Source organism: Rattus norvegicus, chromosome 1, assembly GCF_021556685.1.
Source record: "Rattus norvegicus strain SHRSP/BbbUtx chromosome 1, alternate assembly SHRSP_T2T, whole genome shotgun sequence".
In the NCBI taxonomy this organism is placed as follows: domain Eukaryota; kingdom Metazoa; phylum Chordata; class Mammalia; order Rodentia; family Muridae; genus Rattus; species Rattus norvegicus.
This window is the reverse complement of record NC_141534.1, coordinates 233,492,398-233,564,293: the sequence shown is the minus strand read 5'-3', so window position 1 is coordinate 233,564,293 and position 71,896 is coordinate 233,492,398. Positions and strand designations below refer to the sequence as shown.

Here is a 71,896-nt window from a genome sequence, read left to right as displayed (position 1 = left end):
CTTCATCATTGAAAATTTTATGGCATAAATATAAAACAAAGTATTTTCTAACAGTGCCTTCACATAAGCCAGAATCACTTTTGTCCACAATCCTGCCTTTCACATCCTTCCAAAAAGAGAAAGATAGGACAGAGCATCTCTGTTTACATAGGAAATATTGTCTCTTCTTAATATAACTGAAGACCAGCCTGAAAGGTCATGATGTAACTACTTCTGTTGGAGGCAAAACTGAGCACTAACTGAAAGAACTCATTGAACTCATTGGCATAGTGATGTAAAAGGCTCAAAAACAATGAGGGAAGAAAGAGGCCACACTGAAGGACTTTCAGACACAGAACTTGTGAAGAGGGGTAGGAGATGAATCATGGGACCTAGAGCAAGGTCTCTGCTTATAAAGCTGTCCAGGATGACCTAGAAATTAATACCTGTAATATTAAACAGGAAGGAGGAAGGAAAAATATTTGAAAAAATTAAGTATATTCAGTGTACAGAATTTTTTTCTTACCATTCCCTAAACAACTAAAGACATTGCGTTTGTTTTCTATTAGCTATGATAGGTAATGTAAAGGAGACAGAGTATATGGGTGGAAGGAAGTGGTTCCAGGCAGATGATAGATACGCTTGTACATAGAGACTTTCCTGTCCCTTGTGTTGGTGTCTGTGGGAAGACCTTTACAGAGATAACTAGGGACCAAAGTATTTTACTTTAGGCTTTTTTTTTTTTTTGATAGATGTGATGGTTAACATGGCCCGTCAGCTTGACAGTATCTAGACTCATCCAGAAGGCAAACTTCTGAGCCAGCCTGTGAGAGGTTATCTGGATTGAGTTAATTGAAATGGGAAGACTTGTGTTTTGAGGTAGATGTCTTCAGTATGTAATAGATCACCATGTAGACCAGGCTGGCCTCAAACTCCTAGAGATCCCCCTGCCACTGCCTCCTGACTACTGGCATTGAAGGCATACATTACCAAGCACTGTTCTCCCCAACTGAAAATGCAGTGTGACCAGCTGCCCCCTGCCCCTGCTGCCATGCCTTCTCCACTGCGATGGGGCGTGTGCCCATGAACTCTAAGCCACATAAATCCTTAAGTTGCTTTTGTCGGGAAATACCACAGCCATGAGAAAAGGGATGAGTATGTGAGGGCAGGCTTATACTTGGCTCTCGGTTTAACAGGAACATAGTCCCATCATGGTGAGAAAGGCATGGCACACCAAACATGGTAGGAGAATATTATAGCACAGCTTGTTACAGCTCATCATATCATGAAGCAGAGAAGACCTGGGCTGTAAGCAACCCTGGCTATAACTCAAGGCCTACCATCAGGCAGTCACTTCACACATTTTGACAGCCTTCTAAATTAGCTCTACCAGCTGACTACCAAAGTGTTCAAGCATAGGAGCTTGTGTAAGACACTTCACATCCAAACTATACAGCCCCACTCCTGCCCCACCCCAAGGCAAATGGCACCCAGTCCAACTTTAAAACTCAGTCCTCCTTTACTACTCTAAAGCCAACAGCTTATCCTAGGACTCCAGGAGACCTAACTGTGAGTCCTTCTAAATAAAAAGGCAAACTTACATACTACCAATACATAATAGCACAAAGCAAACTTCTTTTCATTCTTTGCCCTGTGGCCTGTATAAAGCAGTCATTTTAGAGAAGGTCCCATACCCATACACCACTAGAAGAATTCATATTCCCGATCTGATTGGGTGGAAGGAAGGTTCTGTAGATACTTGTTAAAAGCCCAGTTGGCTCATGGAATAATTTAGCTCTAAGGTTTCTCTGCTGGTTTTTAATATAGACTATTTAGATGGGAGAGTAGAGTGTGGGAAATCTCCTAAATATTACCACACCTGGACTTCTATAGTCTTTAATGCCTTTTAGCACTTGTTTTATGAAGTTGGAGGCTCCAGGATTCAGCACATACATATTTACACTAGTTATACCCTCTTAATGAGTTGTTGCTGTTATCAGTGTATGGTGGCTTTTTAAAAAGTCTCTTCTGACTTACTTTATTTTGGAACTTACTCCTGCTTGATAGTGTGGTATTGCACCTTTGCCTCTCACCTTTCCTTTCTTTTCATCCAGCAGAGTTGGAATGTGTTATTCTAATCCAGTCAGTTGGTCTGTGTCTTAATTAGTACAGCCAGTTGCATTCAAGGTAAAAATTGAGAAAATTTTGCTATTTATATTTTTGTTGCTTACTTCTCTTGGTTGGTTGGTTGGTTGGTTGGTTGGTTGGGTTGGTTGGTAGGTAGGTAGGTAGGTAGGTAGGTAGGTAGGTAGGTAGGTAGGTAGGTTGGTAGGTAGGTTGGTAGGTAGGTAGGTAGGTAGGTAGGTAGGTTGGTAGGTAGGTTGGTTGGTAGGTAGGTTGGTAGGTAGGTAGGTTGGTTGGTAGGTAGGTTGGTAGGTAGGTAGGTAGGTATGTAGGTAGGTAGGTAGGTAGGTAGGTTGGTAGGTAGGTAGGTAGGTAGGTAGGTTGGTAGGTAGATAGGTGGTTCTTTTCTCCCTCTCCTAGTAGTGTTGGGTGTTTGCTGATTTGCTGCATTGGACATGATTAATTCCTGTCCTGATCTCTGTTGATGTCTGCTACTTGAGGGACTGACTTCTGTCCTGCATTCTTGGGTGTGAAAATATCTTCTTATATATATTGTATTCCTCTAAGAATTGCTTTGGGGGCTGGAGTGATGGCCTAGTGATAAAGAGCCTTTACTGCTCTTGCAGAGGACCCCACATAGTGCAGTTCCCAGAAGCCACATAGCAAGCAGTTCACAACCACCCGTAACTTCTGTTCCAGGGAGTCAAAGTCTTCTGACCCTCCCCATTTTGTGTGTACATGGTGCACATATATACATACACAGACAATAAAATTAAAACATTTTCTGTAGTGCTTGCTTGGTTGTTAAAGGTTGCTTTAATTTGTGTTCATCTTGAAGTATTTTTATTTTTCCAATTTTTGACAGATGTTGTTGTTGGGTATCCAGTCTTACACACATTTTGAAACCTTGAGCTGTATCATTTCTTATTTTTCTGGCTTTTGGAATTGGTAACAAAGGAGCTGATGTAATTCTGCTGTTTCTGTCTCTATGTGTGAGTTGGTATTTCTTTTACAAATTTTATTGGGGTTTTTTTGTTGTTTTTTATTTTGCTTTGTATTTTTGACATATTGACTATACAGTACAGAGAGCTTCTCTGGTCATGTCTCTGAGGATTGAAATGTTCCCTCTGTTTGAATGTTTGTTCTTTTCTCTAGGTTTGGTAAATTCCTAGTTAAAATTTCACTGAAAAACATGTCCAAGCTATTGGCTTTTATCTTAGGTTTCTTTCTACCCCATGAGTCTTAGGTTTGGTTTCTTCAGTGTATCCTAAACTTTCTTGCAGAATTTTTTTCCTCCAAAGTACTAACTTAAGTTCCTTTTCAATGTCTTGAATTAAATCTCTTACGTGTATGAATCCCCTACATGGCCCTTAAACCTTTTTTTTTTTTTTTTTTTTGGTTCTTTTTTTTCAGAGCTGGGGACCGAACCCAGGGCCTTGCGCTTCCTAGGTAAGCGCTCTACCACTGAGCTAAATCCCCAGCCCCAAACCTTTTTAAAAAATAAGAGTCTGCATTCCTTTCCCAGTGATTCAGCTAGCTCATCATCTTTGTTTCCATTGCTGAGAGGCCATTAATATGTGGGGTGTTGTGGTGATGTCTGTTTCCGATGTTGAGTGGTCTTGAGGTTGTTGGCATGATGGTTCTGGGTGTTTGTGGAGGTTTCATTGTGTTCTGTTCACCTATTGGGATGTGTTCTAATTTGCCGTCTACTGCTGTGAAAAACACCATGATGAAAAACAGTTTGGAGAGGAAAGGGTTTGTTTAGCTTATGCATTCAGCTCACAGTTATTGAGGGAAGTCAGAGAGGAACTCATGGGCTGAGCCCTTCACATTGATCATTGATGAAGAGAATGCCACACAGACTTGCCCACAGGCCAGTCTGCTGGAGATACCGCCTCAGCTGAGCTTTCCCCTTCCCAGATGACTCGAGCTTGTGTCAAGTTAAGAAAAGAAACACCAGTTCAGAGTATACATGTTCTCTGGCTTGTACGTTTTCCTCCCCCTTTAAACTGTTTTTGTGACTATTCCTGGTAGGCTGTCTTCACTTGAATTTATATTCAGTGGTTAAGATTGACTACAGTAACAACCATGATGGTTTAGTAGAAGTCTCAGTGTCAGACACAAGGAAAGATTACTCTGCTCCACTCTTGTCCCTTGTAAGGTTTTGAAATAGGAGTGGTAATGGCACTGGTTGGGGAAAATGTATATTTTGAAATGGGGTAAAAGTGGGTCAGGTTGGAGGAGTATGGGGAGCATATGGATTAGGAGTATGAAAAACAGGAGAAAGGAGAAACTGACTAATAGCTTTTTCCAGCAAATTATAACTTATAACTTCACTTTTTGTATCTTAAAATACAAAATGTACCTTCTAAGAAAAAAATTAATTTTAAAAATAACAAAAAATGAAATGATGTGTGAATGTTTAATGGTAAACATCCATCTAAATGAGCTATAAGCTTAAATTGATATGTTCAACAGATTAATCCCGGCTCTCCAGGTTTACTTTAGCTCTATCCCTGGACACTGCAACAGGTTCGGTCCCAAGCTCCTCTTTTTACCTGTCCTGCTGTGGCCAGGCAGAGTTCTTTGTCCTACTTCCATAGTCCCCACGTTCTAAGTGTCTCGGAGCCTAGCGTTTCTGTCAGATGTAATTCCCCAGTCTGCTCACATCCTTCATGTGGCTCTAGAGCTCTCCTGCTCCATGTGTATGCTAGCTTCTCGACCTTAGTGTCCCTTACCCATGACTCTGGGCTGGGAAGCCTCTTCACTGAGGGCCACTGCTTGAGGTCAGTCTCTGCAGTGTTGCTAGGATAGTCAGACCTCTTCTCAGGAGATTCTATTTGTCTCCTTGTTTTTCAGAGGAAGTGGATGCACCGTTAAGGAGTACCAAATTAGTAGTCGTGATGTTTCTCTGCTTGGCTGGTAGTTGGAGTACCACTTGAACCATACTGCTTTACCTGCCTTGCCTGCATGCTGCTGTTCATGATCAAAGACTACTCTTCAGCCTTGGTTTTGATTTCCCCCACACCACATTCATTCTCATCAGAGAACGCTGGTTAATACCTGTGTTGATTCTGTTTTCTACACATAATATTTTGCTTTTAGTAGCTTTTATTCTTTTTCCCAGTGTATGTAAGATTTCCCTTTTTAGTACATTTGATCATAATTAATAATGCATTGTCATTCCTGCTCCACTTCCTGGTGGAGAGATCAGCCCAATCACAAGTGATCACAACCCATGGATCTGGAGAAGGGACGCAATGCAGGACTGTAGGCAGCAGATTCAGTGAGTCAGCTCATTTTAATAGGGCAACAAAGGCTGTTTTAAACCTTTGCAGGGCTAAGTGTCCATCATTGGCCAGGGCCGATTAGCAATAAGGAGGAATTCCAGGTACTGCTGTACATGACATGATGAAGGGAGAGGAAGATTCACCTGGCTAGTGGGCCAGGTGACTTCTGCCAGTGCTCAAAGGTCGGGGCACAGGGCTGTATGCACCAGGACATGCAGGCATCCCTACTCCCACTGATCTCAGGATAGATTTCCCTGGGGTTTGGACATGGCTTGGCCCCTCTCTTGGTTTGGTTTTTAAGTCATGGTTTCTCTGTGTAGCCCTCGCCCTAGAACTCACTCTGTAGGACAGGCTGGCCTCAAACTCAGGGATCCACCTGCCTCTGCCTCCTGGGTTACTGGGATTAAGGGTATACACCGCCACCATTGGCATCTTGTTATTTCTAATATGGTCTTCATTTCTGTAACCTCTTTTCTCTGACTGAGTCTTACTTGTGTTGCTTGGTTGGGTCTTCCATTGCTATCACCTTCCTTGTTTCCATTCTATCTTTTACCTCAGAGTTAAGTATTTTGTAACTGAAATACCTCAATAGTTTTTCTTTCAAAATACTTTTTTCTACTCATAGTTGATGGTTTCTTTCCTGACTTGTTTTTTTTGTTTGTTTGTTGTTTGGCAGAGTGTTTGTTTTTGTTTGGAGTGAGTTTTTTTTCTTTTTTTGATATTCATTGACTTAAAATTTTTCCATGCAATATATTTTGATCATACTTTTCCTTTCCCCCAATTACACCATATCCTTCCTACCCACCTAATATTACGTTTTTTTCCTTTCAAAATAAATACAAGAACAAAAATAAAAACAAAATGATAAAAATACCAAAACAAAAATGAAATGAAATCTATGTAGTGTTGGCCATCTATTAAGCATGGTACCTGCCTTAAAGTATGAATAATATAGCCAGTTCTACTCTGTTAGGAAAACACTGATTAGCCCATTTTAATTCTTGGTTAAGGGTGGGAGTTTGTGCCCATTTCCTCTCCCTGCTAGGATTTGTCTGGGTTGAATTTGTGCAGGCCTTGTGTATAATGACACACAGTCATTGTACATCAGTCCACTTGTGTGATGACACACACAGTCATTGTACATCAGTCCACTCGTGTGATGACACACACAGTCATTGTACATCATTCTACTTGTGTGATGACACACACAGTCATTGTACATCAGTCCACTCGTGTGATGACACACACAGTCATTGTACATCAGTCCACTCGTGTCAAGAAGGTGCTGTTACCTTAGAGTTTTCCACCACGTTTGGCTTATACAGTAACTGTACCTTATAGGCACCTCCAACTGTTCCTTATAGGACCTTTAGGGGAGAGATTTGATAAAGACTCAGTGCTCCAAAGTCTCTTACTCTGCACATTGTCCACTTGGACCTCTGTCTTAATTCCCATCTGCTGTAGATGCTGCTCTAATGAGGGTTGTGGTACGCTCTGGTCTATGGGTAGAACAGTGTGTCAGCAGGAGTCATTTTGTTATGTTTCTTTAGCAGAGTAGGAGTGTGTCCCTAGGCCCATGTCTTCTCTCTAGTCTTGTATTCTTGGCTGCTTAGCAGTGTTGGGCCTCATATACCAGAGTGGAACAAGGAGTAGGTCTGACATCCAGTTAGATAGTGGTTGACTATTCCCATAACATCCCTGCCGCTGTTGTCCCAGTGGATTTTGCAGGCAAGTCACTGTGTATGTAGGTCACAGGGTTGTAGCCGAGGTTGATGATCACCTCCTCCTCCAGTAGTGTGCAGGGGACCTTCTGGCACCATGAACACTAGTCCGGAAGAGTGCGTCTTATAGCTGGGAACCAGCTTGATTTCTTCGTATTCGATGACATCCCTAAGTGACATCTTCAGCAGTAGTGCCTTATCGTCAGGCTGTGGAGAGCAGCCTTGGGATAATCTGAACTTGCAGAGTGGTGGTCTAGTCTCTCCTTTCTTCCATTATAACACTATATTGTTTCCCCTCCATGGTCTCTCACTCTGTTTCGTTTGTTTCTTTGTTTTTACTGTATGGTTGAGTAGTTGAGGATGTTGTGTCTGAAATGCTTTGGATATTTTCTCTAAAAATACCTTTTTATTCTGGTATTTGATACTTTTCTTTCTGGATTGCTATTTTGGGAGAGATTGATATTTGTTCCTGTTTGCAGTTGTTTGTCGTATTTTTTGTTTGTTTGTTTTATTCTCTTTCACCCACTGCCTTGCTCCCATATATTCCCCCTATATTTAATTTTTGTTTGAGTAGAGTGAAGTAGGGTCTGTCTAATACTTACCTTGCCTACTGACTTCCTTTCTACCCTGATTACCCAGGAATGCTGTAAACAATGCCTAGACCTGAGATGTTGCTTGTGAAGATGTTTGTTTGGTTCACTGAAATTTACTTAGGGAGGCAGGGTTGTCAGGAAGCAGGGCCAACTAGTAGTTTCAGTCTTGTGAGATAGGGTGTCTTCTAACTCAAGTTGGCTCTATACTGCTATGTAACCGGGGATGGCCTTAAACTTCTGATGCTCTTCTGTCTGCCTTCCACATTCAGGGACTACAGGTGTGTACTACCATGCCTGGTTTATTCAGAGTGAAGAGTTGAACCCAGAATGTCATGCCTGCTAGGCAAGCCCTCTGCCACCTGAGCTATCCCCAGTCTCAGCTCTCTTTGTTAAAATGTTTTATTTTAAAACCAGGTCTCACTTAAGCGCTGTCCAGAATGACCTTGAACTACTTGATACCCGAGATACGCCTTCAGTTCTTATTTTCCTGCCTCAGCCTCCTTAGTTGTTACTCCAGATCTGTGCCACCTGAGCTGACTACATATTTTAAACACGTTTGTGATCAGTTCACACAGTTTCCTTTCAGTATTATGTGTAACCTGTTACTCTTTCTGATGCTTGTCATTCAGATGTGGATAATCACATCTACCTTGCAGGACTGTTCAAGACTAAGTAAGATTGTACCTCTAAACTACAGCTGCCACATGGTGTCTGTCAGTCTGTCTGTTTGCTAATATCCCTAACTCAGAACAGTACAGTGGCCTTCACTGGCCAATATCAATGATCAGTGAGCAGGTTGGTCAGATCTGACCATTGGTACCAGCTAAACATTTTGCAGGGTCCAGTGCAATGTAAAACACAGAGCGCCTGTTCAGAATTAATCATTTCAGAGCCAAAAGGATGACTCAGATGGTGGAGGCACTTACTTCCAAGCCTGTGACCTAGGTTCAGGCCTAAGGACCCAGGTGGTATCATCTTCTAGTTGCCACACTGTTTCTTGCTCATACACACAAATAAATTTAATTTTTAAAGCATTTGTAGTTTCAGGCTAATAACATTAGAACAACAAACAACCCAGCATGGGCCTGTTGCTTATGGTTCCTGTGTGATCCATGCTTGCACACCCTCATATCAGTAATCACCACTGCTGTGGAAGGGAAGAGAGAAATTTGATGTAACCCAAAAGCAGAATTTCTGTCTGTCTGTCTGTTGTTTGTTTTTGAGACAGGGTTTCTCTGTGTAGCCCTGACTTGAACTCAATCTGTAGTCCAGGCTGGCCTTGAACTCACAGAGATCTGCCTATCCCTGCCTCCCAAGTGTTAAGATTGAAGAATCTGTTACCACCACCCAGCCAGAATGTCATTTTGATGCTAGTTCTGAAAATTGGTATGATTATTAAATTATAGAATAAGGGAGAAAAGAAGAGCTTCTTGAAAATGTCTTTACAATTCTGACTGGCTCACTTGTAGCCCCTCTAGAGGGAGCAGGACAGTTTCAGTGCTGATAGTTCTTCCTGTTAGGAGGGGAAAGGTTGGTCCCATAAGTCATTACCCTGTGTCAGCACCATTGTGACTCCTACAGAGGATTTAGTTCTATTTGGTTTTGTCCTTTGTTTGTAATATGTAAAAATAAATTCATTTTCTATAAGACTGAATTGAATTTCTACACCTAAGCCTCAAGTCTTTGGAACTTAGAATGCCTCACTGGAGGGATTCTTCTCTACCCTCCTGCTCCCAGCCTTGCATATAATCCCCAAATGGGCAAAATCTCATAAAGAGACAATTCATCCATACAAGTACCATATTTATCAACGTTTGATGTAAGGGACGGTGTAGGGAGTTTATAGATGCTGCTGTGTCACATGGGTATGTGAGCCACTGAAAGGACAAAGGCGTGTTCTCTCTTTCTTTCTCTCTCAATGGCTAGGATGGTGATACTCAGTCCCTGCTTCTATTGCACTAGTCTTTCACATTCTGGTCCCAGTTCCCACTGGGTCCGTTTTCAGAAGCTAGATGTTGAAGAATCCCAAGAAAGAACACTCTAGCAAGTTTGAGAGACAGAATAACAAATGATTACTTTTCACGGGGTTTGTATTGGCTGTTAGAAGCATAGTAAGTGTGTATATAGCCAATGAATAACACATGAAAATGACAGATGGTCAATCAAGAATTGTAAAAAAGGAACTGAGGGACTCATAAGTGGTGCTATTTGTGTAGACATGCGCTGTCTCTTATTGGGCATTTCCTCTTAAAAAGTACCATGGAGGGCTCCTGTGTCCATGGGTGTCTTGTTGGGAAGTTACTTTGCACATCTCTTCCTCACAGGTTTTAGTTACAAGAGAGTCTTCATATTTATGTACACTTTTCCCAAGAACTTTTCCACAGACTGCATAAGTTTCTAATACAGTATACTAGGGCCATTATTTGTCTGTCCTCTGGTTTTGTTTACTTTATATCTTTACATTGGGTCATTGGTTCCATTCTGTCTCCTGCCTATTGGTTTTTATGTTTCTTTGTTCCTAAGAGTCATTATTCTTCCTCTCTTTTCCCATATTATATCCATCAGAGAGTAACAAAAGCAAATGGGGTATAGCATAGTTGAAGACTCTGAAGCCACAAAGACCTTTATTTGCGTGCTATCCTGGACCAGTAATACTGAATTTGTGTTTCTACTTCTGTAAAATGAGTACATTAGTGCCATGTGATATAGAACGGTTTAACAAATAGCGGGAGTAAGTAAATAGTGTACATTCTACAAAGAGCAGCTGCCTTCCTACCAAGTAGCCTCCATCCGTCTGTTACCAGCATTAGATGAGTCACCAGGCCTCACCCTCAGCAAGGCAGTGTGTGTGTAATTGAACCATCACAGCGAGGTTATTCTTGACATTAGCCCTGCTGTACAGTGGTAAAGAAGGCTTACAGAAACATTCTCACTCCACACGGCTGAATGTGGTGGTAACATCTGAAGCCAGCTGGTGTGTACGTAGAGTCTTAGCCCGAGGACAGACTGCCTCCTTGGATTCTGTATGACCTCCATATCCTTCTCTTGAGTGCATCACTCCAAATGCTTTTCTAAGCAAAATATGTATGAATAAAAGTTTGATATTGATATTAAAAGCCTATTAGGAACCAATCATTTCCTGTGGTTCATATTCTTCACCCCACCCCACTCATCCCCTCTCTTTATTGTTGTATTCCTTTTAAACCTGTTAGCACATTGTAGCACTCTAGGACTCTTGCCTGTAAAGAAGAACACCCAAGTGTTCTTAGCGTCTTTGAAGTTTCTGGCTTTTACTTTTTACAGTTTTTCACTATGTTTCTAGCCATGGTCGCTTGCATTGGTCTCTCTGTCCCCCGTCATAACCGCCGTGGCTGGCTAGTCTGCTTTCCTGTCTGTCTGTTCTGGATTTTGTTTTTGTTTTTTTCCTTTTCATTGCCCATTGATCGAGGTTCCTTTCAGTAATGAGGGTAGAGAGTCATTTACAGAATCATGGGCAGATGACCACCTAACAAATGGCTTCCCATCTCCCAGCAACCACAGCTGCCTATAGAGCCGCAGGGAGAGGTGGAGCCTTGTGAGAGGTCCAGACATGTTGATGCATATAATCGAGGCCGACACCTCCAGAGTGAATGGAGTCATGCCCAGAACATGGTACTCTGCAGGTCATGCCTAGAACATGGTACTCTGCAGGCACCACACCACTCCCCTGACTCTTCCCTTTGAGCTCCTACCTTTGAACCACTCCCTGAGCCGTGGAGAGGTCATTTACTCTCAGCACTTTGACTAGTTGTGACTCTGAGAGAGTTCTTGTCATTTAAAATCTATTCCTCCATTTTTGCCTTTTTCACACTTGTCTTGTTATGGTTTGTCATCCAGCTGTACATGGGCTGGAAGCTTGATGCCCAGTATCAAAGGGTGGTAGACATAGGGGCTGGAGAGATGGCTCGGTGGTTAAGAGCACTGACTGTTCTTCCAGAGGTCCTGAGTTCAATTCCCAGCAACCACATGGTGGCTCACAACCATCTGTAATGGGATCTGATGCCCTCTTCTGGTGTGTCTGAAGACAGCTACAGTGTGCTCATATGCATTAAACAAATAATTAAAAAAGTAGAAGATGGGGGCTGGGGATTTAGCTCAGTGGTAGAGCGCTTACCTAGGAAGCGCAAGGCCCTGGGTTCGGTCCCCAGCTCCGAAAAAAAGAACCAAAAAAAAAAAAAAAAGTAGAAGATGTAATCATTGGGAGTGTGGGCCTCAGAAGGGATAAATGCTCAGCTCTTGGGTGTTCTATCTAGTTCTTCAACTAGACTAATGCTCACAAGAGCTGATTGTTATAAGCAGACTGGCCTCTTGGGAGTCTATGCTAGCTATACCCTGCCAGGAATCTCTGTTGCATCCTCCCTGCTCAGTCCCCTGTCCCCTCTCATACCAGAAGCTAGTTTAGATTGCACTGTCTGCTTAGATTTCCAGAACTGAGGTTAATCACACATACACACACACACACATCTTGCTTTCCCTCCCCTGCCTCCCTTCTTTCTTTCCTTTCTTTTGAATGTTGTAAAACAAGTCTCACACTATAATTTAGGCTTGCCCCAACTTTGTGGCAATCCTCCTGCCTCTGCCACCCAAGTGTTGTATTCATAGGTGTGAGCCTCCACACCAGCATTCTTTGTGAAGTCCTGGGTTTCGGGCATTTTGTTATGGCACTGAGGTGGACTATGACATTGCCTGTTCTGTGAGGTGCCTCTTCTCTTTGGTGCTTTGATCTCCTCTCACCAGTCCTAAAGGAGAAGTCATTGTGCTGTATTGAAATAAACTGTGGGAAATGGTTTTGTACTGATGAAGTGAAGGCAGCGGGAAGTTGAAGGAGCTGGTTACATTGTGACCACAGTAAGAAACCACAATGAATGCATGTATGTTCAGCCGACTTCTCCCCTTTATACAGTCGTGTATTCCCTGCCCATGGGGTCGTTTTGTTCATAATTAACATGGTCTCCCACATCAACTAATACAACCCAGACAGTCTTCTTCAAGCTGCACAGAAGCCCATCCCCGATGATTCTAGACCGAGTGACAGTGAACACCATCACACTAGGCGATCTCCTTTTTAGGGACCAGCTTCCACAGCTACACTGGTTTTTGAGGAGGGGAGGGCGTTTGGTTCCTGATGATTTTTATCTTTACTGCTCCATTTGAGTTTGCTCCAGCAGAAGACTGAAACTTTGCAAGCACCTGACCACCTACAGCAAACCTCACCCCACTCTGCCTCTTACCGTCAGTAAAATGTGTTGGTCTTTGGAGCTGTTTGGAAAAATTTAGGAGGCCTGGCTCACTCAGGTCTGTTGATATCCTCTGCGCATGCACGCGAGTTTCTGTGTGTGTGTGTGTGTGTGTGTGTGTGTGTGTGTGTGTGTGTGTGTGTGTGTGTTTGGGTGCGCACGCGTGCCTGCCTGCCTCTCACATGCCTCACTATCTAACGCCACCTCTAAGCTTCTCACAAACTTGTACATGACCAGGTCTTGTTTTAGTATAGGCACTAACAGTACCCACTTACTCCATCTTCTGTGTGTTCTTCTTTAATACTATTAGTATTTTAGATTTTAAACATTATATTTCTGTGCATGTGTGCACATGCATGCAGACACATACACAGGCCAGAAGCATTAGATTGCCTGGAGCTGGCGTTAAGGCAGTTGTGAGCCAACCAGCGAGAAGCCAAACTTGAATCCTCTGAAGACCGTTAATTACTCTTAACTGCGGAGCCATCACTCCAGCCCCTTAATATTTTAATAGTCTCCTTTTTTATGATTTATGCTTTTCTGCTTTTGCTTGCCTCTTGCTCCAGTTTGTCTAATACACTTTTTATCATTTCAAAAAGCTTCTAGAACACTATAGAGAAGCAGACAGGTTGAGTGATCAATGGGTAATTCTGGTCATGGCTTTCCAGCTTTGGTTCTTTGACCTTAAAAAATGATGCTAATCTACTTAAATGGGAGATTATAATTACTGCATATAATTTTTACATTTTAACAGTTATGTGTTCACTTTACTCCAGGCATGGTAGGACATCTACCCTTATCTCATCCCTCAGAGGGATTAGCATGAGTTTAAGGCCTGCCTGGTTACTGAACTCCAGGCCAGCTAGGGCTAACAAGAACCTGTCTCAGGAACAAGACTGGGGACGTTACTCAGTTGGTAGAGTGTCTGCCTGGCACTCAAAGTCCTGGGTCCATCCCTAGCACGTCAGTAGCTGTGCAGTAACATATACCCGTGACTCCAGTGCTTCAGAAGCAGAGATGGGTGACTAAGGACATTGAAGGTCATTCTCCAGCCTAGCAAGTTCTAGGCCAGACTAGTGATCCTGTCCTCTCACCCCAGGTGTGGTGCTACTCATCTATTCTCCTCCCACCTGGGAGGCTGAGGCAGGACTGTTGGGAAGGCCACTTTGTGCTACATAAAACCCTATGTGTTATATATTTGTATGCTTACCAGTTTAAACGTAGACTTATGTTTGTCTGGTGTGGTCTATACTTGTAATCAGTACTTAGGAGGCAGGATTAAGAGGTCAAGATGCGACTTCCTGTGTTTACCGGAAGCCCCACACCCGCGGATCCCGGCCCACAGCAGCTCTCTGCTCCCAAACCCCGTGGGAGAGAGACCTCACCGCCTGATCAGGTGGGCACTCCTGAGGCTGCAGAGCGGAGGAGACCACCAACACTGCCCACCCCTGCCCACATCCCTGGCCCAAGAGGCAACTGTATAAGGCCTCTGGGTTCCCGTAGGGGAGGGCCCAGGAGCGGCAGGACCCCTGCGCCTGAGACACTGCTGGAACCTGAAGGAAACAGACCGGATAAACAGTTCTCTGCACCCAAATCCCGTGGGAGAGAGAGCTAAACCTACAGAGAGGCAGACACGCCTGGGAAACCAGAAGAGACTGCACTCTGTGCACATCCAGACGCCAGAGGAAAACACCAAATGCCACCTGGAACCCTGGTGCACGGAGGCTCCCGGAAAGAGTGGCGCAGATCTTCCCAGTTGCTGCCGCCGCGGAGAGGACTTAGGCAGTACCCCACGAGCAAACTTGAGCCTTGGAACCGCAGGTAGGACCAACTTTTCCCCTGCAAGAAACCTGCCTGGTGAACTCAAGACACAGGCCCACAGGAACAGCTGAAGACCTGTAGAGAGGAAAAACTACACCCCCGAAAGCAGAACACTCTGTCCCCATAACTGGCTGAAAGAAAACAGGAAAACAGGTCTACAGCACTCCTGACACACAGGCTTATAGGACAGTCTAGCCACGGTCAGAAATAGCAGAACAAAGTAACACTAGAGATAATCTGATGGCGAGAGGCAAGCGCAGGAACCCAAGCAACAGAGACCAAGACTACATGGCATCATCGGAGCCCAATTCTCCCACCAAAGCAAACACGGAATATCCAAACACACCAGAAAAGCAAGATCTAGTTTCAAAATCATATTTGATCATGATGCTGGAGGACTTCAAGAAAGACATAAAGAACTCCCTTAGAGAACAAGTAGAAGCCTACAGAGAGGAATCGAAAAAAATCCCTGAAAGAATTCCAGGAAAACACAATCAAACAGTTGAAGGAATTAAAAATGGAAATAGAAGCAATCAAGAAAGAACACATGGAAACAACCCTGGACATAGAAAATCAAAAGAAAAGACAAGGAGCTGTAGATACAAGCTTCACCAACAGAATACAAGAGATGGAAGAGAGAATCTCAGGAGCAGAAGATTCCATAGAAATCATTGACTCAACTGTCAAAGATAATGTAAAGCGGAAAAAGCTACTGGTCCAAAACACACAGGAAATCCAGGACTCAATGAGAAGATCAAACCTAAGGATAATAGGTATAGAAGAGAGTGAAGACTCCCAGCTCAAAGGACCAGTAAATATCTTCAACAAAATCATAGAAGAAAACTTCCCTAACCTAAAAAAAGAGATACCCATAGGCATACAAGAAGCCTACAGAACTCCAAATAGATTGGACCAGAAAAGAAACACCTCCCGTCACATAATTGTCAAAACACCAAACGCACAAGATAAAGAAAGAATATTAAAAGCAGTAAGGGAAAAAGGTCAAGTAACATATAAAGGCAGACCTATCAGAATCACACCAGACTTTTCGCCAGAAACTATGAAGGCCAGAAGATCCTGGACAGATGTCATACAGACCCTAAGAGAACACAAATGCCAGCCCAGGTTACTGTATCCTGCAAAACTCTCAATTAACATAGATGGAGAAACCAAGATATTCCATGACAAAACCAAATTTACACAATATCTTTCTACAAATCCAGCACTACAAAGGATAATAAAGGGTAAAGCCCAACATAATGAGGCAAGCTATACCCTAGAAGAAGCAAGAAACTAATCGTCTTGGCAACAAAACAAAGAGAATGAAAGCACACAAACATAACCTCACATCCAAATATGAATATAACAGGAAGCAATAATCACTATTCCTTAATATCTCTCAACATCAATGGCCTCAACTCCCCAATAAAAAGACATAGATTAACAAACTGGATACGCAATGAGGACCCTGCATTCTGCTGCCTACAGGAAACACACCTCAGAGACAAAGACAGACACTACCTCAGAGTGAAAGGCTGGAAAACAACTTTCCAAGCAAATGGTCAGAAGAAGCAAGCTGGAGTAGCCATTCTAATATCAAATAAAATCAATTTTCAATTAAAAGTCATCAAAAAAGATAAGGAAGGACACTTCATATTCATCAAAGGAAAAATCCACCAAGATGAACTCTCAATCCTCATCTTCGGTTGGTTTATATACAAGTGTGCAATTTCTAGGCTTGAAAGTAAAGTGATGCTATCTGGTGCTGGATAGAGGAGCCTTATTTTTTATTATGGCAGCTTGCTATTTTTGTAACATGGTGATTTGGTTGAACACAATAAAGTACAGTAGTAACTGATCTCCCCTTCTTCCTGGATGAGTGAGGAGATGATTAAATGTTGATGTCAGCATCCTTGAGCATATTCAGATGAGCTTCTGCTTCTGTTGAAAAGGATGCTGTGTTTGATTGTGGTCCGAAGCTTTGAAGCACTACTTGGCATCTCCTTCCTTGGAGGTCTCACTGTTTAAACATAACAGATTTGATAGCTTGTTGGTAAGGTGAGGTCCAGCTTGTCTCCACCAGGTCATCTTCATGTGAATCCGGTGGTTATACGGTTTTGTTCTAGGGATATTTCATTTTTTTAATAACGGTTTTAGCTGACATTCATGGAGAGAATGAATCCTTAGAACTGTGCCACTAGTGAAAGGAAATCCTGTCTAGAGTATGTTTCTTTACAAAGCTGTGTCACACCATCCTTTGGGCCCTCTGCTGGAAAAGTAGAATCAAGTCTCAAATAATGCCTTTTAAATTGTATCCTCTAGTATTATAGATGTAGGACAGTACTGTATCATACCTCTGTGGATGTAAAATAGCTTGTACCTGCTTTATGATACGTAGTAGTGACAGTGCTTTATCAGAACTGTTTTTAATGATGTTGCTCAGAATGTTTTCTTTCCAGATGATGATTGAGAAGCTAATTTAAAAAAAAAATGGTGCCAGGTACCACAAGAGTAACAGAACTGTGCTGTTTTCTTGGGTTTTGTTTTTTTACTTTTTTTTTTTTCTTAATGGAGTGTGCTGGATGTCTCTACAGTTTTGTTCAGATGACTGCAGAACCTGGAAAAGCTGTTGCTGCTGTTGATGCATAACACACTGCTATTATTGGTCTTTTTATATAAATATAAATATATATATATACAGATATATAATTTGAATTTTTTGAAACTTTAGCTGTGCTGTCAACTTTGGAAAAAAGTATCCCCGTTTACTGTGTTGAGTTGGCACTGTACAGAAATTAACAGCCATATTGGTCTAGAAATGTTGAACTTAAGTTTTTTCCATTTGTACAGGGGTAACACACTGTATTAAATATGTAAGGTCTTATCTACGTGGGTTTGATTACAAAAACTAATAAAGTATTCTCTAAATTTAAAAAAAAAAGAGGTCAAGATGCTGGTCATGATGGCACATACCTTTAATTCTGGTACTTGGGAGGCAGAGACAGGTGGGTCTCTGAGTTCAAGGTCAGCCTGGTCTACATAGTGGGTTCTGGACGGCCAGGGATCAAGACCCAGCCTCAAAAGAAAAACCTTGAAGGTTATATTCTGCTATAGTCAGGTCAAGGCTATTTGTATATTGCTTACAAAATGCACCTTGGAAGTTTGCTCCCTGTCACCGATAACTGTCTCATTCTTTTCAGCTGGTAATTCTATTGCATTTTCCAGATCTGTCATAACAGCCACACAGGTAACCTCTCTTGGGTACATGAGACCCTGGTCTCTAAAAAGCAAAAGCTGTGTGTGTGTGTGTGTGTGTGTGTGTGTGTGTGTGTGTGTGTGTGTGTGTATGTGTGTGTGTATGAATGTGTGTGTATACTAGTAAAATGGTATCTATATAGTTTAAATAACCAAAATGATGTATATATTGTCATATATACATGTTATTATAGTATATAGACTGTTATGTATAAGTACACTACATGTAATAGTATATAACATGCTTTCTTAAAAACTTCACGAATAGAAATATAATAATGTACTCATGAGATTCAGAGAATTTAGCTGCCCTGATTTCTGTTTCCCTGTTGCTTATGATAGTATCTGGCATTCAGAAGGTGCTCAATAAATAACTATTGATTAAATCATCAGTTCACAAAATGCACCTTGACAATTGTTCTGTCATACATACTGTCTCATTCTTTTCTGCTGCTGATTGTTTTGCATTTTCCACATCTGTCATAACAGCCTCTCTGGTGGATAGTTGGGTTATGACGTCTTCACAGGCAGTAAGGGGGAAGTCACCCTGACAGTGTCTTCTATTCCAGTGCTCATTCAAAAGGTTTCGAACTTTTCAGGAATGTGGCATAAAAATTGATCATCTTATTTGTTTTTTTTTTTTTTTATTAACTTGAGTATTTCTTATACACATTTCAAGTGTTATTCCCTTTCCCGGTTTCCGGGCAAACATCCCCTCCCCCCTCCCCTTCCTTATGGGTGTTCCCCTCCCAACCCTCCCCCCATTGCCGCCCTCCCCCCATAGACTAGTTCACTGGGGGTTCAGTCTTAGCAGGACCCAGGGCTTCCCCTTCCACTGGTGCTCTTACTAGGATATTCATTGCTACCTATGAGGTCAGAGTCCAGGGTCAGTCCATGTATAGTCTTTAGGTAGTGGCTTAGTCCCTGGAAGCTCTGGTTGCTTGACATTGTTGTACTTTTGGGGTCTCGAGCCCCTTCAAGCTCGATCATCTTATTTGTAATCGGAGATTTTTCTTTTTGAAAAAAACATATCAAAGCTATTTAAATGTAAAAAAATTACCTAAGAACAAATACACAGTTCTCTCTATTTAAGAAAATTAACTTGTTGGGGTTAAGGTACTCTTATGCATCTTAATCAGGGCATGGCAGTGCCTATCGCCCAGCACTGGGGAGAGGGAGGCAGAAGGAGGTCAGGGTTATCGTCTACTATGTAATGAGTTCAAATCAGCTTGGGCTATATTAGACCCCGTCTCAAAAACAACAACGTGGGGTTGGGGATTTAGCTCAGTGGTAGAGCGCTTGCTAGGCCCTGGGTTCGGTCCCCAGCTCCGAAAAAAAGAAAAAGAAAGAAAAGAAAAAAAACAACAATGTTTTCATACTTTGTACATTTCACTGGAATGAACAGATATCAATGTGTGAAGTAGGTGTAGAAAATAATGATTTTTTAAAGCAATTTGCTCTTAGGCAATTTACTTAAAGAGAACATTTTTAGATGATGAAACTGTTGCTTAAGCAGCAGAATAAGTCTAAATAATTTAAAACTCAGATATATCCAGAGGAACTTAAAAGCCTGGTGAGGTTTGACATCTGTGGTTCATTCAAATTGCTACCTGTTTTCACCCATATTCACTTCTAGAAAAATGGTTAAAAACACCATTGGGTCAATAAAACATCATGGCGCTCTTTGGTCTATAATAAATTAAACACCAAATCATAAGAGATTCGAAGTAATCATTTCAATCCTTTGTTACTTTAAGATTTTCTCATCAACTTGTAGAAATTTATCACGTGACAGAATCCTTGGTTGAGAGGTAAGAGAGGCCTAACGTTAATGAAGGCACAAACAGAAGTACGGTCTGCCACACCGGAGTGAGGGGCCGAGTGTCTGGCAGCGCCCACGGAAAAAGCCAGGTGTGGTTGTGCATGCTTTTAATCTCATTCCTGGGAAAGCAAACACAGATGCATCATGGGGCTTACTGTCCAGCTAGGGTAGACTAATTCAGGAGCCCCAAATCTCAGTGAGGAACCGTTCCTTAAAAAAAAACCCAAAGAGAATGACTTGCAGAGGTTGTGGTCCCACGTGCATGCTTCTCACCCACCTACAAACCAGGAAGCCCAGGGCTAGAGTGGAGATTCAGGCACAGCCAGACACAGCTCATGGCCAGGTTCATCCCTGGCCCTCAGTTCAGTGCCCTTTGTTTTCTCCAACCAAGGGAGCTGCTTCTCACAGCCAGAAAAGTTTTGCAGTTTGGGACTTACTCATATCACTTAGAAATTGTAGAAGACAAAAGCAGCTCTCTAATGGTGAGCATCAGGCCAGTCTGAGTGGCTGGGGAGGCCTGCTGGAGTACCCCAGAGGAAGGGGTGGGGTGAAGGCACAAGATAAGTCTAGAAACGAAGAACCTCGTAGGATGAAGAAGCAACACATGGATAGAATTGTGACCAAATACTTGTTTTAATTTCCTCATTATAGTTTAAATTTATGTTCATGAGTGCTGCTACACGTATGTGTATGATCTACCATGTTGGTGCTGAGAACCAACCTGGGCCCTCTGAAAGAGCATTAAGTACATTTAGCCACAGAGCCTTCTCTCCAGCACCCCCCCATCTCAGATGCTTGTTTTAAAATGGATTGCCCTAGGGCTGGAAAATGGTTAGGGGCATTGCGTGCTCCTCCCAGTCACCACATGCAGGCATCTCACAACCGTCTGTGACTCCAGTTTCAGAAGATCCGACAACTCACCCAGACATGCTTGGAGGCAAAACATGCACATAAAATAAAAGTTTTAAAAATCATTTTTAAAAAAAATTAAATGAATTGCTTTAGTCATTCCACAGTGTTATATACCGGTTTTTAAGCATCTTATGTGCTATTTTGAAGTATTTGTCGTGGTAGGAGGGAGTGTATTACATGTAGAGATGATACAGAGTTGGTTCTCTCCTTCCACCTTGTGAGTCCTGAAGATTGAACTCAGGTCGTCAGGTTTAGCACAAAGCGTCTTTACCCTCTTAGTCACTGCTACAGACCCTGGTATTCTATTGATGCAGACTTCTTATATGTATAGTTAATAATGATGCTGTCTGGTTTGGTAGCATGTACATGTTAGTATTCACAGCATCACAGTTGCAGACAAAGGTAGAGGTGATGAGTTTCAGGCCAGCCAAGGCTACATAGAACACAGGTTCTCAACCTCGGTCTTGACTCCTTTGGATCAAACAGACCTTTTACAGGAGTCACCTAGGACCATCCTGCATATTAGATATTTACTTTATGATTCGTAACTAGCAAAATTACAGTTGTGAAGTTAAAATAAAAATAAGTATGGTTGTGGGTCACCACAATGTGAGGAACTGTTTTTATTAAAGATTACAGCATTAGGAAGGTTGAAAACCAGTGTCAGAGCTCTAGACCAGACCAAGCTATATAGAGACCCTGACCTTAGCTTTACCCACTAAGCCTCTAGCCCAATCTTATTATTGTGAGTTCTTGGTTTTTAGATTCAGGGTCTCACTACTTAGCCCTGCCTAGCCTGGATCTTGGTAGACTGACCTCAAACAGAGATCTGCCTGTCTCTGCCCCCATATAATAGGATTAAAAAGGAGCACCACCCACCCCATGGTGAGTCTGTAGACATTTTCTCATTAGGATTGCAGTAGAATCAGGAGCTTTAGGAAAATGGAAATTTAAATTGCAGGCAGGCACGCACGCTCGCTCTTGCTCTCTCTCTCTCTCTCTCTCTCTCTCTCTCTCTCTCTCTCTCTCTCATTAATCTTTATTTCATGAATGTGAGTACACTGTAGCTGCCTTCAGACACACCAGAAGAGGGTATCGGATCCCATTACAGATGGTTGTGAGCCACCATGTGGTTGCTGGGAATTGAACTCAGGGCCTCTGGAAGAGCAGTCAGTGCTCTTAACCGCTCGCTGAGCCATGTCTCCAGCCCTGTTGGCAGTCTCTTTGGGAGTACATAAACCTTGGACATTTCCTCCACAGAACACTTTAAAGTATTTGAAGGTAGAAGCATTCCCTCAGAAGATTCTGAAGACAAACAAATGCCAATGATAAGTTTCCATAACAAAAATAAACATAGGTGAAATAATATGTAAAAGTTCATTGTTTGGAGAAGTTTCAAAGGTCTGTTGGCATTTCATTGGGTAGTAATACCAGAAAATGATTTTTTTAGGATGTTCAAATCTGATTACCTAGGGCTAACCGGGACACAGAGAGACTCTCTGTTTAGGCTTTAAACCAATTCTCTATTACATCTGTAGAAAAGGAAACATGCTGACCACAGAGGAGATTTGAAACCCTGAGTTGTACATCAGTGTTGCGCTTGGGTCAGAGAAATGGGTCCTTTCACATGTGCTGCCCTCCACTTCCATGAAGATGAGGGTAGCTGGAGTCCTGGATAGCAGAGCCACGACATAATGAACGCTCAGTGTGTCCAGGGCATGAGAGCTGCTGAGGAAACCCAACAACTTAGCGCCCCTCTAGAGAGCCTCGGCTTTTCAGACCTGTTCTAGTTTGTCACATGTGTATTAGTCATGCAGAATACTAGAGAATTTGCCTTGCTTAAAAAGTATATGACCATGGACACATTGAAGAAAGGGGACTCCCAACGCCAAAGAAGCTGAGATGGGTTGGACTGGGCTGGGGGTGTGGTTTAGTGGCAGGGTGCTTGCCTTGTATGTGTAAGGCCCTGAGTTTGATCCCCAGTGCTGCAAAGTAAAACCCAATCAACTCTCCTATTATCCCATTGCTTTGATGATACATCTTTCTGAGCAAATAGAGCCTACAGGCAAAGTATATTCAGAAAGAAGGGGCTGTGTGGTTAGAGAGATGCTCTGGGGTGAAGCATGCATACTGCTCTTGAAAAGGGACCCAAGTTCAATTCCCAACAACCATATTAACATCAGGCAGTTCACAATTTGCCTGCAACAACTCCAATTCCAGGGGATTAAGATGAATGCTTTCTTGGTTTCCAAGGGCACCTGCATTCTCATGTGCACACACATAATACTAACACTAAGGGATTGGAGAAGAAAAGAAGAAGGAAATGGGGCTAGGAACTTACTGCTTTGGGAAAACAAGCTGTAAGACTAAGGGTTCTCTGCTGGTAAACATGCAGCTGGAAGACCTAGACTTTCCCCAGAATTAACAGGAAGCAAGCTTGCTTGCTATTATGCTAAGTAAATGGGATTAGAAGGAAGCTTCAGAAGAAAACCTGTATGCTAAAAGTTTAACCCTAAGTGCAGATCTTGGCCTGGCAGCACCTAACCAGCACACAAGCAGAAGAACTAGAAACGAACTTTCACAGTGTCACACTTTTGTGAACACAAACTTGTGTATACACTGGTGTTAGTTGGCAGAAATGGAGAATATGAAGGTAAGTCTTCAAAGTTTTTAAAAATGCTATTCAGGCTGCTTATGGTAGCATGTGCTTTTAATCTCTACACTTCGTAGACAGGCAGTTTGAGTTTGTGCATTTGAGAGATTGAGGCCAGCCTGGTTTACATATATCCAGTTTCAGGCCAACTGAGGCTATATAGTGAGTCCCTGTCTCAAAAATAAAAAAAGAAAAAGAAAGAAAGAAAAAAAAAAGGATTTCTGTGAATAGCTCCTTTCTCATTTTTTAAACTCCTCTTTTAAAAAACATAAAAGGAGCTGGAGAAAGGTCTTAGCAATTAAGCGTATTGTTGCTCTTGTAGAAGACCCAGGTTCAATTCCCAGCACCCACATGTTGGCTCAAAACCATCCATAATTCCAATTCCGGGAAATCTGATTCCCTCTTCTGACCTCAGGCACTAAGCATGTACATGTTACACATATATACATTCGGGTAAAATGTTCATAGTCATAAAATGATAAATTGGACTTCCTATTTTATTGCTGTAAGGAGGCACTATGATTAAGGCAACTTTTAGGAGAAAGCATCCAGCTGGGGGATTGCTTACAGTTTCAGGATGTTAGTCCATGGCCACCATGGTAGAGAGCACGTCAGCAGGCAGGCAAGCATGGCACTAAAGTAACTGAATCTCATATCAGATCCACAGTTTCCAAGCGGAGGGTGGGAGGTGGGGGAGCTGGGCCTGGCACAGGGTTTTGAAACCTCAAAGCCCAATGACACACCTCCTAATCCTTCCCAAACAGTTCCACTCACTGGGGCCCAAACATGTGTCCCAATGGGGCCCATTCTAATTTAAACCACCACTAAGCTAAAACAATATAAAGGAAAAAAAATAGAGGCTGTGAATATAGCTGTTGGTAGTATTTGCTCAGCCATCAAAGATCCTGGGTTTGACCCTCAAAATCTTATAAACAGGATGTGATATAAGCCTGTAATCCCAGCACCGGGGAGGTAGAAACAGAAGAATCATAAGCCCAATGTCATCCTAGACAGTGTGTGTGTATACGTACGTACATTCCAATTTGGGGCCAGCCTGACTACCCAAGTCCTTGTCTAATAAAAAGGAAAAGTACCACTCTGGGCCTAGTGTTACAGGCACGTTACAAAGAAGTTGAGGCAGGGGAATTGTAAATTCAAGCCTAGCCTGGCCTACAGAATGAATGGACGGCCAGCCTGAGCAACTTGATAAGATCCTGTCTCAAAAGTAAGAAGAGGTCTAGGAATAAAGCTCAGTGATAAAGCACATGTCTAGTATGCATGAGATTCTAGGTTTGATCCCCAATACTTTCTCTACAAAAGAAGATAATAGCCAAGAGCTAGGGTTAGGGTTGTAAACTTTTCCTGTACAGTCACTGTGGGCTCTTTAGTCTCTGCCATAGCCATTCACCTGCCTTAGAGTCACAATATATAAATGCATATGAATAGCTGCATTGCAATAACATTTTACTATGAACACTTCCATTTGAATTGCTTCTGTTCTTTATGTGTTTGGAATACAGCTCTCTTTTATGTTTTCAACCATTTAAAGAGATAAAAACCGTTCTCAGTTTCCTGGCTGCACAAAAACTAACCAAGGGCTATAATTTTGCAAACACCAAATACCCTCTTCAAGGTCATTCTCGTGAACGAAGCTAATGTGAGAAGAGTGGACTCAAGGATTTTAACTTAATTGAGGGCCAGCCACATGCACTCTGAGAGAAGAGAAGTGAAACCATAGAGCCTGCTTGGTGCAACCCTAGACATGCACAAAGCCTACTATCCGGGTGAAGTTACAGGATATTACTTTTGAAAGTGGCTTTTCTTAAGAGGACCCAGAGCCTGAGAGAAATTCATCAGACCCAGCTAAGAACGGGCGATGGGCAAATCTCCTCGGCAAACTTTAAACGTGACATCTTTACCTAGGAAGAACTGAATGGATGGTTGCAGGCAGGAACAGAAAAGACTGAACTCAGCTCCTGCACTTGAAAGGAAACACAAGAAGCAAAGCGCTTCACTGCCAAGGTCAAAAGAGGCTACTTGAACTAGAGAACTGATAAGAGACCTTAAGAATTCACAGCTCGGGGTTGGGGATTTAGCTCAGTGGTAGAGCGCTTGCCTAGGAAGCGCAAGGCCCTGGGTTCGGTCCCCAGCTCCGAAAAAAGAACCAAAAAAAAAAAAAAAAAAAAAAAAAAGAATTCACAGCTCGGCTGTGACCGTCCTAGAAGCCAGACACAGCCCTATGTCAACCCAAGATGGCTTCCAGATGGGACCCCACAGATGAGCTGCCTCTCTAGTGGGTGGGGCAGGCAGCCCAAAGTCAACAAGCCTCACTCAGGTAAGGACACACAGCAGGTTTCCTACAGACCAAGGGGCTTGGGCTGCTGTCCTGGGATGTCCATGGCATTAGATTTGTTTCTGGGCATATCTTTTCTTCCTCTTTTATAAACAAAATCTACTTTCACTCTAGAAATTTGACCACAAGGCTGGGCACGTAACTCAGGAGTAGAGCCTTATCTGCCATGCCAGAGGCCCTGGGCTTTTCCTTGCACTGGAGGAAAATAGTGTTGGGTATGGTGGTGCATGCCAAGTACTTGTGAGGTAGAGCAAGAGGATCAGAAGTTCAAGGTCACCTCAGCTACACACCAAACTAAAGGTCAGCCAGGACTACACAGCAAGATCTTGTCTCTAAAGACATGAATCAATACTCTGCCGATCCTTCTGAGACTTCTTTACTCTTCCTTCCTTCCTTCCTTTTTTTTTTTTTTTTTTTTTGGACAGGGTTTCTTTGAAGCCCTGGCTATCCTGGAGCTCACTCTGTAGACCATGCTGGCCTCAAAATCAGAGATTTGCCTGCCTTTGCCTCCTGAGTGCTGGGATTAAAGGCATGCACTACCACTGCCTGGCTTATTTTCTAAACATACCCCTTACATATTTTAAATAGGGTCTATGCTATACATATTTTTCAGTAAATATATCATGAACACGTGTAATGGTTAATCTTGTTAACTTGAGTTGATTACTTAACCTGGAGAGGTTTAGCTGAAGTGTGAATGTTTACCTTGAATATGGGTAGCGCTATTCGATGGGCTGGGCTCCCAGACTGAATAAAAAGAGGGGGAACACAGCAGCATTCACTCTCTGCTTCCTGTGGATTGTGACTGGCTTCCTCATACCCCTACACCCACAGCCAGAGCTGTGTTCCCCACTACACTCCCCCTGCTATGACTCGTTGTGTCCCTAAACTATGAGTCAAAAGCAAATTATGTCTGTGTTAATTGCCCAAGGAAATTATGCTTCATTATCGTACATTACATAGCTTTGAAAGTATGGAGACTTGTTTATGAAGCCTTATTTTATACCACTTGTCAGATTTTACTCAGTATATATCCATCTGCGCATGCGCACTTGTGAATTATGCACAGCATATTAATCCTAATGTCGTAATGAAGCCTGTGACTTCACGAGCTAACTAGAAATAGTTTATTTTAAAATGATATTTCTGCTATTAAAATTGAAACACAGGCCAGTAAATAGACACATGGTTTGTTGGGTAAAGACACTGCCATGTCTGGTGGCACATCCCCCTACCCCAGCCACCACCAACTGCATTTAAAGATTTTAGTATATTCATAAGTTTCACCTCACTCACCAGAATTCTTTTCCTAGAAAAATCAATAGGCTTTTATTAAAGTGTCCAAAATTATTAGCATATTATATCTATAGCTATGTGTTCTTCATTCACATTAGGTTATTTTTTGTCCCTGTTTCTTGTTAGGTTTACCGCGGTGTAACTTTGAAGGTCTTTTCAAAGCTCTGCTTCTTGGATTTGTGTTTAAATCCCATCTTACCTATATCTTTCTTAGTTATTAATTTTATGGCTCCTTGAACTTGCTGCCTATTTGTATTTTCACATTCATGAAGCATATAAAGCAAAGAATGAGTGTACAAGGGAGTGTCTTAGTTACTTTGCTATTACTGTGACAGAACATCATGGCCAAGACAATTTATTAGGGAAGTGTTTGATTCGGTGCTCATAGCTTTTGAGAGTTCATGACCATCATGCCAAGGAGTCTGGCAGCCGGCAGACAGGCATGATGCTGGAGCTGGAGCTCAGAGTATACATCTTGATCTACAAGCATAAGGCAGAAAGAGAACTAACTAGGAATAGCGTAGAATTCAAAACCTTGAAATCACTCAGTAACAAGGCCACACCTCTTAATCCTTCTCAAGCAGTTCCACCAACTGGGGATCAAGTATTCAAATACATAAGCCTATTGGTCCATTCTCATTCAAACCACCACAAAAAGACTTCGAAGTTTCCTCTATTTAGGGTATACTTTGAATATTTTTTCCTACTTTTTATATCCTTCAACTCTACACATTGATTTTTCTTCTACATAATTTTTTTCTTTTTTTCTTTTTCTTTCTGTGTTTGTTTAGTTTGTTTGGGCTTTTTTGTATTGTTTTTGTTTTGTGATTTCTCTGTGTAGCTCTGACTTTCCTGGAACTCACTCTGTAGACCAGGATGCTTCAAACTCAGAGATCTGCCTGCCTCTGACTCTGAAGTGCTGGCATGAAAGGTACACAGCACCACCACCGGGTGACCTAAGCAGTTTTAAAAGATCTTTATTATTTCCAATTATGTATATGTGTGCCTGGGTTGAGGTATGTGCCCTTGTGTACAGGTTCCTCTGGAAGCTACCCTGAGCTGTTGGAATCCTCTGGCTTCAGGTGGAGTGACAGATGATTATGAGCTGCCAGTGTGGGTGCTGAGAACTGAACTGAGTCCTTTAATAGTAGTATATGCACTTAACTACTGTGTACGCATTCTCTCAAGCCCATTAGTTTCTTTTTAATGGATCTCGCTATGTATACCTGGCTTGTCTGTCTTTAGTTGTATAGACCAGGCTGGCTCTGAACTCAGAGATCCACCTGCCTCTGCCTCCTGAGTAGGCCCCCCATACCTGGCTTGACCTAAGAATTTTTAAGGAAGTGACTCTTGTCTTCTCCACACTTCCCTCCCTCTTTCCCTAACCCCATCTCCCATCCCCCACCCCTTCCACTCTTCCTGAGCTTCGGATCTTTCTGCGGCTGCTTTCCAAGAACTTTTAGCTTTAAAATCTTTGTTAATTCTCTTTAACTACTCCCTTTGTTGCCTGGTGATTGGATAATGTAGTCTGGTTTTGTTGGAGAAGGTGTGCCACTTTGAGGTTTCAAAAGCCACCTCCAATCCCAATTAGCAGCTCTCTGTGCCACCTGCTAGTGTGTGAGTTGAGATGTGAGCCCGCAGTTACTGCTCAACACCACGCCTGCCTGCCTGCTGCCTGCCTGCCTGCCTGCCTGCCTGCCTGCTGCTGTGCTCTCTGCCGTGCTCTCTGCCATGATGTCCTTGGACTCACTCTCTGAAACCGTAAGCTCCCAATAAACTTTCTTCCACAAGTCTCCTTGGTCATGGTGTGTTATCACAGTAATAGAAAGTCTCTAAGACATAGTCTATGCACTGTTTGTAGTCTTTGTTATATAGTTCTGTGGATATTTAAAAATATATAAACATGGAATGATGTCTTTCACCTCTCAACTGGATGCAGTGAAGCAACTGCTTTGACTGTGAGGCTAACCTGCGCTACTGTGATTTCCTGGGCAGCACCAGCTATTTTGTGGGACTGACATTGTTCATATTCCTTTTTAGGGATACGTTTTCATCATTTCTTCCTCCTCTGTTTAGCATTTTACTTTGTATTTTGATAAAGAGTCATTAGATGCTCATGTCGTCACATAATAGATACATAAAAGCACCTTTGTGACCCTGGTTATTTCTACCCTAAATTCTGTTAGTTGTATCTGTTTTGAGCTATGTTGGTGATTGAACCGTTTTTCTTTGGCCATTGTTCTTTGTTTTAACAGCTTTGTTTTTAGCCTTTGTGTTTTACTTTAAGTGAGTCTCTAAGAAAATAAACATGCACTCTCACAGAAGCTTGCACACACAGGTATACACACATACAAATAGGCACACATAAGCATGCACACACACGAGTATGCAGACTCATATACAAGCATGCACAAAGAATACATGTACGTGAAACACACATTCGCACACGTGCAGTTTTGCTTGTACTCAAGTTGAGAACCTACTTTCTATAAGGAGATTTACATGACATGTGGGCTCCATTTTCTCCCTTCGTCCCTTCTGTATACCACCCTTGTTTCTTGCTGTGTATTGATCAAATCTGTGTTGACTGAGTCCATTTTTTTTTGTTTTGTTTTTGCTCTCTGCAAAATATGCAAGAATTGGCTCCATTTCTTTGTGCGTTTCCCCTCCTATTTGCTCCTTTGCCCATCCAGATTCAGATTCCTGGCATTTGAGTGAAATGGCTCTGCCAGGTCTCCAGGGAGCTCCATCAGATCCCTCAGCACGATGGGGGCTTTCAGCACTGGCCTCACTTCAATCCCTCAGCCCTTTCACACAGGATGTCTCCCCTCGCACCCTGACTCTGCCACTCTGAAGTTGTCTGCCTCTTCTTTGCCTTTCCCTGAGTCCTGTGTGGTTCATGTTCACTCTGCTGGCCCGAATTTACACAGATCCAGGCTAGGATTCAAGATGTGCACCAAGATGCCTGGCCTGCCAGCTCTAGGCTCTAAGAACTGTTTTGTTTCATCCCCAGGGACTCTCCTCTCCTTCAGCTTTAGTTACTGTCACCTATGACTGTGACAACTGACTCTCCAGTCCAGACTTTTGTTTAAATTCTAAATATCTCTGACTGTGCTGTAGGTATCCCCAGACGAGGCTGAAACATGTCTGAGGAGGGACCCGTGGTCTTCCTCCTGACACTACCCCTTTCTCTCTTCCCTCTTTAGTGACCTCCTGATGTCAAGTCCAAATGGTATCTGGACATATTTCCTGGAACTAGCCATGTGTCTTGGTTAGTTTTACTGCTGCGAGCAGGCACCACAATAAGGCAACTCTTATAAGGACATTTGATTGAGACTGGCCTACAGGTTCAGAGGGTCAGTCCATTATCATAGGCAGTATAGTATGACAGCGTCCAGGCAGGGATAGCTCAGGAGGAGCCGAGAGTTCTACATCTTTGCAGAACTGAAGGCTGCTAGGAGGAGGGTCTTAAACCCATTCTCACGGTGGCACACTTCCTCCAGCAAGGCCACACGTCCAAACACTGCCACTCCCTGGGCCAGGCATATTTAAACCAACTCTATTGCTAGTTACCTTGTGCTGTGACCAACCTGACAAGGATGACAGCCTCCTTGCTGGTGACCCAACTTGTACTCTGGTATCCATTACCCTCTAGTATCCATTATCCATACAGTACCCAGAGCGAGCTATTGAAATCCCTATGAGACTTAACATTCTCTCTGCCTCTGAACTTTCTTCAGGGCCTCACCTTTCTCATCTTCTGTTCATATGCAGCCAGCCCTCCTAAGTTCTCCCAAATGCAATCACATCCTAACTTGCCCCAGACTCCTGCCACATCTATGCATGCTGGCTCCTGTATGTGCCAGCTGGACTGCTTAGCAACCTTGGAGGGACCAACTTTGAACCTTCTCTATAAAGGAGCCTTCCCTACTTCACGCCACAGCCACTCACAGCACTGTCGCCATCATGCTTATCTGAGGTCATGGGATAACTGTTTCCTTGTTCATGAAGTGTTTTCCTCCAATCTCATGTAGGGACCTGGTGTATTGTTTCACTCTGTATCCACAGACAGTAATTCCTGGTGCTCAATCAAGTAAGCCCAGTGAATTACTATCCTTTCTGACAGGCAGAGAAAGAGGGAGTGACTCAGCAGTTCTCTACAACAATTGAACCTCCCACATTTTTTTAAATCCAAGTGCTCCAAGATCTGAAATCTTGAATGCCAACAGGATTCCTCAAGTTGAAAATTACACATCTGACTTCATTATGGTTTGCAGTCAAAGCACAAGTACACATGCCTTCAGGGCATTTTTTAAAAGTTATATATGAAACAAAGATGAATTTTGAGTTGAGTGTTGTAGCACCATCTAATTCCAGCATTAGAGAGGCTAAGGATTGAGAGTTCAAGGCCAGGCTGGGCCACATGGCCCATTCTTAACCAGCCTCTGCTACATAGTGAAGCTTTGTTCAGTGGAAAGGAATGGGTTGGGGATGGTGCAGTATTGGGAGGGAGAGGCTCCTTTTCAGGGACAGAAAGAAGAAAAGGAGAAAGCCAGTTATTAAGCTATGCCTGGGAGTGCAGGTCTGTAACCACGGCAACACAAGAAACTGAGGCAGGAGGGCCAAGTTCAAGGCCAGCCTGGGCAAGTTTAAAAGGGCTAAAAACACAACTCTATCATGACAAGGCCCTGAGATCAGTTTCCAGCAGGGCAAAATAGACTGTCTATACTACTAACATTTCTCTTGCCAAGTTATTTGGTCCTCAGTTTCCTCACTGAAAACATAGGGATGACAAAACCACACAAAGCTGCTGCAAGGATTAAAGGGGAAACCTAAACTCTTAGTATCATGTTTACTACCCAGTAAGGACTTAATAGCACACACACACACACACACACACACACGCACGCACGCACGCACGCACGCACGCACGCACGCACGCACGCACGCACGCACGCACGCACGCTTTTCTTTGCCATGCCTTCTCTCCTGCCTGGCTTTGGATACCTCCAGTTTCTGTGCTCTTAACCAATCACGGCAGTCCAGCCCAAGCCTTTAACATTCTCTGAACCCTCCCTAGCACGTTGTTACCTCATCCCTCTTTAACACAATACAGTGGGTGTAAGTGACCTCTATTCTGCGTACCCCCAGGGAAGTCTGTGAAAAGTAAACACAGACACATTTGTCCAAACACGGCATCGCTGAAAGACTAAGGGCTATATCACCTCTGTGCTTGTCACGAGACTCTGTGAATTCAGGTAAACAGAGCAACTTCCTCAGAGTGGCATGGGCCCCTATGGAAGAACATATGGCTGGAACAATTTAATCTTTATCATTTATTATTTTTATTTGGACAACATATATACATATGTACAAAATACCTACGGTCAGAATCCTCTTTTATAATTTCATTTGATTTACAAAAAACGGGACAGCAAAATAACTTAGGTCACTAATACTGTACAAAAATAAAACTGATTAAACAGTTGTAAAGATCAGTATCTTACAGTGTTACAGACCATTCATCCGCTGTGAAAGAACAGCTTATCTACTCAGAGTGATGAGTACTGTGCTAAATCTATCTGCAAACTGACAAACTAATTGGTTTCTGTAATTGTAACTACCAAATATAATTCTCAAAAGAAGCGTGATGTGGAGCTTAAAGCCAGGGTGTCATTCCACAATGGTGAAGGGCTTTCTTCTTCCCTAACCAAGGAGAGGAGATATCTTAACTCTAAAACTAGTATATTTTCCATGAATGACATCTACTTACAGTATTAGATAAAACGGCTTCTTTCTTTTTGAACACCTGCGATAGTCTTTCAAAAAATTCAGTTTGGTTAAAAAAGTAAACAAAAATTACTATCCTGCATTTGGATTTTTATAAGTTAAATCCATGGTCTTTTTAATATAAAAAGTAATTGTTTCATAGTTTTAGTGTTCAATGAACTCTAGTAGTCCTATTTGAACCATAGCTCCATGTAGTAAATCTAATTAGAATGCTGGTTCCTGTTTCGTGACGTCGTGAAACAGGACTTATCACAGAGAATAAAAAGCCTTGAGTTTATACGTTACGTTGCTATAACATCTAAGAGAATATCAAATGTGTGTCTGTCAACAACTTGAAAAGGCAAGTAGCAACTCTTCCGGGAAGTAAATTGTGCATCTTTTAAAACAAGTTGCTGTGTTTATATCCATTTATATCCATTTAAGTGTTTGACAAAAGCCACATACAGATTTACTCCTGAAACAATAAAGATTGTCTTTCACTGACTTGGTTTTCCTTCATTTCTTTCTGTGAGGGAAAGCTGAGTTTATACAAGTTAGCAAGTTGCTAGGCAATCCCAAACTCCTCACTCACTAAAAGGCAGCGCTCGGAGTACCCTATGCACAGCCTTCCCATGAGCTCGGGAGAAATAGGCAGCCTAACCTATTTCATATGGAAGAACAGATGTCCTTAAAACTTATTTTGGACACAGAAATTAAAATTTGGTTTAAAATAAGCGTTTCAAAATCTGAAACAGAGGTAGAAAGTGTTCTTTATTTTTCCTGACATGTTTTCTCGTGAGAAAACACTTTCCTTTTTAGCTCATGGACTGCTCCCAGTCCCTGATGTTAAAAGCAGTTCTGAGAGAACTACTGATGCAACTACATTGGTTAAACAGAAAACACTGCGCGAGTGATGGCTGTCGTCTTGGAAGTCAGAGTCAGCTGTGCCCTGTGCCCACTGCAGGAGCACCCACGCTGAGATGGGGGTGAGCATGCGCTGGGTGAAATGTGGAGCTCGCCGCAGGTGGGAACCCCGAGTTTACACACCATGTGCAACACACGGGTAAACTAGAGTGCACCATAGCTCCCTGTTTTAAATATCAGATAAAATCATCAGAAAGTGGTATTTCTGAAGGAAAAAATGTAAACATTTCCCCACGATCACTGCTGACTCCCCTCAAATGAGGTTTTTGTTTTCAATTTTTTTGTTTGTTTTTGTTTTTTTTTTAAACTATGAAAACTGAGTTTGTTTTTCTGGCCATGTAAAAGCCAAAATTATGTTTTCAGTAAATGGCAAAGGATGGGTATAGTGGTTCAGGCCATTGTGTAGACACCGAGATACAAGCTAAGTAGTGGTGGGCCACTGATGCAGACAGTTGGCGATGTGATGCCATTCACGAGTGTTTCTCTGACCTATGTTCAGCAGAAGGGACTGTTCTGCAGAGTCGCCTCTGAAACCATTGTGGCATCTTCCTTCCCTAGAGACTACTTACAGGGGCAAACTTTTTTTTTTTCCATATTTCAGTTCCCTTTCCTTTGATATAACTCTTGCACCTCTTAGTGGAAATTTCATAGGAACGAAAGAGAGACCAAGAAACACCCCCACCCCCACCAAAAGGGGGCATTTCCAGGTCTGGTGATGGCTATACACCCATTTATCAGCTAATGCTACACAGAGCCCAATGCTCTTGCAGCGTCCTAGTCCCGTGAGTGGCGTTGTTATCTGAAGCTTGGGAAAATTCAAACAAATTCATGAAGTTAAAATTGTTTGCTCTTTTTTTTTTTTTTTTTTTTTGTATCTTTAAAGCACTCCCCTCCTCCTTCCCCTCCTCAGCATGTGTTTCCATACATTCTGCCCTCACATCTCTGCCGTGGGTTCTCAGGGAAATGTGTATCCTGGAAAATAAGCAGATAATAACGTGTGCCAAACAGAATGTCGGCTTCTACCCTCAAGGCATGGATTTACCGTATTCACCCTCGGTATTAGAAAATAAAAGTGCAGTTTATGTTCAGATAGTACGATTCATACGAAGCAAGGTTTGAAAGTTCCGGACTTATGACCCCTCGAAGGTCTGTCTTGATTAGTGTAAATTCGGACTCTGCTTATCCACTGACTATAAGTAACTTTTTTTTTTGTTTTGTTTTGTTTTGAAGTCCTTAGATGACAGATCATGCTGGAGTAGGTGTGCTCTTGCTTGCATAAAAGACAGCTGTGCTATGGAGGGGTTTTTTTTTTTTGTTGTTTTGTTTTGTTTTTTAAATCTCAAAAGTTAACGTGATTCGAGAGTGGCTCTGCTAAACAAGCTGAAGCACTCTGGTCGTGACATTGAGAGAGAAGAAAAACAATTCTGAGAGTCAGCAAGCATCAAGGATCCAGAGTCACTGTGGGAGGCCAGGGGTCAACTCACCCAGTCAGACGTATGTACACCAGCCTGAATCTTCAAAAATCCTACCCCAAGTCTTGGCCTTGCCCCCTCCCCCCACCCCCCAAAACAAAGGAGAAAATACCAAAAGCATTTATTTGCCTGCCCTCCAACAGTCAGAGACGGTTCAGAGTGGCCTCTGCAAGGGGACCAAATGTTGACTTTGATCTTAGGCTACCGTGTGCTTTTTGGAAACAGCGCAGGGAGAGTGTCAGAATATTGACCAAAGAGCAGTGACCTCCTGTGGCCAGCACACCTCTGCGGTGGCAGATTTCCATGTGTCCGTCTGTTTCCTGGGAGCTCTGTCCTTCCGGGACCATCTCTGCCTGGTTGCCATATGGGGAGCACCTCACAAGGGGCTGGCAAGAGCCTTTTTTGATCTCTTGATCATGCTGGGGTGGAACTCGGTGTGGCGCCGGGCATGCTTGGTGAGGTGGTCACTCCTCATGAATCTCTTCTCACACAGCGGACAGCGGAACTGCTTCTCGCCAGTGTGGGTCCGGTAGTGGCGGGTCAGCTCGTCCGAGCGCGAGAACTTTTTAAGGCAGTCTGGCCACGTGCAGGGGAAGGGCCGTTCACCTAAGAGAAGGAAACCAGGACATAACACTGTTGGAAGGGTATGTCAAAAACATTCTGAAGACCACCTATAGGGAGACAATCCCTAAGATAGACACACACAGGATAAACTGTCATGAGTTTTATGGACTTTGTTATATTTCTCCCTAGCTCCCCCAATCTCCCATCTCAGATGACACGTCTCAAAAGTTGGCTACATACTTGTCCCACCTAACCATGGGGTCCATATCTGGATTCAACTAGTCATGGACAGAAAAATATTCGGAAAGGAAAAGGTGTCACACATACTGACGTTTTTTACTGTCTCCTTCTGCATGATGGCCGTACACCAGTTACACCGTATTAGAAAGTATTGTAGGCGATGTAGATATTCATTCTATGCAAATACTTTGAGTTTTTTGATTCTATGTGTGTGCACATGGGTGTATGTGTGTTGACACTCACATGGAGGTCAGAGGGACGGGTCTGTGGAACCAGGTCTCTTCCAGTTTTACGGGGGCTTTGGGATTGAACTCTCTGGTCACCAGGCGTGCAGGGCAAGCCATCTCACCTGTCTACACGTTCAGATTTTTGTTTAGGACTTTGCACCTGAGAATTCTGGAGTGGAAAGGGGCTTGGTCCCTAAATTGAGTCCTTAAAGAGGTAATGGGAATTAAATGAGTCACTTGGGGGGGGGGGTAGACCTTCATCCCATGACTGGTGTCCTTGTAAGAGGGGAACAAGACAGGGACAAGGGCAGAGTGAGAATCAGCTATCCTGAGAGAGACCCTAATGAGTATCCAGACCCCAGAAACTACTGTTGACTCAGCCAGAGGATGTCTGTGGTTCCTTCTGGCAGCTCTGGCAAGCTAAGCAAAGGGGAAATTGCCGAGAATTCTCTAAACAAAGAAGCTTGGTACTTTGTACCCAATGATCGCTCAGAAGCCTTTTTTCCTCCTCCTCCCCCATCACGCCCCCTCCTCCTTCCAGTTTTATCCTATACAATTGTTGGTTTCATGAGATCTTCAGATCAGGCCAAGACCTTTCCTGGCATTACAGAGATGAAAGGAGGACTGAGAGGCCACCCTCGCTCCCAACAACAGGCATTTCCCTTAGCCCTCCCCAGGACTGCAGCCACTACCTAGGGAGGCAGCCTGGCAGGGCTTGAGGATAGGCTGACTCTTCTGTTGCTGTGAACTGTGCCCTCCTGCAAAACCATCTTCCAAGTCATAGCGTCTCAGGGCCCAGCTGTCACTGCTTACACTAGCACCTCTTCCTCAGATTACATGAGGCCCAAACCTCCATGTTCCTCCCATGCAGGGAGAAAGCTAGGGCCACCCATTCACCGTCCCACTGGCTTCTCAGAGTCCCACACGCTGGCCATCGCACAGTTGAGAAAATGGAGACTTGGAGGGTTAGGTTACTTATTGGAGAACATACCATTAAAAGCAGAGCCATGAGCTCACTGTCTGCCTAATGTCAAGCCCTAGGCTCCTAGCTGCTCAGCTGTCCTGTCTCTAGAGGGTCAGAAAGACTTAGCCCTCTTCCCGTATCTCTCCTACTTCTGACTGCTTTCCTTGGTTGGAGTCACACTATACTGTCGCACACTTAGAATGCAGCAAAGTTCCGTCTGGAAGACATGCTCCTGTAAGAGATACACACACACACACACACACACACACACACACACACACACACACACACACACACACACACACACACCAAGATGCCAGCCAGGGGATGGGACTATGTCATCACCCGAGAAGGACACACATACCAGCACAAAACCAGACTGTGCTGGTTAAGACACGGACCTCAGTTGCTCTTGCAAGTAACCTGTCATCACCTCCCTCTGGGACCGCCTGCCTGCCCTTCACACTGTTCCAAGCACAGCCCAAACCAGCTGCTTTGTACACAGGACACACAGGCTCCTGTCTCCACAGAACTCCACAGACATGCCTTTGGTAGGTGTGAGGAGAGATCCTGTTCTCACTCCCGTCCCAGGCTTGCTGGAAGCTGGAAAGACACTACTGCAGAGGCTGGGAGGTGTCCAGCTCGATGCATCTGAGTCATCAGAAAGTCACTCTCTCCCCTCTTCACCTGCACCAAGGAGATGCACAAATAATGGAGCCGAGGCAGGCAATTGTCCAGCAGTGCAGGAATCTGTACATGCCGTGTTCTGTATGCACAGCCTACTCGGTCTTGAGGGAAAGTCTACTGGGCAAAAGCAAGGCTACGTGCAAGCTCCATGCTAAATCCTCACAGCACGAATGTTGGAGCCAAGCACAGAACAAGGGCAGAGAACCAGGAGTGATACTGCACAGAGAGTTGGGGGTGGGGGTGGGCCAGCCAGAAAGCTCTCACTAAACAATCCAACAAAGTCGGGGGCTAAAACACATTATTCCTGCTGAACAAAAAGCTTGCACCCACTTCAGCAGATCTTTGAGCACAAGCTGATATCCATATTGTAACAGCTTTCTCTGACTGAACTTATGACAAGGAAAATATTCTGTGACTTCTGTGTTACTTATCATTGCTAAGCCCAGTGGATGCCCAGTGTCAGTGGGGGATGGGCTCCAAGCCCCTCACCTACACAGGGACACCATAATCTAAAGACTTTCAAAATAAAATTGTATAAACTTGTATATTTTATATTTCCATATATCATAAGCACATCACATATACTCTAAATGATTCATTCCTAGGTTGCTTAAATAGTTGTTTTATTTCATTGTTTAGGGACTAATGACAAGGAGAAAAGTCAATACATGTTTAACAGAAACATTCTTCATGAATATTTTTTTATCTGTATTTGATTGAATCAACTGACATGGAACCCACAGGTGTGTAGGGTGTAGGGGTGGGTGTATTCGTTCCCGCGCCAGTGTGTGTGTGTGTGTGTGTGTGTGTGTGTGTGTGTGTGTGTGTGTGTGTGTTTCCAGACCACTAATATTGACCAAAACCATCTCAGAAGTTAGAGATTCTGGGATTAGCCTTCATCAGTCCTTCCTAACCCCAAAAAGACAATCTAAAGGGAAATTTTTTTCTAAACAACGGTGTATTAAAAATGTAGTATCAACAGAGAGAACATAACAATCAAGCAGGGCCTGGGGTTCCAACAGCCAGGAGGTTGGGGCAGAATTTGGAGTTCATGGCAACCTAGGCTACATAGTGTTTGTTAATCCTGTCTTCAAAAATGTACACACACACATATATATAATACATACTTTATATAATGGGAAAACATGACAGAATCCATAGAAGCAGCTGCGAGCAACAGAGACAAAGGCTCCTGCTTTTACCCTGGGAGCCTCTCTCTGTTCACTGCTCAGGATACTGATGAGAAGGCCTCAAGCAAAGCCTTTTTCCTTTTTCTTCCCGGAGCTCGCTAGTGAAGTGGCTTTCTTGGCAGTGTACCAGGCTTAGCTGCCTCACTGGCACCGGTAGTTACAAGTCAACTAAGTCAAGAAAGGGAGGGGCTAATCCCAACATCCCTATCTGGATCCAGGGGAAAACGCACCCCCAGGGCCACTCTGCTGGCAGAGATGCCAAGGAGAAAGGGACTTCCCTCATTTCAAAGATGGTTTCATATAAGTGTCCCAGTGGAAAGTGTCACCAAGGCCAAGTCAGCTGTGGGCACAGGAACATTCTCCATGCTTACACTGACATAGAGAGGATTTCGAGGGTACTTAGGATTCATTCTCACAGGACTCACTTCCAATCTAATTTATGGCTAGCCACTATGTGTGACTGTTCCCATTGCTCCTCAATTCAGGTGCTGTCACTGGGGTGATTCCTCACCCCTGGGTGTTTCAGAGAAAGAAAAGAGAAAGGCTAGCCCAGAGTCCAGAGCTAGCCCAGAGTCAGGAGAGCCTGTGTTGGCTTCATTTAACTTGTACACCAGAGCTGACTGACAATCCATAAACAGTTAGCCAAGCTGCTGTTGTAAGTAGCAGGTTTGAGCCTGTGGAGTGCTTCGGAAAAGCATCAGGTAGAGCCTAGCAACCTAGAGCCCACAAGCCAAACCTGGCCTGCCAGAAGCCAAGACCAAATGGTTCAGAACAAGAGAAGAGCGACTCATGCAGAGAAAGTGGGATGAATTTGGGATTCGATTCTAGGCTGTAGTGAAGTCCACACACAGCTCTCCTGACAGCCATGCAGACCCAACACCAGCCAGTGGTGTACGTACAGGCCTGAGTGCACAGGAACCTACCGTTTGCTTCCCTTCACCCCAGGGAGAATGGGCATAGAACCTATTACGGGATATATGATGATATGTGAATGACAGACACAAGGTGTCACTGACAAAAGTGGTACAAGGTTCACACCTAAGAAAGTGTAAAACACAAAGAAGCCCAGCATGGTGGGCAAACCTGCAACCCTACTCTGAGGAGGCTGAGGCAGGAGGTTTGCCACAAGTGAGATAAGCCTATTTTATATAACAAGATCCTATCTCAAACAAACAAACAAACAAACAAACAAAGTCCCAAAAAACAAAAACAAAACAAAACCGGAGGAGTGTGAGAATGGAAAAAATCACACAGAGAGGAGCTCTAGGCTGAAGGGGACAGAGGCCTTGCCAAGAGACAGGAAGAAGGTGGAGAACTGTGAGCTGTCCTGTCACAGTTCCATTCTGAGGGGAAAACTAAGTCAAGTCCACTCTTTCGACTCAGGGCCAGGGTCAAAGGGCAAATGGCCAGCCTTCTCCATGGCATTCATGGCAAGGGAAGCATCAGTCTGCAGTGTTAATGGGAGTTACCGTTCCAGTGGGGGGAAAGCAGGCTCGTGCTGGAGTTAGTTTCTGGCCTTCTCAGGAAAACACAGCCAGAAGCAACAACACAATAAACTGCCTTACTGGAGCAGAGCTGCTGTTAGCCCAAGCTTCTGAATTCTCATTATTTACTTTGCACTCCCGCCCCTAGCAGCACAGGCGAAGCACCTCTTTCCAACAGGCTCTCAGAGTATAAAATAAACTTGACCAAAAAAAGCTACTGAGTTTGGCACGGCATGAGGAACAGACTCACTCTGTGGAGACAACCAGGTCTCCGGAATGCTCCCTGGCCTACCGCGGCATGAGAAGAAATTTCCTGGCTACTAGCAACTCCTCAGTCCTGATGGATCTGATCTCAAATGCCTCTCTGAGGCTTCTGTGTTGAAGGCTTGGTCCTCAGCTAATGGTGCTGTTGAGAGGGGGTGGGTCAGCCAGGAAATGGACCCTCGTGGGGAAGTTAGGCTACCCATAAGATGTCCTTGAAGGGCACATTGGGACCCTGGGCCCTCTTCTCTCCCAGTTTCTCAGCTACTACAAGGCAAACATCCTCCATTATCCCACATTTCCACCATGATGCACTGCCCCACAGACTCAAAGAAAGGAACCCAGGCAAGCAACCATGGGCTGAACCCTCTGAAATCCTAAGCCAAGATAAACATTTTCCTTTCGAAACTGACTATCTCAGGTGTCATGGTGACGAAAAGCTAGCTGACACAGTCGGTGACAAATCTAGCTCATTCTTATTGGGAAAGTGCTGAGGTGAATGGAGCTGAGACTCCACACATGACACGAGGCCAGAGTGCTTGGCAGGATCCAATGCAGGATCCCCTGCGTCCGCTGAGACAAGGCTGCCACTGAGATCTGAACCCAGAGTCAGAGGCCTTTGCCTTCAATACCTCATTCTCCCTGGTTTTTCTCACCTTTTCTTCCTTAGCCAAAGAGGGCTCAAAGAGATCCAACCTTGTCATGTTAAAGTTCCAAATCCACAATCAAATGCCCTGGATGCTTCTGGCCAATCAAATGCTCTCACTGCTCTGGCCAAAGCCAACCATTTTAGTGAAGAGCAAATCTGGGGCGGGGGGGGGGGGGGCAGCTATTGTTTCAGAACAGAACTCTTCAAGTGTCAATCAAGAATCGTAGCTTCCTGCAAGGGAGTAAAACCAAGTCCAAAAGTCTATGGGAAAAAAGGGACACTTTGATATTGGAAAATATGTTATTGCTTGTATCCTTACAAATGTACATCATAATAGATGCAAAACACTTGATAAAACTTAATATCCATTCCTAATAATGGCTTTCAGGAAAAATAATCACTTAGCAAGTTTAAAGAACACAAATCAGAAACCTTCCTTCAGCAAGGTCAACGGTAAAATAAAAGTCCAACTCCTTCAGAGACACTTGCCCCATCATTACAAGAGGTCAGTCTCTTGGGGGCAGTCAGGAGAGGAAATAAGAGTGAATGGAGCCTATGATTTTCAGTTGATACATCTTTCTGACTGAGAAGTCAAGATAACTGGTTGGGGTGGGGTGGAATTCCCATATAAACTTTTTTAAAGAATTATTTATTTTATGTATATGAGTACACTGTAACTGTCTTCAGATACACCAGAAGAGGGCATCAGATCCCATTACAGATGGTTGTGAGCCCCCATGTGGTTGCTGGGAATTGAACTCAGGACCTCTGGGAGAACAGTCAATGCTCTTAACCTCTGAGCCATCTCTCCAGCCCCATCCCATATAAATCTTGAAAGCAGGAACCAGGTCTTTGTTCTGATCTGATCAGGAGCACTCAGGACAGTCGTAAAAATGAAGGCTCGGGACCTTTACAGCAAAACCCGAGGAATCAAAGAAAACATAATGAAATAGTTCTCATCTCCTCGGAGGGTGAGACCTGGTGGTAGAAATACCACAGTTTGGCATAAACACATCTGTGACACTCACACACGCAGTAAGGATTTTTCTTAAACTTGACCCATTTCTGAAGTTCATTTGGAAGAAAAAATAAGTCTGTCTTGCCAGGAAAACTCTGCAGAACAATAAGTACGAGACTACTTATTAAAATGTATTATTAAAGCTATAATAATTAAAATTGTAAGACACCAGCTCAGCAACAGAGCAGAACTGAAAACAAACCCAAGAAACCACTGGGACGGAGTACATGGTAAAGCGAAGACTCTGTGGAGACTGTGTACATGGGATATTTCAAGTCGGTGACTACACAGATTTTTTCATAATAACAGGAATATCAGGCAAAAAACAATCTGCAATCCTACCCTACACTTTTTACTTAAATGAATTCTAAATGGGCCATCTAGGTAAAAACTAAAGAAAACACAGATCAATGTTTTTGAGCCATGGTGGGATAGAGGACACACAATTTAAGGATCTTTCTTCTTAGTTCCTTGTCTTTGAGACAGGGTCTCTCTTGGTATAATCTACTCTGGCCTCAAGTTCACTATCCCCCTGCCTCAGATCTATATGACAATATGTTTGTATGCAACTTGATACACATTCTAAAACATTATGAAACTTAATAACAAGCCATGAGTTCATGAAATTATGGCATATGATAGATTAAAATCTATACTACAATTAACAACACTTGCAAATCAAATCACAGGGGACCAGCAGGTTGGCCCAGCCAGTAACAGCGCTTGCTATGCACGGCTAGCCACCCAAACTTGGTCTCCAGAACCTTGGAAAAGCCAACTCCTGGGGCTGGGGATTTAGCTTAGTGGTAGAGCGCTTACCTAGGAAGCGCAAAGCCCTGGGTTCGGTCCCCAGCTCTGAAAAAAAGAACCAAAAAAAAAAAAGCCAACTCCTGAGCAGTGTCCTCTGTCCCACTCCCCCACCCCCACACACTGCACACACAATACTTATATTAGTAAATTAACAAGACACTACCCAAAAGACTGTAGGCAACTGAAGAAAGTAGGGAATGAGACAGATGGAATTCCCCAGGGAAGAGCACTCCAATTGGTTTTCCATGGCCAAATGGTCAGCCCTGAAAACATACATAAAAACATTATACAGACTGAGCAGTTTATATGTAGAAATATACACCGTATGGCGTATAAATATATATATATGTATATATATACACATATGTATATATACAATTAGAAAAGAGAGGCTGTGAGTTTAAAGGACAGAGGGGAGGGATGCATGAGAGGGCTTGAAGGTAGGAAAGGGGCCAGAAAAATGTTGTAATTATATCAGGATATCAAAAAATTTTAAATTAAAAAATACAGAACAATATCCTGATACGTAGGCATGTAGATCAGCGATAAAGCACTTGCCTAGTATGTGCAAGGCTTGATGAGCAACACAAACACACACACACACACACACACACACACACACACACACACACACACACCCTGTGTGATAGTAGACAGTAAACAGCTTGCTGTGTAAACATGAAGACCTGAGTTTAATCTGTGGCACACATGCTAAAACAAAACAAAACAGAACACCTGGGTATAGCAATTTGCACGTGAAATCCAGCTCTGGTAAAGCGTTGATAAGGGTCCGAAGCTCCTTGGCTAGCAGTCTAGCTGAATTGGCGAGGTCCAGGTTCAATGAGACATAGGCCAATCTCTGTGAGTTCAAGGCCAGCGTGGTCTACATAGTGAGTTCCAGGATAGCCAGGGATGTGTAAAGAGACCCCATCTCAAGATAGATAGACAGACAGACGGATGGATGGATGGAGAGAGATGGAGAGAAGGAGGGAGGGAATGGTCAGATGCATTTTATGAGAGGATAATAAATTTTAATGATAATGTGGAGAGTGACTAGGCTTGGTGAAAACCTATAACCCCAACACCTGGGACGCTGACTTGGGAAGATAGCCATAAATTCAAGGGTTGGACATAATGAGACCCTGTCTCAAAACAACACACGCACACAAACAACACACACACAATGAAAGAAGGAAATTCAATTTTACAAAGTTTTCAAAATATGTTGACCAACGCACCAAGGAGGAAGGAAGGAAGGAAGGAAGGGAGGGAGAGAGGGAGAGAGGGAAGAAAAAAAAGAGAAAGGAAGAAGCCCGGGGGTATGGCGGTGCTCGCCTGGTAGAAGAGCATGCTTTAAACCCAGGGTTTGACCTCCAGAACCACATGTACCAGGTGCACGCTTGCATCTCAGCATTTGGGAGGCAGAGGCAGGAAGTCAGAAATGCAAGCCCATCTTCACAGGGCGACCTAGAGAGCGTGAGGTCAGCAGAGGCAGGAAAGGAGCAGCCATCTCAACTCTCCAGTGTGCTCATGTCCAGATGCCAATAAATACAGATTTGGTGGAGATAGAAAGTTATCTAACATTTAAAAGAACAGTATGGTGACCCATACTCACACCCTTAGCATTTTGTAAGCGACAGCAAGAGGCTTAGCGACAGCAAGAGGCTTACCAATACAAAGCCATTCTGGTTTACCCAGCAAATTCAAGGCCAGGCTGCGTCACGTGAAGACACTGTTTCAAAAACTGATATGTTCTTACGTGAGTAAACTTGCTGAAAATAATGATGCATTTGAACTTAGGTATTCCACAGATTATCACGTATTCCAAGGCTGCTCATGGTGGTACACGCCTATAAATCAGCACTTGGGTAGCTGAGACTGGGGGATAGAGGCTGAGGCCAGGCTAGGCTACACAGTGAGACTCTTGTTGACGTGCAGCTTGGTCCTCACTTGGGTTCCCTCACAACTAGAGTGGGGAATGTCTTTGATTCTGTTGCCTGACATTAGACCCCCTTCCTGGGGAGCCTGGACTGCTTGGTTGGGTCCCAGTGGGAGAGGCTGGGCTTGGTCCTGCTGAGTCTAGAGGTCCCAGGATAGGAAACCACACACAGAAAGCTCTGCACTTTAAAGCTTACTCTCCCTGGATTTGCTAGCACCTCCAAGACCTTGGGGCGCACATGGCTCCTGATCTTGATTAGCTCTGCTCAATCATTGGTCATCGCAGGGAAAGTGAAGAAGCTTCAGTACAGACTGAAGAGGGTAGTGGGGGAGAGATTTGTAAGTGTGCGATTGGGATGTAAAGTGAATAAAAGAATTAAATTATGGGAAGAGAAAAAAATTTAAATTATAAATTTTTTTAAAAAAAAAAAAGGAAAGAAAAAAAAAAGCCAGGTGGAGTCCAAGGCCAGCGTATAGAATGAACTCCAGGACAGCCAGGGAGGGTCAAGTGATGAGACCCCATCTTAAAACAAAACAAAAACCCACCCAAAGCAAACAATGTGTTCCGGTGGGAGCAGAGATGTGTAGTTTCTATGGAGAAATTAGTGGAGGTGTTGGAGACAAGAAAGAGGAAGTCGCTGTTTCCGACTCAACTCATTAGAAAGTGAAAAACCTTTCAGAATGTACATCTGCCTTCTCACCCATCCCCATCTCCTCCCTCCTTTTCAATGACCTAGAAAGGCCCTAACGAGAACAGACAAAAGGCACCCTCCTGCCCCCCTCCTCAGAGGTGTGTTCTGCCCCCGCATCAGCAAAGCTGTCCAACTCCTGCCAGACTTCCTAGGAAGAGGGACAGTCCCAGAACACAGCCTCAATCATAGCCCTTGACGTGGTGGGTCCCACAAAGACCCGCTCACATCCCTGGCTGTCCACTGCCACCTTCCCTCCACCCGTAGTGGATCTGCAGGGCAGAACAAGCACCTCCATCCTCCAGTGTTCTCAAGTGCAAAGAGCAGAGTTTGTGAACATCCCAGACAGAGTTTCACCCTCTCCTGCATAAATCGCTTCCATGAGCCCTGAACTCAAAAATCGAGGCACGATAAGCCTCCTGTTCACCGGAAGTATGGCCACACCCAAGCATGTTCTGAAGGAGCGAGGATGCCCGGCAGCCTCTGAAGGGACGATCCCCCCTTAGCGCCCCCCAGCTCCCCTCAGAGTCCCCGCCTGCTCCATCTCCCTCCCGTAGCCTTGGTGGTTTCACTATTTTCCTGTTTGCCATGTTGCTTTGATGTGAGATGCTGCTGCTGGGTCCCTGTGGGCATCTGTGAGACGCAGCTAGTGCACCAGGGTAGGATCTTAAAAGGAAATGGGTCTGTCCCAGGGCATACTTGATGCCAGCCATTTGGTATCTGTGGGGTAAACCTGCCTGCTACTGCTGGCACGAACCCCCGCACTCAAGAGATCTGTGAGAAACACACAGGCCTACTGAACGCCAAGGAAAGATGACAGAGAAGATTCCTGAGCCTTCAGGTACCCAGCACAGTAGGAACTGTCTCGTGGCCTCATCTCAGAAATTCTAAAAGTCAGTGCAGAAGCAAAATATGAACCTCAAACATTTTTTTTTAAACGCAAGAAAAGGATGCCTCTTGGTACACTTCACTAGAAGGCTTTGTTTAAGTCAGTCACAGTTTGCAGCTGGGAGCACCTCGCATGGAGCTTTCTAACAGGAGCAGCTTAAGGGGCTGGAGTTTTCTAACTGGTCAGGTTTCAGGAGCATCTTAAGGGGCAGCTGATTCGCCCAAGGACACTGGACAACAGTGCATGACCAGTTTAAAACCAAGTTCAAACGCTTGCTTCAGTTTGGTGCACACAAAGATAGAAGATGTAAGAAACCAGCCAAGGCTTGAACTGAAAGAACCTTTCATGCCTGTGGGTGGGGGTAGGGTTGTGCTGTCTTCTCGGTCCTTCTTTGCAAATCAAATACCTTGCCTGGGGCAGGGCAAGGCTCATTCACGGTTAAAGCAGTTAAATGGCCACCTTCATTTCCCCAACTTTCAGTCTCTAAGTAATGGTTTTTTTTTGTTTTTTTGTTTTTTGTTTTTTGTTTTTTTTGCTTTTTTTGTTTTGTTTTGTTTTATGTAGAGTACCAAGCCAGGAGCAGTAGCACCTGAAATTCCAATACTTGGGAGCATGAGGTAGGAGGGTGGAGTTCAAAGTCATCCTCGGTAGCCCAATAAATTTAAGACTAGTCTGGGCTACATGAAGCCCTGTCACAATAAACAAAAAGCTATGCACCTTAAGCTACTCCCTCTGAATTAGCTAGCACCTCCAAGACCTTGGAGTGCACACGGCCCTTGACCTCTGCTTGGTCATCTTTGTGAAGGTGCAGAAACAACAGAACTGGGTACAGACTGTACTTGCTTATTTTGCTCTTGTCCTGGGCACGATGCCAGCCACCATCAAGGATGAAGCCCTGTGGTCCATACTGGGCTGTGGGCCATAAAGGCTTACATGTATCTTTTCTGCTTGCCATGTTATTTTCAACCTACGAGAGATCTGAATGGGGTTCACAGAACAGTAACAGTGTCTGTGCAGATGTTAGGTCTCTAGGGAGCGCCAGAGCTCTTTCTTTCCTTTTAAAGTCAGACCAGGAAAGTGCTCAGATCTCCCAGGTCACCAGACCACAAGTGAAACTTATGAAAGCCCAGATTAGGAAGGTCCTACTGGAGTGTCAGCTAAGGGCCTTGACTGCTGTGGCCAAACAGGACAGGTCTCTATGCAGACCTGGGTTTCCTCCCTTCCAAATGGGTTGAGAAAGGACGAGGTGCCACTGGAGGAAAACAATGTCACAGTGCCCAGAATCTCTCTTCAGTATTAGATGTGGCATAGAGTGGGGTGTGAGACAGATGGTGGAGACCACCGAGCTGCAGGACGGCTTGCCACATGGGTGACCCTTCATGACACTGGAGCAACCTGTGAGCTTGCTATTCCAGATATCACTCAGGGAAAGCAAGCACGGAATCCCAAGTTACCGTGGCTGTTTTGAGCTTTACTTCAGACGAATAATACAATTTAATTCGTTAACAAGCCATTTCTAGAATTCCTGCACTTGGGAGGCTGAGGCAGAAGGATCGCCACGAGTTTGAGGCCAGTGTGGCTACAGAATCGTATCTTAAAAGAGTCACTGAGCCTAAATAGAGCAGTGACTAAGAACTCATACTGCCAAGATAGAGCTTTCCTCCACGGGCAGAAATGGGGTGGGGCAGGGAATGGGTCCTGGGGCCTTACTAACTCTGCCCACTTTATCAGCTAGCTAGACTGTGACAGATGAAGACTAAAGGTGACGGGCAGTGCTACGCCATCATTTGTCTCCAGCTTACCCTCTGGGGACTTCACATTGCTGCTATCAGGATATGGTTGTGGGGGCAGTCTTACTCCACTGAACCACTCATTCCTGCAACAAAGTGAGTCAGAGATTCCCCTGGCTTAGTGTTCCAGAAACTGTGAAGCAGCCCCCTCTCATGTCCCCCACAGGATCTGGACAAGTGGTCCAGGCTGGCCTTGGATGCTCTCAGAATTCATTCCTCCTGCCTGACCCTCCCCAAATGCTCAGATTAGAGGCATGCACTTCATGCCTAACTTCATTCTGCTATTGTCTTTGAAACTGGGACGATACAAAAACTACAATGGAGGGCTGGATTGATGGCGCAGAGGTCTTAAGTTCAAATCCCAGCAACCACATGGTGGCTCACAACCATCTGCTGTAATGAGATCTGATGCCCTCTTCTGGTGTGTCTGAAGACAGCTACAGTGTACTTATATATAATAAATAAATAAATCTTAAAAAAAAAAAAAGGAATTAAGGGAGCCCGGGAATGTAAGTCACTTTGATGTGCTTTTTTTCCCCCTTAAGCTCTTTCCCGTTTCTTGTGTTTATTATGGTGTTTCTGTTGAGTACTGTGCACACTGAAAGGATTTTGGAATCTCAGTAGGAACCACTACAGACCTCTATTAAATAGCACCCGGGATAAGCGCTCACGGAAACGTGATTCATATCATCCCCCCAAGCACTGAAATGGATGATACGGAGTGAAGACACCTGAAGACCACACCCCCTGAAGATCGCACTGCTGCTGATCAAACTTGTCCTGTTTGTCAAGCATTCGGTCTTGGTTCCCAGATCATCTCCTCGGGAGGGCCTGTGAGTGTGTGAGTACTTGTAAAATATGTTGAAATCATCTGTTCTCTGCCAGGTCCTCTCTGTCCATTCACTTACGGCCTATCTTTTCAGCTAAGCTCAGGAGAGCAGAGAAAATAAATGCTGCTCTTTGACACATCCTGTTTGCAAGCCTAAGCGGACATCGGTGTTCGATTTGCCTTGTCTGGCCTGTATTTCCTCTACTGGTAAGGCACCATGTTTCCCTTTGCAACCAGTCCCTCTCTGAGCCCACACCTTCAGACCTGAGAGTCTTAGATGTGATGGAATCTAGTCCTTCAACGGTGACCGTTTGCATAAGGGACACACAACTTAAACTTAGCCATGGCTTTCAGCCTGGGTTGTTTGCCGGAAGTAGTTTTTTTAGTGGGGCTTTGCTGAATTGGCAGGAAGTGAGTCTGGTGTTGCTTGGCAGCCATTTTAGTACCATTCAGAGACATGTAGTACCATTCTGAGCTCATGAATGAACTCAGAGCCAGCAAGAGAGTAGCAAAGCCATAGAGAGAAGGGGCATCCAGCGACACCTGAACCTAGAGCTGTAATCTTTTTTTTTTTTTTTTAAGTTTTGCTAAGCAGCCTAGGATGCCCTCTAACATGTGGCAGTCATCTCATGTCTAAGCCTATCAAGTGTTGGGATTATAGGTGTGAGACACAACGCCCAGCTCCAAGACTGTGTTCTATTAAGCAAGTCCAAGTCTGGACTTTCTTGCTTGCAACCTATTTATGGATCCCAAACCCGGCCCGGACAGATGTAGTGGTGCTGGCTGTAATCTCAGCAGTCTGGAAGCTGAGGCAGAAAGACAGCCTAGACAACAGTTTCAGGCTGGCATGAGCTATACAGCCAGACCCTGTCTCAAAAAACGAGAGCAAACAAACAAAAGGTAAATAGAAACAGTAATGACAAATTGGGTTCTTTTCTTGGTTGGCAGGAAATGGTTCCAGGTGACTCAGTTAGAATGGCTTATTTCTGTTGACTTTCCTCAGACTCATGAAAACCGTCTTCACATCAGAGCTGGGACACATAGAAGACAGCTTAAGATGGTGGCTTTAGGGCCACACCCAAAGGAGCCATAAGAACAAATACAGAATCTCCTCTCACTCAACAGCCCTCACATACAACTTAGACCTAGAAACAGTAGGAATACCCCAGCATAACCTTGGCTAGGTTAACTTCCTAGTCCAATTCCTCCTATTAACCAAGAAAAACAGCACGTTTCTATCTCATGGGAATAATGTTTAAACGAAATGCGTGTAAGCCACTTAACTCAAGACCTGAGACGCACTACAGTTCATCATGACAGCACTCACTAAAGCCCATGGCTGTCGGCATCTAACACAGCTCTCACTTGCAACAGTTGCTCCACATCCTCTAATGATCCTGAGTCCACCTAGAATTTTAAACAAAAATTCAAGACTCTCAAGGATGTCTGGAATATATATGTAAAGTATTTATCTTTAATTGCATCAGGTTAGCAGGCATAATCTTTCAAATGACTCATTTGAACTTGGCCTCATAACTTCATGAGTATATAATTATGGAACCCCATTTTACAGATGAGAAGCCTGAGGTTCGGGGAGATAATAGCTTTGCCTGAGTCTTTGTGATGAGAGTTAGGGAGTCAGGGTTAGGTTAGGCCTGTGCAGAGTATGCTTAAGGCCCATGGTACCCCTGTCTCCATGCTGAAGGTGAAGACTCTTCTGGAAGCTCCTTACCTTAGATATAGCTCCTAAGAAGTCCTAAGAAGAGGATGGGCCAGGGCCTCCTCTTCACTTAACTGCAATCTTAGCAGAGCTGATCCCCTGGAAAAGGCAGATGGTGAAGTTCCCCCACCTCTCTCCCGTATCTCTGAGCCACAATAATCTGTCTAAGGCCTTTCATTTTACCCTGTCTAGCGTTTGGGCTGGAGAAATGGCTCAGTGGTTAGGAGCACTTACAGCTTTTCCAGGGGACCTGAGTTCCATTCCCAGCATCCACGTCAAGTGGCTTGCAACAAGCCATGTAACTCCCTCTCCAAAGGATTGCACACGCCTGGCCTCTGTCGGTGCCAGCACTTCACGTGCACATACACACAAACAGACACACACCTTCACATGATTAAAAATAAAAAAAAACAAAATGCCTGTCATCCCCAGGTTAGCCACATCCCCATGCCTACCCAGTGGCCCCAACTCTCAGAGGCATTCATTCACTTCCACTCAGAGGAAGGTTCCAAAACCTGTCAGAGCTTCCCGGAAGACACAACAATGCACTGTCTGCATTTCAAAACCCAGTCATTAATTTTGTATGGGATAAGCTCCCACCGTGTCATCTATTTAAACAATGTCTTCACTTTTTTCAAAGGACTCAATCTGGTCAGTCGGGGATGAATCCCATTCTCCTGTTCAGAGTCACAGATCATTCTCAATCACATTTTAAAAATAAATGCAGGGGCCTGAGACATAGTGCTACCGGCACTCACAGGGGCCAGGTTCCATCCCCACCAATTCCAGAAAATACATTCATTCACTCAAAGACCCAGCAGCTCTGCCCTAGGACGATGAGGTGGGAACCTTTGGATTCCAGGGCCAGATTCTCAATTCTTACCGCAGGCTTCCAGAGTCCAGTGCGCCTGGGAAAAGTAGGTAGCTGAGGCAAAAGGGGCCTTGAAGACACACCTCACAAACGTGTGTGTTTAGGAACAAGAAGAAATCAATGTCCAGAAAGACCCAAGAAATTAAAAAAAAAAAAGTTCCTGCCAACACTGGTGGGGGGCTCCATTCTCCCAATATCACTGCTAGCCCTACACTTACTGAGAAGCTACTTGACGCCAAGACAAGACAAATACTAACTTGTGGCCTTCCAGGAAGGGGAAGCAAGAACACACCCTCTCTCCCTCTCCCTCCGTCTCACTCCCCCTCTCTGAGCTTAGCCTGGAGCTGCTACAGGAAGTGAAGTTGACTGGGAACAAAAGGGAAGAGGCTGGGCCACTGGGCTGGGCCACTCGGCCAAGCCCCTTTCCCTGATTAATTCCTCCAAGCAGCATCTCAGACACAGATTTAAAACAACAATATAAATAAAACCTTGTTAATCACAGATTCAAAGCCTCAGGAGCTCACGAGGGAGGGAGAACTGAGCACTCATAGAAGCAAGCTGAAAGCCACAGGCTTTAACATCTACTAAAAACTACAGGCACTAGAAGATTCCAGAGGCTCATAGTCACGTGCTAGTGAAGGTTAGAGGGCTTCCGCATCCAGGCGATGGGCCTCCAAATCTCCTAAAGTTCCTCCAAATGCTTCCGCAGAACAAGCCCACCTCAGAGGGTGGGCACACGCTTTTATAGACAGAGTGATGGATGGTATGACCTTTCAAGGTCACTTCCAACCTCCAAGGTCTATTCTCTTTAGACCAACAACTACCACCATCAAGTGCGCTAGGCTCGGGCCTGTGACTAACTTCCAACAAAAAGTGGGGCGGACTGAGAGCCAGGATTACCCAAGACCACTGCTGGGAGGATCTCTCTTTCCCTTTTTAACATCTGTGGGTTCTTTTTTTCTCTCCCTTTTGCGTGTGTTGCATAGAAACAGAAAGTGCCTTTGTACCAATTACTAGGCATTAATTTACGCTCCTCCGTGGGCGCTGGGCTTTCTGGAGAAACACTAAGGCAGGGTAGGAGGGTGGTGTGGGGGAGGTTTCTAGCTGTAAGCTAGCTCCCCTCAACCCTGAGAATAGATACGGCAAGAAAGAGAGAAAATAAAAACCAGATTAAGACACACAACAAGCCTGGGTGTTGTTTTTCAATATCAACAATGCTAATGATCGGAAGGCATCCAGGAGCCAAGCTGATGGGCTGGGAAGCAGGCTCCAAGCAGAGCTAGAGTCCTGCTGAAAGAGCACGGGAAATCATCTGTCTCTCCTCTCAATGAACTTATTAGGGAAGATCGTTGTCAACCACTTTCCCAGTAGGTCCTACGATGTTTCTCCCTGGGAAGTTCACTTAGGGAGTTTCCCACAGATGCTGCAGAATGGCTGACTGGTTCTTGGGATAAGCATCAACCATGGAGACAGAAATGGGGTCCAAGAGTCCACTTCCCTGCCATTATAGCACTGTGTCTGAAGGTAACCGACCTCCAGAGGGCTCTGCTTCCTCCAGTGCCTCTCTCCTCCAACTCACACTCACACTCCTCTGAGAGGGAAACCAGGGAAACAACAACCGGCACTTTGTAATTGTAGCCCATTTGCATTTCGTGCTGTGGAGCGGGGATCCTTGCCAGCTTCGGAAGCTCCCAAGGCCACCCTGCTTTTGCCAGTGCTGGGGCAGAGAGGTGGGGCAACTAAGAGATGAAGGTCTCCTTCACTCAATGGGTCCTTCTCTTCCAGACTAGGAAGAAACAAGAGCCACCAGGGTGGGTCGCCATCCCGAAGGGAGATTTCTGCTAGGCCAAATAACCCAAGGACTCAAGAAAAGTAGGCCTCGTCCACAATTCACAAGCAAACCCACAAGAACCCAACAAACTCAGGAACCTATCTCCTGAACTGGAAGTCACTATCTGGCTCTGCACTCAACCTCTCTACAATCCATTGATCTTTCTCCACACAGGGCACTTGAAAATGGGAGGTCCTGAGTTCAAATCCCAGCAACCACATAGTGGCTCACAACCATCTGTAATGAGATCAGATGCTCTCTTCTGGTGTGTCTGAAGACAGCTACCGTGTACTTATATATAATAAATGAATAAATCTTTAAAAGGGGAGGGGGTACTGGAGAGTTGGCTCAGCTCAGAGGTTAAAAGCACTGACTGCTCTTCCAGGGGTCCTGAGTTCAATTCCCAGCAACCACATGGTGGCTCACAACCATCTGTAATGAGATCTGGTGCCCTCTTCTGGTGTGTCTCAATACAACTATATACGTACTCACATACACATTGAGGTAGGTGGGTGAGTGGGTTAATATCATCCCCAGGTGGGCAAAAATTGGTTCATTGAAAGATGAATACAATCCTAGGTATGTATGTATTAGGATGACTTGTGGCCTTCTAAAGGAGCACAGTCCCTAAATAGCTCTAGAATTCATGCTCTCAGTGTTAAGACACCATAGGGTATAGGGTGGGCTTTGGCAGAAAAACATCTCAAGTCTCCTTAGGGGACATAGAATGAGAAAATAGGAAAAAATAAATAAATAAATAAATAAATAAATAAGAATGGGAAAATAGTGGAGAAATAGTTCCATAGGTAAGTCGCCCCTCCCCAGTCGGGTTTAGGTGGAAACACATCTGGAAGGATGGGGTTTATGAAATCTATCCCATTCACACTGTGGCAAAGAGTACACTTCCATAAGGACCAGGTGACAACACTTCAGCCATTAAGGCCTCAAAGTCTACAGGGCTCGGGGTCACACAGCCAGAGCTGGCTCTGGCCCAGAAATCTAGACTCCCTGGGCTTTTTGTTTGGGTGGTAAGAATTGAACCCAGGGCCTTGGGCATGCTAAGCCACTGAGCATCTGTAGCCCCCGTAAGTGGCTTCATATCACACTTCTTTGAGACAGGGTCTCACTATATAACCCTGGCTGGCCTGTAGCTTGTTATGTAGATCAGGCTGGCCTTGAACTCAGATAGATCCATCAGCTTTTGCTTCCCGAGTACTAGGATTAAAGGCATGTGCTACCACATGGGCCACGTCACATGTCTAATAACACTAGACTCTTCTCGAACAAACAGTGACTCCAAAGCCACAGAGAATAGTGAAAAAAGCTGTACACCTTGAAAGGTGACTTGTCCACCCAATTTAGAGTTGCCAGTATGGACAGTCCTGGGGTGGGGGGGCAGCAGAGGCAAAGAGTCTATTCATTCCAAAACTGAAGGACGCTATGCCACTCCCTTCTGCCAGACACCGAGAATCCAAGGAAAAAGTGTAAGTCCCGTGTGCAATGCCTGTAACCTCAGCACTTAGTGGGTGGGGAAAGCATCTCAAATTCAAGTTCAGCTTAGCTATACAGCAAGGCACTGTCTCCAAAAAAGCAAAAAAAAAATTAATAAACGAGATCCACCTGATAAAGAGTGGTCCAAACCAATTGTTCCTAGGCAAGAATCCGGGCCCCGTTATTTGCCAGATCTTTCCAGAGACGCTAGACATCTGGACTTATGCCAGAATCCTGATTTTTAGATGCTGGTAACTAATGAAATTTTTATAAACTCTGTGCTGTCCACAGCAAACAAATCTGCAAAGCAAATTCTGCAGCAGGACTCCGGTTTGCAAGCCCCCAAATTACAAAGGCCTGCTGTAGGGTCTCAGGAAAATAAGAGAGGTAAAGCCAGTTCAGTCACCTCCACTATGTCCTTCCCCGGGATATCATGGAAGGAGCTCCAAGGGAAAAAAAAAAAATGAAATGATTCAACTTCCAAAGCTGTGGGTTTATGGAAGCAGAGCTGTACAAGACTCTATAAGGAAGTGAGCAAACAGGAGGGATTCTCGAGGGACTGTGTGGAGCAGTACTGAGCACGGGGGTGTGGCAGGGACTTCGGCTCTTAAGATTTTCACAGAATGCAGAGGATCCAAGGCGTCTCCAAGCACCTTCTGGATTGAAGAACCAGCAGAGAGAAAATCAGGAAGCTGCTTGCCCCACCCATGATCTAACCTGAAGCTGAGAAGAAGCACCAGAAACTCAACCTGGCATGTACCTCTCCTCACCGAAACACTTTGGACCTTATCTGTAGAGGCTGGCATTTTGTCCACACTAGCAGTACTCAGTCCCGTACCCTTATTTCCCAACCCCCAACATAAACAAGACCCCCTGAAATCACCACACCACTAGAGCCAAAGGAATGACTAGCATTTTAAAATGGGAAGAACATCTACTTCATTTCGTTTCCACTGGGATCTGTGTGAAAGGTTCTCCTGAAAAGCAGCCGAGCTGAAGGGCCTTATGGAGAATTAGAGAGCAGCACGCATGCACGCACACACGAGCAGCCATTTCTATAAATGCCCGAGAAAAGCACTCAGCTGAAATGGCCCAGAATGCTGGGTCTCCTCTGCTGAGCCACAGTGGGCACTGTGGGCCTCCCCACCTGCACCGTTAACTGGGCAGCCCTCCTGAAGGAGAAAATGCCTTTGCTCAAGGTGGCAGTGGGTGTCCATGTGAGTCACTGAACCCTGGGAACATGGCTGACATGGACAGGCCCGCCCAACAGCTGGGGAGAGTAACACACTGAGTTAATAGACCACTGTTCACCTCTCAGAGCCCTACTAAAGGTCACACCCCCCCACTGAGGGTACAGGCCTAACCGTTTTATAGATTCAAACTTACGAAGGTGCTGTTTCATATGGCAACCCAGACATGGACTCCAAACAACACCTATTTTCATTATCACTGGGAAGTTCAGATTTATTCTGGCGCCGGCAGCCGCCTCCAAGAGACTCACTTAACCAAAGGAGGGGTGTGTGTGTGTGTGTATGAGAGGTGGTTACATTGTCTTTTCCAACGCAAACAAAACCGAAAATCCCAACGAGTATCATTTTGAAACCAAAGGTTCAGGACCTCTTCTACAAAATAACAAACCCTCATACCAAAACCCTCAACACCTTTGTACACAATGCCAACAACCTCTGAAACCTGCTGTCTCAGGACAGGGAAAGGCCTGCTGCCTGATCCTAACAAACGACCCTTCCCTAGCTGACCACTCTTCACATGGGAGTGCTTCCCACCTTTTCCCACGCATGTTTTAAGAACTACATGAGCTCACTGACGGGGTCCTACTAACGCCCCTAAAGCCCATCCCATACAGCAAATGGCTTTACGGCCACCTTGGTGTGCCGCTAGGCCTACAGCTAACAGAAACGCCCCCACATTCATCCCAGAGGCCTTGAACTCCAGTAAAGACCACACCTCTCTCCTTAGGCCTCAGGCGTGAGACCAAATAAGTCACACTGGAACAGATCAGCCCTGAGTCACGTTCCTTAGGAAAGCTAACTAGTCAAGAAGTTAATCCACCATCCATCCCTTCATCAGTCTCCCCTGCAGCCTGAAGCAGTTTTATTTTAAACCTCTCAGGGGACTCTTAGCCAAATTTAAAACCACCTTGGCAAGCCCTGAAAAGTAGCCGCCATCCAACTAAATGAGTCCTTAGTCATTCCTAAAAGGATTCACGCAGGGTGAGGCTTTCCCCTCAACCCCCAACCCCATGCCGACCCCTCCGCAGCAACCCCACCAGGGAATGGAATAAATGCTGCGCCATCTGACTGCCCCGCCGCCAGCGTCTCCCCAGGTGGGGCGGCCCCGCTGCAGCGGGGTATGGAGTCCCGGGGGCGGGGCGGGTAAGGGAGGGGCGGGCCGGCTCCAGGCCGAGCCACGCAAGCCACTAGCTCAGCGAGGCACTTTGGGGGGGGGGGGGGAGGGTTCAGGTACCTCCTAAAGGTTGGGGTCAAGTAAGGAGAGAGTGCAAGAGTTAAACAGCATCGTCTCCAAAATGTTTGCAGCCTCTAGGCCGAGTGCGGTGTCCTGGGCGCCCAGGAATGCTGGCTGGCCAAAGGTTAGCTAAGCCCGAAGCGGGGGGGGGGGGGGGGGGGGGAGGCGACGCCGCTAACCTGTATGCACTCTGTAATGGGCTTTAAGATGGGAGGATTTTCCATAGACTTTCCCACAGCCACTGTAGGGGCACTTGTGCCTCTTTTCGGAGGCGTGTTTCCCCTTCGAAGCCACTCCAGAGTGGAGGAGGGAGAGCGGGCTGGGCGCGCTGCCAGAATCCTGTCTCTCCTCCGGGCTGTGGGAAGGACTCGACCCAGATTCGGTGGTCACGTCGCTGTCGGATCCTATATCCTCATCGGGACTCTCCAGACTGTCGCTGCACACCGAGGGGGTCTGGATGGGTCGGTATTTGTTCAGGTCCAACAAGCTCTTGGCGATGGTGACCAGTGTGCAATAATCCTTCCAGGTGTCCCCCGGGTCACCGTGTTCCTTGGTCACCTCGCGCTCAGGTAGTCGCAGTCGCTCGGCGTCCGGAGCGCCCCCGTGCTCCGGCACAGCGGCGCGGTTGGAGATGGAAACCAGACACTGGGCAGCCACGAAGTCCATGTAGGCGGCCGCGGACATGGTGCGGGCGACGGCAGCCCGGGCGGTGCGGCCAAACTTGAGGGTGGCTGCGGAGCTTCGGCTAGCCCTGCCCTGGTCTCGGACGACGAGCGCGGTGCGGCGCGGCCGAGGGGGCGGGGGCGCGGGAGCTTGCGACTCGCGGGAGCGCCGAGGCGACCTCAGCCCCTCATCTTTACGTAACCGGCAGCGCCTCCGCACGCAGCAGCCGCGGCCGGCTCTGCCGCTGTCGCCGCCGCCCTGCCGGGCGCCCCGCGCGATCCCACGATGGGCGCGCCCTCCTCCTGAGCCGGTTCCTTGGAGAGATGCCACACGTGGCGGTCGCAAGTTTATTCGACTGCAAACGTGTCCGAGTCACGGGGAAAGCCAACTGCTAGCCAGGCGCACGCCTCGACCGCCTCTCCGCCGAGCTGACGCCCTGAGGCATCAGCCGAGTACGCGGATGAGGGGGGCCGGGGCTGAGTGGGGCGCCGCGCCTACAAGACACTTCTTCCCGCGTCCGCCGACGGCCGCCGAGCCCCTGGTCCTGCCGCGCCGCGCCGCTCCGGCATTCTCCAGCTCAGTAACAATTTCGCAGAATCCCATCACGTCACAATCCAGGCCCCCTCCAATTGGTCAGTGGGGAGGGTGATTCAACTCTGTTTACTTTCTCCCCCTGCCAGTCAGAAGGGCCCTTCGGTGGAGAGGTGCGTCTAGAACTACGGCGCGCGGCCAATCCGACCGTTCCGTTCCGCCGCCGCGTGCTGCCCCTCCAGCCCGGAACGCTGACATTTAAAAGGGAAACTGCTCGGAGCCCGGCAACCAGCGGCTGCGCATCTCCGCAGATGCCGCCCAGGCCGCGCGCGCGCCCACGCCTCCCGGCCCACGTGCCAGCTGGCGTGGCTTGGGAACGCATCTCCCCTAGGCAGTTACACCCATCCCTAGGGACGAAACAAAACTTCACCTTCGTGTTCCCAGCCCTCAAATAGTTAAGTGACTTCCTGCAAACGCGACAGTCCCAGCAACCAGCCTTCCAATCAAAAGTAAGTTGGTTGATGTCACTGGCATTGACTCAGCCAATCAGAAGAGCGTTCCAAAAGGAAGCGCTCGACACTTGTAAACCTGAGGAGCAGTAGTGAAATCGAACAGATCTTTTTATATAGTGTTGCGGGTGGTAACCCTAAAATGTAGAAGGACGGGGTGTTTAAAAACCGCAGTGTGAATCTTTAATTTTAAACAAACCCTCGGTAGGGCAGGCCACGTTCTCCAAGGACAAGCTCCGATGAAACAGCGTCAATTCGTTCTTGTTTGGAATGCAGCACTTTGGAGATGTTTAAAAGTTTTTTCAGCCCACACATTAACTAAGAGAAATTCATCTTAAAAAAAAAATCACAGCTAACAAAACAACTGGTTCCGTATTCAATGGTCCTTTCACTGAAGCACCACCTTCTTGGTATTTTGCTAAACCTCAAGGTTTCTACTTCCTGGGGTGCTATTTACTTTGTTAACTCTATTTTGAAGCTTCCTTAACACATAAAGGGGGGGAAGGGCAGTAAAACCCTTCATTTGCATAACTTTAAAAATCCTTTTCTTTTTAGGGGCTCCTCCCAATTCCTGCAGGGCACATTTCCTTCCTCTTGCTTCACAATGGTGGAGAACAGGACTAGTCTATCTTATCTGGTGTAGGAGGCAGAACTCAGAAGAAACCATAAGGTTCCTGATTCCTGACTCTGCTTTAGAAGAACCACCCCAGTGAAATATTAACTGTGTTAAATAGTCTTAAGAACTGGAATCAGCCAGAGATCCTTAACAACTGAATCTGGTGGCATTACTTGGTCAACAATTAGTGTGGATTTGGGAGTCTGATTAACTCAGCGTGCTTCTTCCTGTGATGAATCCATCTTGAAAAGCTGAGCAAAGACTCTAGGGCCAGTATCCCTAGCAGGGGCTACTGTCCACACCGATGATTAAAAAGCCCATCCACCTAGCCTGAGTGCGAAAGGCTCTTGTCTCGGAGACACTAACTTCACAGTACCTAACCCGGACTCCCACTAGTGGTTAAGCCTCAGCGATTTGGACACTTCTACCGGGCAGGAAAGATACCACACAAGGTCATTTGCTGGGAAAAGAACATGTAGAAAGGAGGTGCTAACCCATGGAGAATTATAACTGCATTACGTCACATCCTGAGAGCACCAGGGGACACACTTTGTGTCAGGCCCAGGCCCAAAGACCCTTATAACATCCATGTGAGGTGTGAGTGTGGGCGCACGCACGCACGTGCACACACACATATATGGTATGTGTATATATTGTGTAACAGGGAAGCCATCTTGGAAATCTTGCATTCTAAAAACCTTAATTTCAGAAGAGAATTCACTGCAGCTGGCCATGATGGTGCTGACCATAAGTCCCAGCACTCAGGAGGCTGAGGCAGGATAGAGTATTTGAGGAGGCTACAGAGATCCTGTCTCAAAAATAAATAAATAAATAAAAAGGGAAGAAAGACGAAAGAAGAAAAAATGAAGGAAGAAGACGAAAGAAAAGGGGCAGAGGGAAGGACTGGCGCTGTCTAGTTCATGATCTTTTTTTCCCCCTAGAATAAAGTCTGTCCCTAGGGTACATGAGTCTTTAGAATTTGCACCTCTGCCTGCCTCCCTAGGGCACAGCACAGACAACCAGAGGGATCAGTCCGAGAGCCCCATGATTAAGGCCTACACAGCCTCCCAGATCTGTTTCCAGACCTGTGTTTCCACTGGCATTAGTTACACTTATGAAGTCTCTTCAGGCCTGGGTCTGAGTGGCTACCAAAGATTAGCACTAGCATTATTCTCAGAGGAGGAGGAGGAAGAGGAGGAAGAGGAGGGGAGGAGGAGGAGGGAAAGAGGAGGAAGAGGAGAGGAGGAGGAGGAGGGGAAGAGGAGGAAGAGGAGAGGAGGAGGGGAGGAAGAGGAGGAGAGGAGGAAGAGGGGAGGAAGAGGAGGACAGGAAGAGGAGGGGAGGAAGAGGAGGACAGGAAGAGGAGGGGAGAAAGAGGCTGTATCTTGCCTTAAAGATTATGATTCTGAATTGGAATACAGTCACCTCAGGGTTTTTTAAAGTAAACCTTAACTTCCCTTTCTTCTTGCCACCTTCTTTCTAATGCCTTTAATTTCACATGACCCTGACTGCACTCTCAACACTCCTGACTCAGTTATAAAGAAGATGAAGGAAGCAGATCTCACCCGTGTGAATGTCTCTCACAGATTCGCAAGCACACATGCTACTGGATTTAGAGAATCGCTTCCAATTCGGCAATTCCAGCACTGTACGCCATGCTCCCCTTCTCCGACCGTTCATTCTCAGATAATGGGGGATATAGAAATACAGAGGGAGCCTGTTCTCTATAAGATGACAGCTACCTGTACACGTACAGTTCGACAGCACAGAGCACAAGAAGTGCTATTTCCTCCATCATGATTCTTTCCCTTGCTCTACTGGAATATACTGTAACTGTTTTATGATTAAAACCAGCTTATGCTATTTAGCCAGCATGTGGTTGTCTCAATTACATTTTGGCAAAATATCCTGCTAATATTGGGCCAGGTCACTCGAAGAGGTCTGCTTCCCCAAGTTAGTCTTTATACATTCGTACTTCCCACCCAGAGAAACAAGAGAACCCAAAGATTGTAACTGTTTCTAGTTCATGCTATGTTCCCTTCTCAGGTCTCCCTAATCAGAAGGTTCCAAGTGCCTAGGGCCAAGGCTTATTAGCCTGTAGCCGGAAACGTGAGCCTCATTTACAATGCTTCCTAATATAACCGTTGTGTGATCTGGTACAAGTTAGTACCTGAAGGCCTCTGGGGCCTAAATGAGATCTGTGACCTCGCCCCACCTCAGAGCCATTTTCTTATCTGTGGACTGATAGGATTAGATTAACACAGTTGCAGCCTCTTTAAACTCCAGCGCTGCAGGGGTCTGTAAAAATTCCCTGCAGGACGGGGTGGGCTAGTGGAATGGCACACCTGTAATACCTGAAATCACAGGACTAGGGAGGAAGAGTGAAGGAGACTACAGGTATGTGAGACTGTCTCAAGCAGAAATGGAGGAGGCGGAACACTAGAGTTAAGATTTGCTCTCCCAGGGGTTGGGGATTTAGCTCAGTGGTAGAGCCCTTGCCTAGGAAGCGCAAGGCCCTGGGTTCGGTCCCCAGCTCCGGAAAAAAAAGAACCAAAAAAAAAAAAAAAAAAAAAAAAAGATTTGCTCTCCCAGAAACACTACCTTATCTGCTTACATCACCTCACAGTGAAGGCAGGGGAACCTTAAAGCCAGTACTTAATGAGAATGCCTTTTTCCCACTAAATTAAAAAAACAAACAAAAAACAAAATTAAAAACAGTAACAACAACAACAAACACAAGGCCTGGGCCAGCCTCCAACTTTTAGATTTTCCCACCTCGACTTCCCCAAAGTTAAAGTTTTAACTAACATACCATTTTATCCTAATTCGTAATCTCACCTCTACCCCCTTCTGACACTGCTCTGTAGGAAGTGGCCTAGAAGCTTAAAATCTGTTCTATTTCCTAGGTAAACCCGGGTAGGATGTGTCCAGGCTAAGGTTGCCGATTTGGGGGCCCCCTCCCCTGGAGACATATTTAGCCTGAAGCAGGGTTTCCTCATCTTGTTGGGTGGGGCCCTATCACCTGGCAGTTAGTTTAAAACACAAATGGCCAAGTAAGGTCCCTGCTCTAGGCCCGAAGTTCAGCCTAAAGTCACATGCTGTAGATACAGGTTTCTGCCGATTCTGGCTTTTCTCAGTCTTTTCCTGCTGAGAGGCGTGGACAATGCCTGGACAAAGTTGCCAGCCTCCCGGCGGGAAGGAAGAAAAACAGATGGCCCGCTAGGGGTAGGGGATCACGTGTCAGACCTCAGGTTGGGACTGATCCTCACCTCTCCCATTTCCCTGCCTGGGCTCAACAGTTTTAGCGGTCCTACCCAAAGCACATGAAGGGCCTAATGGGGAAAGCTGTGTTCGTTTTGCTGAAAGGCGGTGAGAGGTGGTCGGTTTAGGAAGAATATTGACAAGAACGAAGGGGTGAGCTCTCCACTCTAGTGATGTTCCTGGATTTGAAACACAATCCGATAAAGCCGGATCTGGCAAACCGATTGTGGCCAGGTTAAACACCCAGTGTCTGGAGGGGGCGGGGAGCTGCGACAAGCGCGAAAACTTCCACGACGCCCTACTTTTACTCTCGCTCCACTAAGCAGCCTACCGCAAAACCCCAGGCCTCTCCATTGCAGAGCGGAAAGGCCATCCGTTCATGCATATGTAGGAGGATAAGTTTAGCCGGCAGCCCCCTGCGCTTAGAGCAGCCCCGCGTGGCGCTCGGGGCGGGTGCTGAGCTCCGGCCGCAGAGTGGCGGGCGGTTCAGCCACTTGCGCGCCGAGCGTCTGGGCCTGGCATCGCCCTTTTAAAAAGTCTTCCGCAGGCGGCCGCCGCCGCAGCAGCCGGAGGAGGCAGGTTCATCTGAGGACAGTCCCAGTTCTCAGAAATCCCTTCCCTGCTGGAACATCAAGCTCCCTTTGCTGCTGTTGAACAAACTGCCCTAGATTGGGGGACGAGGAACCCGCCCCAAACTCGTGCAAGGAGCTCCGGGCGCCCGTGCCCACGTGAGCTAACCTTGAAATTAGCCCCCACACCTGAGGTGGAGGTGGAGTGACAAGGGAAGGTTGCTGGCCCCTGGGGCGCTAGCCACTGGGCTTGCACGCTCCACGTGAGCGCACCTCCCTGTTTCGTAACTCTTGAGAGATTTTTTTTTTTTTAAATCCCTAGGGTACCATGGGTATGAGGTGTGCTGAGAAGGCAGGCCACTCTCCACCCCCACATCCTCGAAGATCAGGAAAACCTGCCCTGCGGTCCCCCTGGGAACACTGCAGAGTAGGGTGTCGCGATGACATCAGCTTCTAAACATAGTCCGCACCGCACCCCAACTCTGGGCCCTGCGAGCAAGGCGCGGGGGTGGGGGAGGAAAAGAGAGGTAGGGTGGCTGGTGCTGCTGTCCCTGGGTGGGGCGGGACGGGCTGCCAGGCCAGGCTGTGCGGGTGGAGATGACTTTGCAGGAACCGTGCTCTCCACAACTGCAGCCACGTCTTTCCCGCGATGACCCAACCACCCGGTTAAAAACCATTAATGTTGTTCCTTGCTCTCCCCTACCCCACAAGAGCTACGCGCACACGCATGAAGTCTTTCGACCCGGTGTCCCTTTCATTTATAAGCCAATCCAAGCCGGGCACCCGGGTTCGGTCCGGTGCGGGCGCCCCCCGGCTGTGGTTCTGCCTCGGGGCTAAGCCTGCGCTGGGGTCGGCGCGGCCCTTTGGGTGAGTCAGAAGGGCTGTGTTTCCTGTGGTTGTTGTGGAACAGTTTGTCCTTTTTACCCCCCTCCCACCGGTCTCCACCCCCTTGGTAAATATAGCGCTCACGTTTCATCATCTCTTTGTCCAACGAGCGCCAGACACCCCGGCCCGCGGCCCACGCCGCCTCCCTCCTCCTCCAGGCTCGGTTACCTCGCATAACCCCGTGCACTGGCGGCGGCAGCAGCCGCCCCTCAGCCCCGGCGCCGCTCCCCGGCGCTTCCCACTGCCGGACACTCCCGCCCTCTCTCATCACCTCCGGCTGCTTCCAAGTCCCCTCAAGACCCTGGTCCCACCCATTCTCTCCGATGTCCCCCTAGTTGTTTGGAGGTAGACACTCCCGTTTTCCTAGTCCTCGGAGACACCCCACGCCTTGGCCCGTTGCTGGGTCCTCCACCCCCTCTCGTCGCAAGTCTCAAGTCTGATGCCATGTGTCCCTCCCGAGCGAGCGCAGGTGACAGGCGGCTGAGACAGTTCTGATTCAGCGACAGTTGCTTGTACTTAGGGGTGGGTGCTGGGTGAGCTGTCTTCTTCCCACCTCCTGCCACCCCTACGGGAGTAGGGACGTGGGCTGCAGGGTCGGGAAGAAGAGGTGAGTGGATGACAGGCAAAAAAGTGTGTGCTTGTTCTTCACTCTCCCTCCCACTCCCTGTTTCATTTCCACACATACAGCCACCCACCGGGACCGGAGGCGTCTGGTGTTCTCTGAACACCGGGAACTGTCTCTCTCCGTGGTCTCCTGTTTACTTCCCTCCTCTTCCCTCTCCCTCCCTTCGCCCATCACCCGGGGCTGCCTCCCTTCTGCCTAGAGTAGCTGGGAAACCTGCCGCAAAACACTGCAGTCATGGGACTTTCCTGCGCCCATGTGCCTCTGCTTTGCCCTTTTCTACCCTGCCCTGCCCTGCCCTGTGACCGCTTGGGGCGCGTCTTCGTCCTGGAAAGGAAGGTTCTTAAGGCTCCTAATCCAGCAGTGCGTCAGCTCTCTCCTTCCGTCTCCTCTACCCTTCCCCCAACCCCATACCTTCCTGCAAAGGCAGGGCCTGGAAGCCTTTTTGGCTGGAATACTGGGCCACCCCTAATGAGCGGCCACCTGTCTGGGGAGAGGTGGCGAGACAGCTGATAGGTCCTAAGAACTCTGCACCCGGCAGGCAAGAGAGCTAGTTTCTTTGCCATCACAGACTGTCTTGTCTCTGCCCTGTTTGTGCCAGCTGCCCCAACTTTTCCTAGTGCTCCCCACCCCCGAAATCTATTCCCAGGGACACACCTCGAGAGAGGCAAACCCTTCTCTTTTAAGCTTGCTTCCCTGCAGGGAAGAATTTCCTTACAGTTAAGCTGAATGAACAAAGGGCCCCAAGGAGGACAAGAGGTTCCAACTCTGCTGCCTGTCTGAGGTTCACCCCATTTAAAAAAAAAAACACCTCTTCACCACCCTCTGCTCACTGCCATGGTTACCACCGCCCTGTCCTTGAGCGGCACTGATCATACAAAGGCAGAAACAAACAAGGGCGTTTTAAGTGTTCTTTTAAATATCCAAAACACTGCATTGGCATTTGGGAAACAGACAAAGGGAAATAAAAGGTCTAGCTGTTTCTTGTTTCCTTCCGAGTCCGGGACCCTGAATAAATCCTTTACCCAGGGTGGCCTCTTAGCCCTGGAGGAGAGGATGAAGTTTACAAGGCCTAGTTTACAAGGAGTGGAATTCAGCACCTGCTGTCAGCGTTAGGCTTGTTCACTGTTTACGCTGCCTCTTTCTTCCCCTTTGCAGCTTTAGACCTTGCCCACAGGCTAAGCAAGCTCCACCTGGTGCCCTGTGGAAACCTTGTGGCTTTCACTCACCTTCACGCTCTGCAAGTACCACACACTTAACTCACACACAGCCTTCCCTCCCAGACATTAACACTGTTAGTGGGGTTAGCATTCAGGTAGGTAAGTGGCCCCTCTGGGTGAGATCCTCACACTCCACTGTTATTCAGGTACCCTAGACCTTTGCAACTCCAGATACTACCTTCATTTCTGAACTCTTTCCCAGCACCCTACTTCCAAACTGTCCTGGCTGGTTTTCTGTGTCAGCTTGACACAAGCTGGAGTTATCACAAAGGAACCTCCCTTGAGGAAATGCCTCCATGAGATCCTCCTGTAAGGCATTTTCTCAATTAGTGATCAAGGGAGGGAGGGCCCATTGTGGGTGGTGGCATCCCTGGGCTGGTGGTCCTGGGTTCTATAAGAGAGCAAGCTGAGCAAGCCAGGGGAAGCGAGCCAGTAAGTAACATCCCTCCATGGCCTCTGCATCAGCTCCTGCTTCCTGACCTGCTTGAGTTCCAGTCTTGACTTCCTTTGATGATGAACAGCAATGCAAAAGTGTAAGCTGAATAAACCCTTTTCTCCCCAACTTGCTTCTCGATCATGATGTTTTGTGCAGGAATAGAAACCCTAAGACACCTACCAACATACTTTCTCTATTTTATTTGAGTCAATAACCATCTTTGAACAATTCTTCGACTTGGTTGTGGCCTCCAATCTCCTTTCTTCAATGTTCAATCTTGTCCTTACATCCTTCCTCCCTAGCTATGACATCACAGTCTCTATGCATGCACTGCTCACCTGGCTCCTGGAACGTCCCAAGACACAGTTTCTCTCTAACTTGCCATGCTGAACTAAAATAGCAAGGCTAACTGTTGCCACCAGTCTCTAGTGGGCTCTGAACACTGTCCTTTTGCATATCCACAGGGACTTTCCTTTCCCACACTCTGAAATAACTAAGTTGCACCTTTTGTCCTCAGACACCCTCCTCGTCCCAAACACACTCTGAGCTAAAACTCCTGCTGCTCATTTCACTGAGAAAATAAAGGCAATTTGACAAAACACCTCACCTTCCACCTACTGCACTGCCATGCTCTCTGTTTTTCTATTCAGGTGCTGCCCACACTTCTGTCCCTTGGATACTCATTCATACCTCACACACAACACCAGGATGCCTCCCCAGGGTGCCTACCCATTGTCTATTGCTGTGGGTAGGATATTGTTTGATCCCAAGGCTTCGTGTGTTGAAGTTTAATCCCTATTTGAGATTGTAAAAGAATAGGCCAGGATCCACGAATTGGTAGCGTGTGAGAATATCATTTAATCTGGGAGTTCAAGACTGGTGTCCCTGCTCGGTGCTTCCTTACCCTTTGTGTTGCTAAATGAGCAAGAGGACATTAGGTTGGTCCCTAGAAGCCATGTAAATGCTTGTCTACCTACAGGTCCCTTCTACTAAGATCCTAGTAAACACCCGGATAGTACAACTGGGACAATCTTTTGGCAAAGGGGTATAGCTGAACTCCCCAAGAGAGCAGTTGTTTGGCTCAGAGGACAGTCATTGGCAGATTCTAGTATCCTTGTCTCTTGGCAGGTGAAGCTCTATGCCTTTAAGACTAGCATGCCCTCCTAGGCCTTGTATCTCTAGAATCATGAGCCAAAACATGCCTTTCTTTTTAAAGCAGTCTGCCTTATTTTGTTAGAGAAATTGTAGTGGTTTGAATAGGAATATCCTCCATAAATAATGAATGAGTTTGAATGCTTTGCCCATAGGAGGAGTGGCACTGTTAAGAGGTGTGGTCCTCTCCCAGTCCTTCCTTCCCCCCCCCCCCTCTCTCTCTCCCCACACATACCCCTAGACTTGAACCCTCCAGAGAACTGGAATCAGTGCATGGTTGGGGTAGGACATCTCTGGGATGAGCTAGAAACCTAGACAATGGAAACTCCCAGGAATCTATGAGGGTGACCCTAGCCAAGACTCCTAGGAAGAGAGGATATAGGACTTGAAATGGCCACCTCCTGTAAGCAAGCAAGGCTTCCAATGGAGGGATGGGGACACCAACCCAGCCACAGAACTTTCTTTCTTTTTTTTTTCCTTCGGAGCTGGGGACCGAAACTAGGGCCTTGTGCTTGTTAGGCAAGCGCTCTACCACTGAGCTAAATGCCCAGCCCCTAACCACAGAACTTTCAACCCACAATTTGTCCTGCCTACAAGATATGCGGGGACAAAGATGAAGCAGAAATTGAGGGACTGGCCAAACGATGACTGGTCCAGCTTGAGACTCATGCCAGAAAGAGAGTCCATCCTTGATGCTATTAATAATATTCTGCTCTACTTGCAGACAGGAGCCTAGCATGACCATCATCAGAGAGGCTTCACCCAGCAACTGATGGGAACAGCTGCAAAGAACAACACCCAAGCATTAGGCGGAGCTCAGGGAATCTTATGGAAGAGGAGGAAGAAGGATCGAAGGAGCCAGAGAGGTTAAGACCACCACAAGAAAACTTAAAGACTCTTCTAACCTGGGCCCACAGGAGCTCACAGAGACTGAGCCACCAACCAGAGAGCATGCACAGGATGGACCTATGCCCCTACACATAAGTAACAGACGTGCAGCCTGGTCTTCATGTAGATCCCCTGACAGCAGAACAGGAGCTGTCTCCAACTCTGCCGTCTGCCTTTGGGTGCCTTTCCCCTAACTACTTTGTCTAGCCTCAGTAGAAGACGCACTTGGTCCTACTGCAACCTCATATGCCAAAGTAGTTAATATCCATGGATGGCCTCCCTTTCTCTGCAGAGAAGACAAGAGGGGAGTGTGGGAAGGGGAGAGGAGAGTGAGAGGCTGGGAGGAGAAGAGGGAGGGGAAGTTTAGATCTGATATAAAAAAAATTAATGGAAAAAAGAGGAGTAGGTGTGGCCCTGTTGGAGTAGCTGTGGCCCTGTGTCCACTATGACAACAGGATATCCATCCATAAGCGAAAGGAATAAGTAAGTGAATGCCACCCCATGTCACATCCTTCATGCAAAACACTAAGGCAGCAGATCACAGACTTTAATGTGAAACACAAAACTGTGCTAGCTTTATGACAAAAATCTTTGTCTATTGGAGCTAAGGAAAGAACTCCTGGTCTCTGCACGTGCAAGCGCACGCGCACACACACACACACACACACACACACAGATACACACACTCTCTCTCACACACACACACTCACAGACACACACACAATCACAGACACACACACAAAGTATGATGATGCATAAATGACAATGTATGAGTGTGTCACCGTGGGGATAGGCTTTCAGGTCTCATATGCTCAAGATCTATCCAGTGACAGTCTCCTTCTGCTGCCTGGGGATCAAGGTGTAGAACTCCTTCTTTAGCACCATGTCTGCCAGCATGCCACCATGTTTCTCGCCATGATGATAAAGGACTGAACCTCTGAAACTGTAAGCCAGTCTCAATGAAACGTTTTCCTTCATAAAAGTTGTTGTGGTCATGGTGTCTTTTCACAGCAATAGAAACTAAGACAATAATGAAAAACAGGTGAATAAAACAGCTTTTAGGGCTGGGGAGATGGCTCAGCGGTTAAGAGCACTGACTGCTCTTCCAGAGGTACTGAGTTCAAATCCCAGCAACCACACGGTGGCTCACAACCATCTGTAATGGGATCTAATGCTCTCTTCTGGTGTGTCTGAAGATAGCTACAGTGTACTTATATATAATAAATAAATAAATCTTTTTAAAAAACAGTGTTTAACATTTGCATTATTATTATGTATATGTATATTGTGTGTATGGCTCATGAGAGCGTGTGTGTGTGTGTGTGTGTGTGTGTGTGTGTGTGAGAGAGAGAGAGAGAGAGAGAGAGAGAGAGAGAGAGAGAGAGAGAGAGAGAGAGTTTCCTGAGTAGGCTTTAGAGGCAAGCAAGCACTTATACCAGAGCCATCTATTAATAACTTCTGAACTTAGCCCCACCTCATGCTCATCATCAGAATAATTCACTTTAACGCAGAAATGTATTCATTTGTCATGAGGTACGTTCATAAATCACATAGCCTCTTAAAGCCAGTACAAAGTCCATTTGCCTACCAATGGGTTACATGGCGATCTCTCCCAAACTGTGTAGCTACTGGCTTACTGCTCTTGGTTTTTAGACACGAAAAGCATGTCCTGGTTGACACACTTCAAGTAGTAAGAACAGTTAGCAATAAGCAGAGCTATAGAAGCCAAAAGGCAAGGTTAGTACACATGCGGATTCACCCAGAGCTATGAACTATGATGGATTAGGTCATCATTCTTGGTTTTTGGGGGAGGTGATGTGGTCCAAGTGCTGGGCTCTTAAGTCAAAATGGTGCCTCTAACAGTATCAGTTGTGCTAGGGTGTGGAAGTTTGCCACATTCTTGCCTGTCTCCCTATACGTGAGTATATATGTACATGAGTATTTTTCAAGGATCTTGTACTCTGTAATCTTTACTGGTTTTCCCTGGCTTGGAACACCTCCTGCACACACCTGGGTGGGTGGCACTGACAGTCTGCACACACCTCTTGCACATACCCTGAGTTGGTGGCACTCGTGGTCTGCACATGCACCTGCTATTTCCTCTCCATCTGACACCAGTCACACTTCCTCCCCTACCTCTTTACACCAGAACTACTCTTGTCAAGGTCATAAATGACTCTCATGCTGCAAAATCTCTAGAAGTTATTTCTCTGTGTTCACTCCCCCCACAGCAAAGAAGACAAGGAACAGGGAGTGAAGAATCACAAAGAGAACAGATTCGGATGCCCTAGAAGTCAAGGCAAGGACAGGCTGGTTCCTCAGTTGTCCCTCCAATGCCCTCCATTCCTCTCTCTTTAAAATGGTTTATTTTGGGGGCTGGAGAGATGGCTTAGTGGTTAAGAGCACTAACTGCTCTTCCAGTGGTCCTCAGTTCAATTCTCAGCAACCACATGGTGGCTCACGACCATCTGTAATGGGATCTGATGCCCTCTTCTGGTGTGTCTGAAGACAGCTACAGTGTAGTCATATATATTAATCTTTTAAAAAGCGGTTTATATATAAGAAACTGGAGAGGTGGCTCTGCAGTTAAGATCGCTTGCTACTCTTCCAGAGGACCCTTGATTCCCAATACCACATGACAGCTCACAACTCTGTAAA

At 45.7% G+C, this 71,896-nt stretch overlaps 2 protein-coding genes across 3 annotated transcripts; one reads left to right on the top strand and one right to left on the bottom strand.

Moving 5' to 3' along the window:
- Window positions 1-34,091: 34,091 nt before the first annotated feature.
- Klf9 (KLF transcription factor 9) lies at window positions 34,092-59,080 on the bottom strand. Its single transcript, NM_057211.3, is given in 2 exon segments — window positions 34,092-35,866; window positions 58,066-59,080. Coding segments are annotated over 2 exon segments (735 nt in total). The 5' UTR covers window positions 58,571-59,080; the 3' UTR covers window positions 34,092-35,636.
- On the top strand, window positions 57,922-62,079 carry LOC134485213 (uncharacterized). Of its 2 annotated transcripts, none has more exons than XR_015653084.1 (2): window positions 57,922-58,010; window positions 60,145-62,079. XR_015653084.1 is itself a non-coding variant. In XM_087608959.1 (2 exons), exon 1 carries the CDS (start codon window positions 58,569-58,571, stop codon window positions 59,196-59,198), a length of 630 nt encoding a protein of 209 aa, XP_087465085.1. In that variant the 5' UTR covers window positions 58,293-58,568; the 3' UTR covers window positions 59,199-59,589; window positions 60,145-62,079. The 2 variants fall into 2 exon arrangements, 1 of the variants encoding a protein (XP_087465085.1); XM_087608959.1 differs by lacking the exon at window positions 57,922-58,010 and adding an exon at window positions 58,293-59,589.
- Window positions 62,080-71,896: the final 9,817 nt, after the last annotated feature.

What these genes read in the sequence shown, in the direction of transcription:
- LOC134485213 (XM_087608959.1), top strand. Translation starts at nt 58,569, where the DNA reads ATGGTGCGGGCGACGGCAGCCCGGGCGGTGCGGCCAAACTTGAGGGTG.